General features: G+C 37.0%; 4 protein-coding genes and 2 long non-coding RNA genes across 6 annotated transcripts; all 6 read right to left on the bottom strand.

Annotated features, from left to right (window-relative positions):
* Nucleotides 1–45,483: 45,483 nt before the first annotated feature.
* On the bottom strand, nt 45,484–46,358 carry LOC131659275 (uncharacterized). Its single transcript, XM_058928487.1, has 3 exons — nt 46,266–46,358; nt 45,827–46,118; nt 45,484–45,734 (listed from the first exon to the last, which is right to left on the bottom strand). Exons 1-3 carry the CDS (start codon nt 46,356–46,358, stop codon nt 45,484–45,486), a joined length of 636 nt encoding a protein of 211 aa, XP_058784470.1.
* Nucleotides 46,359–46,391: 33 nt separating this feature from the next.
* Nucleotides 46,392–47,280, bottom strand: LOC131659274 (uncharacterized). The gene is made up of 3 exons (XM_058928486.1): nt 47,076–47,280; nt 46,774–46,992; nt 46,392–46,687 (listed from the first exon to the last, which is right to left on the bottom strand). The coding sequence occupies exons 1-3, from the start codon at nt 47,278–47,280 to the stop codon at nt 46,392–46,394; spliced, it is 720 nt and encodes a 239-aa protein (XP_058784469.1).
* A 122-nt stretch (nt 47,281–47,402) lies between these two features.
* Nucleotides 47,403–47,867, bottom strand: LOC131659273 (uncharacterized). The gene has a single exon (XM_058928485.1). It carries the CDS (start codon nt 47,865–47,867, stop codon nt 47,403–47,405), a length of 465 nt encoding a protein of 154 aa, XP_058784468.1.
* Nucleotides 47,868–49,181: 1,314 nt separating this feature from the next.
* Nucleotides 49,182–50,317, bottom strand: LOC131656851 (uncharacterized). The gene is made up of 2 exons (XR_009300336.1): nt 50,162–50,317; nt 49,182–49,486 (listed from the first exon to the last, which is right to left on the bottom strand). It is a non-coding gene; the product is annotated as an uncharacterized LOC131656851 (long non-coding RNA).
* A 9,451-nt stretch (nt 50,318–59,768) lies between these two features.
* LOC131656850 (uncharacterized) lies at nt 59,769–60,904 on the bottom strand. Its single transcript, XR_009300335.1, has 2 exons — nt 60,749–60,904; nt 59,769–60,073 (listed from the first exon to the last, which is right to left on the bottom strand). It is a non-coding gene; the product is annotated as an uncharacterized LOC131656850 (long non-coding RNA).
* Nucleotides 60,905–66,075: 5,171 nt separating this feature from the next.
* LOC131659272 (uncharacterized) lies at nt 66,076–68,955 on the bottom strand. The gene is made up of 12 exons (XM_058928484.1): nt 68,773–68,955; nt 68,166–68,433; nt 67,995–68,064; nt 67,786–67,910; nt 67,597–67,687; nt 67,355–67,514; nt 67,114–67,271; nt 66,955–67,039; nt 66,655–66,825; nt 66,520–66,558; nt 66,369–66,422; nt 66,076–66,234 (listed from the first exon to the last, which is right to left on the bottom strand). Exons 1-12 carry the CDS (start codon nt 68,953–68,955, stop codon nt 66,076–66,078), a joined length of 1,563 nt encoding a protein of 520 aa, XP_058784467.1.
* Nucleotides 68,956–72,089: the final 3,134 nt, after the last annotated feature.

Here is a 72,089-nt window from a genome sequence, read left to right as displayed (position 1 = left end):
TCAAACCATGACTTTCAAGGATCAATATCATCAATATATGAATATTAAAGTCATTTGACCAAAGAAATTCAAGAAGAATCTTCAAGGAGCAAAAAGTCGGGAATTAGGGTTTTTGAGGGCATTGTGGGAACTCAAAATTTCACCTACACAACTCAAAAAACTTCCAACATGAAAGTTGTAGATCTTGCAAAATAAAACAACATCTTACATAGGAACTTTTTTCAAAAGATCAATCATTTAAGAGTTTTGGAAATTTTGGAGTTTTAGGTCATAAACACTTAGAAATTTTTCTAAGTGTTTTAACCTAGTTTTCTTCCAACTTTGGCCTCATTTTTCACAAATTTGCCAAAGGATTTTGAAGAAACTCCAAACTAATGATTTGAAGTAGATGTTTAGGGCTTTCCAAATTGTGTTCAACCTTCTCCAAATTCATTTTGAGCTAAGAGTTATGCTTGTTCAAAGTTGGCCTCATGAAGTGAAATTATAGGTCATGCATCATTTTGGAATTTTGAAATTTTGTGCACATGACCTCAAATATGGATGCTACACGACCCATAACACATCTGAAAACATACCATGCATTCATTTTCACCATGCCATGATAATTGAAGAAGATTCCTAAAACAAGAACATGTGATTATGTAATGATTACATTTGTGAATTTATGGCAAATTGATGAATCACCCAAGGAATCTTCTCACCAACCAATTAGAGCTCACTTTGCATCTGAAATGTTCCCCAAGATCAGATAGAATCAATGGATAGGGGAAGCTAGCCCGAAAATGCATCATTGCATTTAGGATCTTTTCAAAATTTCTTCTTGGCTAAGAAACCAAACTTCTTTCATTAAGCAAGCTCACCACAGCCAATTGATCTGCATTCATTTGCATATAAATAGGAGGGCATACTTCAGTAGAAAAACACACCAAAGCAACCATATTCCTTGCTTTCTCTTTCTCTTCTCATGCTTATTGTTTTTCAAAGTTCTTTAGCAAGAAGAATCGTTTTCTTCAAACCAGAGCTTATCTTTGGAAAGTAAGCATTCTAACATCTCAAGGGAGGTCATTTGAGGTGATCCAAGCACCTGGATCATTTCTGTAAGTGGAGGAACACCATTGTTGCTCTCACTTTGAAGCTGTTGCAGTTGGAGGTCCATAGTGCAATTCAGAAGGTTTCCAATCGAGCCAAGCATCCAGGCACGTTCCATAGGAGGTAGTGAAGCTGTTCAGATGACTGCAGCTCATCTGTAACTCAAGAATCATCACTCTCCATGTTCACTTGAAGCTCAAATCGAGGGAGGCCCATAGAACAATTCAGAAGGATTGAGGTTACAACAAACATTCAGTTAGCATCACTGAGTCCCAAGGAAGCTTTTGGGATCATTCATACAAGCCCAGTTGCTCTCTATCATCCTCACGACCTCCATTTTCAGAGGTAAGTTTCTGAACTCCACCTCTTTAATTTAAGCACTCTTTATGATATAGCTCGATTCTATCTTGTTCAGCATCATCAGAGGATTGAAAACCCTCTATCATCATTCATTTATCTTTCAGTATAGCCATTTAATTTGATTTTTAAATTTTAGGGTTCTTCACGATTTCTGGTAAATTAGTTAGATGTAGTTAATATAAATCTATGTTAGTTACATATTTAGAATCGTGAGTGAATTTAGAGCAAGTTTGGTCTTTACATCGTTGCAAATGGTTGAGAGTTGAGAGAGTTCAGATTTTCAAAAATTCAAAGCTAGAGGTTGAAGATGACAATGGTGGTGGCGCGCAAAAATTCAAATTCAGGAATGAGTTTATTTTATTTTGAGTGATAGTTGTCTTATAAACGACTAAAACGTGATAGCCCAGTGGTAAAGAGTGTTTGTGTGTTGTGCGTGCCCAAGGTCTGGGGTTCGAATCCCCCTCGCCCCAGACCTTTTGATTTTATTTCTCTTTTATTGCTTCTATGCACTTGAGTAATGTATGATTTGCAATGGAACCATTCTTTTGTCACTAAGCGCGCGTTGGCTCAGTGGTGTTGTTTTAGGCTGGTAACATAAAGGGCGTGGGTTCAAACCTGGTTGGTGACAAAACCCTATTTTTTTTACCACTTTTTTCCATTTGATTTCTTCACAACTTCAACCAATTATTTAACCTATCAAATTAATTTATTTTCACTTCATTTTTCACACACTTGTCATTTAATATATCTATTTTGTGAATAATCAAAAAAATCATAAAAATATTATTTATTTCATGTATTTTAATTAGGTTTAAAATAGTATGTTTTTAAGTGTTTTCTTAAATACTTTAAATATATATTGTCATGTTATTTTAACCTATTTATTTTGTGAATAAGCTCATGATAAAACCCTATTTGTTTAGGTCTTAATTAGGCATAGATCTTTATTCTTTACCTTAATTAAGTTGACTTTTGTCAATTTTCAAAGCTATTACCAGTCTCCGATTAAACGGATGATTAAGGTTTTCAAACAACAAAACCTTATACCATTTCAAATCATTTTCAAACTGCTTTTGTAACCAGTACTGTAAAGTACTGGGCCTCTAATAGAGTGTAAGTCCCAAACACCTTCTCTTCTTAGCTTGTTTTCAAAACTATATTTTCAAAATCTTCTTTCTGTTTTCAAAACATTCTTCTGGTATTTGAAGGGCATTATTCCCGGTGAAACTCTTCAGATACCTATGTGACCTTTGTCCATCTTCACTTCTTCTGTTTTCAAAAACCCTTAACTGTTTATAATAAATATTCAATTGTTATCAACAAAACAACAAAAATATTGTTGAGGCTCTGTACATACTTCTCCAAAGGCCTCCACTCCATCCAGGTTAGGCTTTACAAGCTTTCAATTTACAGTCTTTATTTAAATTACTGTCAAATATAAACTGTGCATATATATTAGTTTAGAACTACGTTTGAGTGTAAACCCTAGGACAGTTAAACTATATATATATATTATAGGAATATGACCTAGGATTGAGAATGTCTTCCCGGTGAAGGCTCTTTCCTAATTAGAGATCTGTAGTTCAAACCCCCAAGATGAATTATTCCCGGTGAAACATCTTGGCAAAAACCTTAGAATCCAAAAAAATAGGACACATCCACCCAAAGAGGAATTATTCCCGGTGAAACCTCTTACCCATTTGCTTAGAGCCAAAATAAGTTCAAAACTACATAGCTTTCTCTTGTGCTATAACAAGGACCCTCGATTAGCCTCCTCTTGGGCTTTGTACAAGGACCCACAGGCTTCTTAAAAGCATTTCCAGCTTCCTCTTGAGCTTGTATACAAGGACCCATCAGGTTTCTTATAAACATAGGAACAGGTCTTTAGTCACCTTTTAACATACCCTGGTGAGTTTCTTCCAATTTAAACCAGACTTTAAACAAGCTAAGTTTGTCTCAATTTCACATTGAGTACACCTTTTGGAATGAGAGACATGGACAGTCTCTGTCACCCTTATCTTCATCAATCTTCCTTAGTAGAGTCTAGGATCTATGTGTGCTTATCCTCAAAGTGTCAGCCTTCATCTTGGGCTTTAAACAAGAAGTCTCCACTAGATAATCTTTCTGCTATCATCTTAACAAAACCCCTGGAAAGGGTTAGCCTCCAAAATCATTCCTTCATTTTAATAAAAATCCCTGGAAAGGGTTAGCCTCCAAAGTCAATTAATAAAAATCTGTTTAAAATGTCAAAACCCCTGGAAAGGGTTAGCCTCCAATATCAGTCTTTCAAAACCAAATATTCATTCTCTTAGGAGATAATTTCCCCAAAAGAGTCAACACCCCTGGAAAGGGTCAGCCTCCAAAAACATGATAAAATCAGTCTTTTAACAGACAAATTCACCAGCTGAGTCAAAATCCCTGGAAAGGGTTAGCTTTCAAAGAAAAACAGTCTTTTAATAAATAAAATCTCCTCAGTAGAGTCAAAACCAACAAAAACAGTTAGCCTCAACCTTGGGCTTCATACAAGGCACCAAATAATAAAACTCCCCTGTCAAGAGTCAGCCTCAACCTTGGGCATTGTACAAGGCAGATAATAGAGTCTCCCCAGTGAGTTCCTCATCATTCAGTAGCCACAACCTTGGGCTTTGTACAAGGCAGATTAAACCATATTTCATGAGTCAAAGATTCCTAACACATAGGATCTTTTCCCCGTAGAGTCATCCATACTCAGTTTATTTTAGAGTCAGCCACAACCTTGGGCTTTGTACAAGGCAGAAAATAATGTTTTTTTTCCTAGCTAGAGTCAGCCTCAATTCTGGGCTTTATACAGAACACCAAATAAAAATCCATCAAAATAAACACTCTCCAAATAGAGTCAGCCTCAATTATGGGCTTTGTACAGAACACAAAAATACCCTGTAATTAATCCTCAATGGAGTCATCTCCCAGAGTCAATAATAATTAATAAATCAATCAAAAAGCCTCAGGCTTGGGCCTCATACAAGCCAGCTAAAGTCAAATCTTTTCTATAGTAGATAGACATAGCTTATCTCTATAGAGAGATATTTTTACTACTCTACCACATTCAAACAAACAAACATTTCAATTTCAATTTTAATCAAGTCTCCCATTTAGGATTTTGAAAGGCATGAGCTGGCAGTAAAACCCAGACATGTGGTAACTTTCCCTAATTTGGATGAGCATCTTTCTTTCATTTAAGAGGCATTTGACTGGTATACTTGCACATACACAAGTAAGGTCCCCCTCTTGAATGAAATGAATTCAGTTATTCTGTCACTCTTTTAAATGTTTGTGGTAGAATAGTACAAATACCTCTCTGTAAAGATGATTTCATGTCTCTTTACTGTAAACAGAGATTTAATTCAAAGCTTCAACCTTGAGCTTCAAGCAAGGCACCAAAAATAATTAATTTCCCTAGTTAGTTCCCCGAACTACATTAAGCTCTGACTTCCACTAGGGATATGTAGGCATGAGGTTCACAAGGAATCTCAGCGAGCTAATAAAATACCAAAAATAGTCAGTTTGTCTGTATGTCTGTCTTTTAAAATCAATTCAATTCCTTCTCCTAACACAAAGGAGAAACTTTCCCAATCATTAGCAATAAACACAATCACAATGACACAGAGAAGGTTCCTGTAGAGTACTACAGATATGTAGGGTGTTTAAACACTTCCCTATGTATAACCGACCTCCCAGACTCCAGAATTTCTAGTCTAGGTGAATCCCCACACTTAGCAAACTCTTAGGGTTTAGTTGAGATCTTTTTTCCCCTTTCCTACTCGTAGGACAAATAAGAAAGTTCGTGTGATATCGTAGGAAGAACTGAAACAAAATTCCTCCCACCACGGGCGCATTCTCCTTCCAAATTTCGCGTGAAGGGTCTAGCGTGCCGTCCTCCCAAGTGAAACGGGGAGGTAAAAAAAACGACACCACAGAAAAATGGCGACTCTGCTGGGGAAAAGTAGTGTTAAAAACCTTGGTTTTTCATCCAAACCAATGGTTGACCTGTTGCTGGTCCAGCCCCAATGAGGAATTAGGGATGCCAAATTCCCCCTCAAACAAGAGAGGTCCTGCCTAACCTCTGTGTCATTTCATGTGTTTGTTGCATTTATATTTGTTTATCTTGTTTATTTTGTATCGGGAAAGGGCTTGATTCCCCCTTGTGGTGAGAAATCCTATACTCGGATTTGAGTGCAATATAAGATAGGATGGAGGATGTCTTCCCGGTGAAGGCCCTCTAATCTTGGTTTCCAAATCTACCCTTGGGATTTGCCTGGCTGGTTGTGATTAACTGCGCCACTGCATTCCGAGACTGATTTGTACCAGGAGGACCTAGAAACACATTAACCCCACTTAAAGCCTTTTTTAGGACGTAGAGCGGTGATTACGGAAGTAATTGTCACGCAGATACTACACTCAGAGAAAACTCCCTTATAGATACCAATCAACGTATCTTTAAGGTTGAGCAAAAACTCTGAGACCCCTAGAACCCGTTCTACAGGTACAAAAATCCTTAACCTTAGTTTACCATTGGGGCGGGGTTTGCGTTTTGACTTCATGACCGCTATACCCTTCAACGCCATGTTTGTTTAAAAACTCTTGTGTGTGCATTCATGCATTCATGCATCATTCATTAATAAACAATTAAAACCAAAAAGAGTCTTTTTCGAGTCGTTTTTCAAGGAAACTAAATAACGAACGTTTTGAACTTCATAGAAAGAGAGAAACGAAGAGAGGACTTAAGGATCTATACCATGGATTACGGAAGAAAGAGAGCCAGGAAATATACCTTCAAGATTCCCCAGGTCGAGGAACTGGGAAAGCTCGGAAAACTGGTGGTTAACCCCCAAGCTTTCAAGGAGAAGTATGGAAAACTTCTGCCTTTGCTCAATACCAACATGGTGGATGGGATCCTTCCCACCTTGGTACAGTTTTACGATCCAACGTATCACTGCTTCACCTTTCCAGATTATCAGCTCATGCCTACGTTGGAGGAGTACTCTCGTCTGATTGGAATACCCGTGTACGCGCAAGATCCGTACTCTGGTTTGGAAAAGAATCCTGACGACATTATCATTGCTGCAACTACTCCTTTGAACGTAGTCGACATCAGAACTCATATGGTGAGTAGAGGAGGAATTCAAGGATTGCCTTCCAAATTCCTGTTTGATCAAGCTCGGTACTTCGTCAGCATCCAAGATATGAGCGCTTTTGAGGAAATCTTGGCTTTGCTTATCTACGGATTGTTTTTGTTCCCTAACATTAACGATTTCGTCGACATCAACGCAATTAAGATCTTCTTAATTGGAAATCCAGTTCCAACCTTGCTTGCGGATGCTTATCACTCTGTGCATTCAAGAAACCTGCAGCGAGGAGGATTAATCACATGCTGCGTACCGTTGTTATACGAATGGTTCGTTTCGCACCTACCAAAGTCTAGCACTTTCTGGAACATGAGGGATGGCCTTTACTGGTCACAGAAAATCACGTCTCTCACTCATACGGACATTGAGTGGTGTAGTCCTGACAACGACGAAACCAAGATCATCTTCAGTTGTGGGAATTTTCCCAACATACCCCTTATTGGAACTAAGGGAGGAATCAGTTACAATCCAGCTTTAGCCCGTCGCCAATACGGCTATCCCATGAAAAATATACCAAGTAACATCCAATTGGAGGGTCTGTTCTTCAAGAACATCGACGATCATGGCAACATGCTGAAGAAGGAAATTGTCCAAGCCTGGCGTCTTGTTCACACAAAAGGGAGAAGATTGTTAGGAAAACATCTTTGCATCTCCCTGGATCCTTACCTTCAATGGGTACGCGTCAGAGCATTCAAGCTCAGGATGCCATATCAACATCAAGAACCTATTCCCCTAAGGGAACCAATTTACCTTTTCTCCACCGATGTTGAAAAATTACAAGCGGCATTAAACAAGGTATGCCAAGAAAGGAATGCTTGGAGGAACAAGTATCGAGTCGTCAACACGGAAAATGTTGAGATTCAAAACATCCTAAGAAGGAAGGATAAGTTACTTGAAGTACTCGATCGACAAGTGACACAATCATCACTTTCTCATCATATCCCTCCTGCTTCCTGGATCATCGATCAACTCACGTCAGAGAACGCTCAGCTCAAGAAACAGAAGAAGATGTTAGAACGTGAAGTCGGCTCTTCATCAAAGTTTTAGAGTCCTTTCTCTCGGTTTCTCTGTATTTCCCTTTTCAAAGTGTGTAAAAAACGGCGTTTTCGCTTAATTAATAAAAGTTTGATGTTTCATAACGTAATTATGGTATTTCCTTGAAAAATATTAACTTAATTGCATATCATACATCGCTTTAGTCGTACGCACTGACACGAGAATTGTCGCGGATCTAATAGTCACTTTCCTTTCTCCAGAAAGAGAGGAGGAGAAGGAGGTGAACCAAGACTTTCATGCTGTCTCATCCATACAACACTCGTTCAAGTCGCAAGAAAAGAATGGAAGACTTTGAGCAAGAGAATGGAGAACTCAGAGGAGAGGTTAATACTCTCAAAGGTACTGTTGAAAGACTTAATAGCATGGTAGAAGCCCTGGTAGTTGCACAGAATCGACCAACGCCAGAAGAACCGCAAAGGACCGTGGTTTCCGAGATTGTTTCTACTCCTATTCCTCAGTATACCATGCCACCCAACCGACCTTGGGGCATGCCGTATAACTTTATTCCAGAAGGGTACATACCCCCAGTTTCTGAAGTTCCAAGAGCTACAATGGAGATGCAACCACCGGAGGGTTACAAACCTCTGGAAATTGAAGTTCCAAGAGCAACGACAATGGGTTTCGCACAACAGAATGCTGAGATTCCAAGATCTGCTGTCATGGCTTCTCCACAGCCCATTATGCATACTTTTCCCCCGCAGGGCGGACAAGTATATCATCACGCCCCGAGTGAGGACGCTGGCGTGTATGAAAGATTGGACGAGTTCCAGGAACAGTTTCTGCAAATGCAGAAGGAACTCAAGACTCTTCGAGGACAAGATCTGTTTGGAAAGAATGCTGCAGACCTCTGTCTGGTTCCAAATGTTAAGATTCCTCACAAATTCAAAGTACCAGATTTCGAGAAGTACAAAGGGAATTCATGCCCACAAAGTCACATCGTAATGTACGCTCGAAGAATGTCAACTCAGACTGATAATCAACAATTGCTCATTCATTATTTTCAAGACAGCCTAACTGGTGTTGCACTCAAATGGTACATGAACTTGGACAGTTCAGAGATCCGCACTTTTCGAGACCTCGGAGAGGCCTTCGTCAAACAGTATAAGTACAATCTGGATATGGCTCCCGACAGAGATCAACTCCGGGCCATGACTCAAAAGGATAGAGAAAGCTTCAAGGAATACGCTCAGAGATGGCGTGAAGTTGCTGCTCAAATTTGTCCACCACTTGAAGAGAAAGAAATGACAAAAATCTATCTCAAAACTTTGAGTCCATTTTACTACGGACGAATGGTTGCAAGTGCACCAAGTGACTTTACCGAGATGGTAAACATGGGTGTACGTTTAGAAGAAGCAGTTCGGGAAGGACGCCTGAACAAAGAACCGGAATCTTCTATTGGTCCAAGGAAGTATGGAAGTTCTTTCCAGAAGAAAAAGGATCAAGATGTCAGCAATGTCTTGCACAAAATCAAGAAGAAATTCCAACCTCAAGTTGCAACAATAACTCCGGTTGTTAACTCAGCGCCAGCTTATCAACCTCAGGTTTCGCAACAACAAATTCAACAAAGGTCGCAGCATCCTCAGCAGCAGGTTCGACCTCCAAATTACAACAATCGGGCTCCAAGGTATCCTGCCTCTGACCCCGTACCAATGCCGTATGCAGAATTATTTCCAACATTACTGGCAAAAGGACTCATTCAGACAAGAAGTCCTCCAAATCCTACAAACAGTTCCTCACCATGGTATAAGGCTGACCAATCTTGTCCCTATCATCAGGGGGCACCAGGTCACAATATTGAGAACTGTTTCCCTTTCAAGATTGACGTCCAACGATTAGTGAAGAGCGGAATGCTATCCTTCAAAGATACTAATCCAAATGTCCAAGCAAATCCTTTACCGCAGCATAAAGAAGCTTCAGTAAATCTGATAGATCAACACCCCAACGTCGTTCAAATCTACGACATTCGTCAGATAGGGGAAAATCTTGTCAAGATGCACGCTAAACAAGCTGGGTACGGTCATGTACCACCTCACAACTACTTCACATGCGATATTTGTCCAAAGAATAATCATGGATGTGCCATAGTTCAAGCTGCATTACAAGAACAAATGGACTTAGGATGGATTCAACATATTCGAGTCAGGACTGAACATGACATCAACATGGTTCAAGGATGTCCAGGAGAATACAAAATCTACAAAGTTGAAGATCTTGAAGGATCGGTAGTCAGGTTCCATAAAACTTTAAATGGACTTGCCTACTTTGGAACAGATTTCCACGCTTACAGTAGATGCAGAATTTGTCGAAGAAATTCACGAGGATGTTTGCGTGTTTGCAACGACATTCAAAAGCTGATGGATGACAATACCATTACTGTTCTTGCCAACAGAGAAGATGACGAAGTCTTTACCGTATCTCCTCAAATTAATCAAGTTGAACCAATGCAAGTTAAGTATGATAGCAGGAAGACAGCAGTTGCTCCACTAGTCATCTACTTACCAGGTCTTGTACCGTATGAGTCTAGCAAGGCTATACCATACAAGTACAATGCTACATTCATTGAAAATGGTAAGGAAATACCATTACCGTCTGTTGTCAACATTGCTGATGTTAGTCGAGTCACCAGAAGTGGACGAGTCTTCAACAGAACAACAGAAAATGTGGAGAAACCTTCGGAGGAAGTACCACATAGGCAAAACAATCATCCAACCAATGTTGTTCAAGCGAAAGAAAATGATGAGATCTTGAAGTTAATCCAGAGGAGTGAATACAACATTGTAGATCAATTACTACATACTCCGTCTAGGATTTCTGTTCTTTCCCTGCTATTGAGTTCTGAAGCTCATAGGGAAGCTCTACAGAAAGTTTTGGAACAAGCTTTCGTAGAACCAAGTGTTACTATAAGCCAATTCAACAACATCGTTGCCAACATCTCCGCCGGAACTAACCTAAGTTTCTGTGACGAAGATCTTCCTGAAGAAGGAGTGGACCATAATCTTCCACTTCACATCTCAGTTGGCTGCATGGGTGATGTACTCACAGGAGTCCTAATAGACAATGGATCCTCTCTCAACGTCATGCCTAAATCAATATTATCAAGATTATCTTTCGAAGATTACCCTCTAAGAAAAAGTCATGTCATCGTCAAAGCATTTGATGGATCAAGAAAGTCAGTTTTCGGAGAAGTGGATCTTCCTATAACTATTGGACCTCAGACGTTCAAAATCACTTTCCAAGTTATGGATATCCCAGCGCAATACAGTTGTTTGCTAGGTCGCCCATGGATTCATGAGGCTGGGGCAATTACTTCAACACTTCATCAGAAACTGAAGTTCATAAGAGATGACAAATTGGTAACCGTATGTGGAGAACGAGCTCTGATCGTCAGCAACCTGTCATCATTCTCCGACATAGAACCAAAAGAAGTTGTTGGAACTAAATTCCAAGCACTTTCCTTGGACAAGGAAAAAGGAAAGGAGAAAGCAGCGTCTATTTCTTCCTACAGAGATGCAATCCAAGTTGTAAAGGATGGCACTACCAGTGGTTGGGGGCACATTAATATTCCTACCAACAACAAGAATAGAACAGGAATTGGATTCTTTCCAACATCATCAAAAGCTATTCCAGGGATTGAGGTAGTTCTCCCTATTCAAGAAACTTTCTACAGTGGAGGTTTTCTTCAACCTGTTCAACAAACAGTCAATACCATCGGTACGGAAAACACCGATGAAGAGGAATGGTTATCCTATCTTAACAGAGCAGGATACATCTCCCTACCAGAGTCTGATTCACCTTGCTGTTATCCGACTAAAGGATCTGAAAGTAAGACTCAACCAAGCAGTGATGAAGTTACTGACAGCTTCACCACCAGAATTCATGGTTCATCAGAAGAAGTTCCTTCTATCCCCGAAGAAACTTGGGATACATTAGGAGAACCAAGCGGAAAATTCGACTACATGGTAAAATACTCCGCTCCTGAAAGTTCAAGAATCTCTCTTGAAGATATTGTTCCAACTGGATGGAACAGTGATTTTGAGTACCTCTCTCAGCCAAAAGAGATGTATAACCCTTGCTATTCATCATCATCGACTGGTGAAACCATCATTGAGGATTATATCCCCAAGTCACCTTCCGAGGCTACGGATCTAGAGTTCACATATCTAGTTAATGCCATCTTGGGAGAAGAGCAAGACCAAAATACAGAAGAGGATGATCTCGAAAGTGTCTCCGACAACGAGTCTCTCCATTCAGAAGATTGGAAGTTTCCTCAAAAGAAAGTTCGACATACTCCACTTGGAAAGGGGTATGCTCACACCGCTCAGTCTGCTGAAATAGAAGAAGATCGTCTGAGTGTTGCAAAGACAGTGGTTGGTAAATCAAGACCTACCACAGGCCAGCTTAAGCCTAAGGTTCCAGATTACTTAGTGCACAATGGGGTTCGCCACTATTGGACAGTTGTTGAAGTTACAACTGTTGTTCGCACTCCTAAGTAGGAACTTTCACCGTTATTTTGTCCTCTCACCATAGCCCAGGGTGAAGAGATGTTTCATAGGGCTTTGCATTTTACTATTTCTTAGGAAAATGTCCCTCTTTGCTTCGCCCAAAGCAATAGAGTTTTGTTTTATAGGGTCTTTGTTTCAAGAAATGACTGTCAATAAATAAAAATGTCATTCTGTTCCTTCGTTTAGTTTTCCCTTTTCTTTTTTCGGAAATTGGTAATCCTAAAAAACATCCTTAAAAAACATCAAATATTCCATTAACTGCATACACCGAGTCTTCCCTCGTTGTCTAAATAAAACTTATCACACATATGCAGATTAATCATAAAATACCCCGTTGAAACGTGCGACCGTATGACTTCTCCAAGCTTTGAGTTTCCTGTATTCGAGGCAGAGGAAGAAGAAGACGAAGAAATATCAAAGGAAATTTCACGATTACTTCAACAAAAGGAAGAGGCCATTCAGCCATACAATGAGCCTCTAGAGATCATTAACCTTGGTTCCGATGGAAACAGAAAAGAGGTTAAGATTGGAGCTTCGCTCAATTCAGAGATCAGAGAGAGTTTGATACAGCTGCTCAAAGAATTCTCAGATGTCTTCGCTTGGTCTTATCAAGATATGCCAGGGTTAGATACCAGTATAGTGGAGCATCACTTGCCGTTAAAAGCAGAATGCCCTCCGGTCAAACAAAAATTGAGAAGAACTCATCCGGAGATGGCCATGAAAATCAAAGAGGAAGTTCAAAAGCAGATCAACGCAGGTTTCCTCGTCACTTCAGAATACCCTCAGTGGTTAGCTAACATTGTTCCCGTTCCTAAGAAAGACGGAAAAGTCCGCATGTGCGTCGACTACAGAGATCTAAACAAGGCTAGCCCTAAGGATGATTTTCCTTTACCACATATTGATATGTTGGTAGACAGTACAGCAAAATCCAAAGTTTTCTCATTCATGGACGGATTTTCAGGATACAACCAAATCAAAATGGCACCTGAAGACATGGAGAAAACAGCTTTCATCACCCCCTAGGGCACGTTCTGCTATCGTGTTATGCCTTTTGGACTAAAGAACGCAGGGGCAACTTATCAAAGAGCCATGACTACGCTTTTCCACGACATGATGCATAAAGAAGTGGAAGTCTATGTGGACGACATGATTGCCAAATCAGAAAATGAAGAAGATCACATACAGAATCTGACAAAGTTATTTCAACGCTTACGGAAGTTTCAGCTTCGCCTGAACCCCAACAAGTGTACCTTTGGTGTCTACTCAGGAAAACTCCTTGGTTTCATCGTCAGCAAACGAGGAATTGAAGTAGATCCAGACAAAGTCAAGGCAATTCAAGAAATTCCTTCACCCAGAACCGAGAAACAAGTTAGAGGATTTCTTGGACGTCTGAATTACATCTCGAGATTCATATATCTCATGACTGCAACTTGCGCTCCTATTTTCAAACTTCTACGGAAAAATCAAAGTTGCGTCTGGACAGACGATTGTCAGAAAGCGTTCGACAGCATTAAGGAATATCTGCTCGAACCACCCATCTTGTCTCCTCCAGTGGAAGGAAGACCTTTGATAATGTACTTAACCGTCTTAGAAGATTCCATGGGTTGTGTCCTTGGACAGCAAGACGAGACGAGAAGAAAAGAGCATGCCATTAAGAAATTCACTGACTGTGAATCCCGCTACTCCATGCTCGAGAAGACGTGTTGTGCTTTGGCCTGGGCTGCCAAGCGTCTCCGCCAGTACATGATTCGACATACTACTTGTTTGATCTCTCATATGGATCCAATCAAGTACATCTTTGAGAAGCCTGCTTTAACTGGGAGAATTGCCCGTTGGCAGATGTTGTTATCAGAATATGACATTGAGTATCACGCACAGAAAGCCGTGAAAGGAAGCATTCTAGCTGAGCACCTGGCTCACCACCCACTCAATGGTCATGAATCAACCAGTTTCGACTTTCCGGACGAGGACGTCATGTACCTCAAGATGAAAGATTACGACGAGCCACTACCAGACGAAGGACCTGAGATAGGATCCCAGTGGGGCTTAATCTTTGACGGAGCTGTCAATACTTATGGACGAGGAATTGGGGCAATTATTGTTACACCTCAGGGTACCCATATTCCATTTACTGCCAGATTAACTTTCAAGTGCACAAACAATGAGGCCGAATATGAAGCTTGCATCATGGGTCTCGAAGAAGCCATGGATCTAAGAATCAAACACTTGGATGTATACGGAGATTCTGCTTTGGTCATCAATCAAATCAAAGGAGAATGGGAAACACGCCAACCAGGGCTAATTCCTTACAAAGACTACGCGAGAAGATTATTACCATTCTTCGACAGGGTAGATTTTCATCACATTCCTCGTGAAGAAAACAACTTGGCTGATGCATTAGCCACACTCTCTTCCATGATTAGGATAAATCATTGGAATGACATTCCTCGGATCGATGTTATGCGCCTGGATAGGCCCGCTCATGTTTTCACAGTAGAAGCAATCATTGACGACAAACCGTGGTATCACGACATCAAGAACTTTCTTCAAAAGCAAGAGTACCCTCTTGGGGCATCAAAGAACGATAGAAAGACTTTGAGAAAGTTAGCTGGAAGATTCTTTCTGAATGAAGATATTCTGTACAAGAGAAATTTCGACATGGTTCTGCTCAGATGCGTTGACAAGAAAGAAGCAGAAATACTCATGAGAGAAATACATGAAGGTTCCTTTGGTACTCACACCAATGGACACACCATGACAAGGAAAATACTGAGAGCAGGATATTATTGGCTGACAATGGAGTCAGATTGCTACCAGTACGCAAAGAGGTGTCACAAATGTCAGATCTACGCCGATAGAATTCATGTGCCACCATCTCTTCTCAACATACTCTCTTCCCCTTGGCCTTTCTCCATGTGGGGAATCGACATGATTGGAATGATCAAGCCAAAAGCGTCCAACGGACATCGCTTCATCTTGGTAGCCATAGACTATTTCACCAAATGGGTTGAAGCAGCTTCATATGCAAACGTTACAAGACAAGTTGTCGTCAGGTTTATCAAAAATCACATCATCTGTCGCTACGGCATTCCTAGCAAGATAATCACTGACAATGGGTCAAATTTGAATAACAAAATGATGAAGGAGCTTTGTGAAGAATTCAAGATTGAACATCACAACTCATCTCCTTACAGACCAAAGATGAATGGAGTTGTAGAAGCAGCTAACAAAAACATCAAGAAAATCATTCAGAAGATGGTCATCACTTACAAAGATTGGCATGAAATGCTCCCGTATGCTCTTCATGGTTACCGTACATCAGTACGTACTTCGACCGGAGCAACTCCTTTCTCCCTTGTATATGGCATAGAGGCAGTCCTACCAATAGAGGTTGAGATACCATCAATGAGAGTCTTGATGGAGGCAAAATTAACAGAAGCCGAGTGGTGTCAAAGCAGATTCGATGAATTGAACTTAATCGAAGAAAAGCGCATGACAGATTTATGCCACGGTCAGCTATATCAACAAAGAATGAAGAAAGCTTTCGACAAAAAGGTTCGACCTCGCACAACCAAAGAAGGCGACCTTGTACTCAAAAAGATTCAATCTGTTCTCACAGATTCGAGAGGGAAATGGACTCCCAATTATGACGGCCCCTACGTGGTCAAGAGAGCTTTCTCAGGAGGAGCCTTAATACTCACGACTATGGATGGAGAAGAATTCACCCGTCCTATGAACGTCGACGCAGTCAAGAAATACTTCGCCTAAATAAACAAAAGAACAGCTCGCTAAGTTGAAAACTCGCAAAGAGCGGCTTAGGCAAAAAAGAGCGTCTCGGTGAATCGAAAACCCGAAAGGGCGATTCAGGAAAAAGTTAGAGACATAAAAAATAAATAATCAATCCCGGTAGACTTAAAACCCGAAAGGGGTAGTTTACGCAAAAGTTAGGGATATATGGCAAGTAACTGTGTTCAGGACAAACTTGATCATTCAAGAATCCATAGCGGAGTATTCATCAGCAGTAGGTCATCTTCTACGAAGCACGAATACAGCGCAACTCGGAGTGGAAGGGAAAGATAACGGTCGTCACGTTTCATCGTAGCCCTTTTCCCGAAAATTACCAATTTCCAACTTTGTAAATACTCCATGGAATCAAGCATTTGGCTGATTACCATTCCATATATAATAATTTGAGCCTTGTGCTTTTCTTTGCAATCTAGTCTTATTCAGTTTCTTGAAATGCATTTTAAATTTAAACAGTCATTTTCTTGAAACAATTGTTTTCATAAAATAAAATGAATTTACTTGCAAAAATAAAGGTGAAATTTCTTTCTGAGGTTTACAAACAGTAGGAAGAATGCAAACAGTTGCTCCGAGAACGGTTGAGACTCCGGGAATTAAGATTTCCCCATGAGGTCGCTTTGCGAACATCTCCCGATGACGGATCTTTACTTCAATTCATATTACTCACTTCGGACAGCGGACAACTGATAACCAGGTATTCCCGGCAGAGTTCGAACTGCAAGAAGAGGACATCTTCTGATCAACAAGAATTCAAGTCGTATCATAGGATTTTACATCTGCGACAATTCTATTCACATTCACTTTACATTTTATAATTGTCATAATATTCATGCATACATTACATCATAACTGCATAGTCGAGTCAGGCTTTGATCATGTGAATGCCCGATTCATAGAGGCATGAACTCAAGTTTCCCCTGCAAGTTCCGGAGAAACTTTTTCCTTCGAGACCACAGTTCATACACAAGGATCTCTCCAAGCAAGTCAACAGATGGTAGTCTCCCTCAAAGAGATAGTTTGTTCACTTTTGGAATTCCCCAACTGAGAATCTCCTGCAGAGCGACGCTCGACAATCTTCTTCAGATAAGATAGTCTGTTTCGCATTTTTGGAATTCCCTACAGGGTCGATAAGCGGTTCTCTTCTCTAAGAAATATGGATTCCTCGACATAATTGACAAGTGGCAGTTTTTCCTCCTGAAAAACAGTTTGGTATTTCCCCAGCAAGGTCAAGAGATGCCACTTTTTCGTCAAAAAAATAATTCAGAATCTCCCAGCAGATCAACAAGTGATTCCCCAGCAGAATCAGTGAATGGTAGTCTTCGTCCAGAAGATAGTTCATGATCCCCAGCGGAGTCAACAAATGGTAGTCTTTCCCCAAGGAAAGACAGTTTGTCTGTTAAACATTCAAGAGGACAATAAATGTTGGTTTTCACCCCGAAAACAGTTCGCCCACCTTCAAACAAAGTCATTAGCCCCTCAAAAGAGCGCGGGCCCATATGACAATCTTTCAAAGATGCCAAGTCAAAAGGGAAGATGGTGAAGTTTCTTTATTTACCGTCAAATGGTATCTTACCTCCAAGTGCTGGTAAGAAGTTTGATGAGGAAACAAACCCTTGAAGTTTCTTTATTTACCGTCAAATGGTATCTTACCTCCAAGTGCTGGTAAGAAGTTTGATGAGGAAATAACCTTTGAAGTTTCTTTATTAACCATCAAATGGTATCTTACCTCCAAGTGCTGGTAAGAAGTTTAATGAGGAAACAACCTTTGAAGTTTCTTTATTTACCGTCAAATGGTATCTTACCTCCAAGTGCTGGTAAGAAGTTTGATGAGGAAACAAACCCTTGAAGTTTCTTTTACCGTCAAATGGTATCTCATCTCCAAGTGCTGATGAGAAGTTTGATAAGGAAACAGACCTTTGGAAATTTTCTCTTTATCTGAGATATTGTCCAAACGCAACTAAGACCAGTTTCGAGATATGGACATCCGAAACAAGGGGGAGGTTGTTTACCTTTTTCTAAGTATCAACACTTAGTTAAAGAAGATGGATTACGCATCCTACACTGCCATCCATTCGCCAGAGACCACATCAAGTATTTCTACAGGAGTTTGTCTCCTCATCCCCGCCGAGTGCGACAACGGGATCAAAGTCATGCAAATATTTTATCAATTACAACATCTCAGGAGCGCCCAAAATTCGGGCATTCCTCGATATTTAAGTCTCTTTTACGCAGGAGAGATCGAGATATCAATCTCTCTCCCTCCAGATAAAAGAAACTTAAATAGGGGCATCTGTCATACCCTAATTTTTGACCCCCCTGAGATGACATATCTTTAGGATTTTCATCAGGTCAAAGCAAGTACCCAGAGCAGTCACTTCTTCATCTGGCATTTAATCGAGGATGCTCAAAAACAAGAAAACTCAGGCAAAGGATCAATCAATAGAAGGATTAGTCTCTAATACAATCATAAGACTCAAGAGCTTCATTATTTCACCTATGATTGATTAGACACCCAGTCATCTGAGTACAGGTTTACTCAGGTCACCAGACTAGGGTTTTTTAGCCTATCAAGGACTAAAATCAGGGATCACCTTTGGGAAACCCTAAAAAGCCCCAGGGGATCATTCAAAGACATCAATCATTTTTAAATAACTCATATGACAAGATCCACTGGACATCACACCTCAATTCAAGGTCTACAGTCATTATTTTCATATGGTCGACAATTAGGGTTTTTGACCTAATTCACCAGGATAGTTGACTTTTAATCAGGGCATGGATCCAAAACTCAAGACATGATTCAAGAACCTCTACTACCTCAATATAATCCATTTACATCATTCATTTGAGGAGAAGATCTTGATTCTACACAAAAGTCCAAAATTTCACCTTATCTGGAAAAAGTCAACTATATGGGTTCACCTTTGACTTTTAAGATTTTTGGTCAAACCATGACTTTCAAGGATCAATATCATCAATATATGGATATTAAAGTCATTTTACCAAAGAAATTCAAGAAGAATCTTCAAGGAGCAAAAAGTCGGGAATTAGGGTTTTTGAGGGCATTGTGGGAACTCAAAATTTCACCTACACAACTCAAAAAACTTCCAACATGAAAGTTGTAGATCTTGCAAAATAAAACAACATCTTACAAAGGAACTTTTTTCAAAAGATCAATCATTTAAGAGTTTTGGAAATTTTGGAGTTTTAGGTCATAAACACTTAGAAATTTTTCTAAGTGTTTTAACCTAGTTTTCTTCCAACTTTGGCCTCATTTTTCACAAATTTGCCAAAGGATTTTGAAGAAACTCCAAACTAATGATTTGAAGTAGATGTTTAGGGCTTTCCAAATTGTGTTCAACCTTCTCCAAATTCATTTTGAGCTAAGAGTTATGCTTGTTCAAAGTTGGCCTCATGAAGTGAAATTATAGGTCATGCATCATTTTGGAATTTTGAAATTTTGTGCACATGACCTCAAATATGGATGCTACACGACCCATAACACATCTGAAAACATACCATGCATTCATTTTCACCATGCCATGATAATTGTAGAAGATTCCTAAAAGAAGAACATGTGATTATGTAATGATTACATTTGTGAATTTATGGCAAATTGATGAATCACCCAAGGAATCTTCTCACCAACCAATTAGAGCTCACTTTGCATCTGAAATGTTCCCCAAGATCAGATAGAATCAATGGATAGGGGAAGCTAGCCCGAAAATGCATCATTGCATTTAGGATCTTTTCAAAATTTCTTCTTGGCTAAGAAACCAAACTTCTTTCATTAAGCAAGCTCACCACAGCCAATTGATCTGCATTCATTTTCCTATAAATAGGAGGGCATACTTCAGTAGAAAAACACACCAAAGCAACCATATTCCTTGCTTTCTCTTTCTCTTCTCATGCTTATTGTTTTTCAAAGTTCTTTGGCAAGAAGAATCGTTTTCTTCAAACCAGAGCTTATCTTTGGAAAGTAAGCATTCTAACATCTCAAGGGAGGTCATTTGAGGTGATCCAAGCACCTGGATCATTTCTGTAAGTGGAGGAACACCATTGTTGCTCTCACTTTGAAGCTGTTGCAGTTGGAGGTCCATAGTGCAATTCAGAAGGTTTCCAATCGAGCCAAGCATCCAGGCACGTTCCATAGGAGGTAGTGAAGCTGTTCAGATGACTGCAGCTCATCTGTAACTCAAGAATCATCACTCTCCATGTTCACTTGAAGCTCAAATCGAGGGAGGCCCATAGAACAATTCAGAAGGATTGAGGTTACAACAAACATTCAGTTAGCATCACTGAGTCCCAAGGAAGCTTTTGGGATCATTCATACAAGCCCAATTGCTCTCTATCATCCTCACAACCTCCATTTTCAGAGGTAAGTTTCTGAACTCCACCTCTTTAATTTAAGCACTCTTTATGATATAGCTCGATTCTATCTTGTTCAGCATCATCAGAGGATTGAAAACCCTCTATCATCATTCATTTATCTTTCAGTATAGCCATTTAATTTGATTTTTAAATTTTAGGGTTCTTCACAATTTCTGGTAAATTAGTTAGATGTAGTTAATATAAATCTATGTTAGTTACATATTTAGAATCGTGAGTGAATTTAGAGCAAGTTTGGTCTTTACATCGTTGCAAATGGTTGAGAGTTGAGAGAGTTCAGATTTTCAAAAATTCAAAGCTAGAGGTTGAAGATGACAATGGTGGTGGCGCGCAAAAATTCAAATTCAGGAAAGAGTTTATTTTATTTTGAGTGATAGTTGTCTTATAAACGACTAAAACGTGATAGCCCAGTGGTAAAGAGTGTTTGTGTGTTGCGCGTGCCCAAGGTCTGGGGTTCGAATCCCCCTCGCCCCAGACCTTTTGATTTTATTTCTCTTTTATTGCTTCTATGCACTTGAGTAATGTATGATTTGCAATGGAACCATTCTTTTGTCACTAAGCGCGCGTTGGCTCAGTGGTGTTGTTTTGGGCTGGTAACATAAAGGGCGTGGGTTCAAACCTGGTTGGTGACAAAACCCTATTTTTTTACCACTTTTTTCCATTTGATTTCTTCACAACTTCAACCAATTATTTAACCTATCAAATTAATTTATTTTCACTTCATTTTTCACACACTTGTCATTTAATATATCTATTTTGTGAATAATCAAAAAAATCATAAAAATATTATTTATTTCATGTATTTTAATTAGGTTTAAAATAGTATGTTTTTAAGTGTTTTCTTAAATACTTTAAATATATATTGTCATGTTATTTTAACCTATTTATTTTGTGAATAAGCTCATGATAAAACCCTATTTGTTTAGGTCTTAATTAGGCATAGATCTTTATTCTTTACCTTAATTAAGTTGACTTTTGTCAATTTTCAAAGCTATTACCAGTCTCCGATTAAACGGATGATTAAGGTTTTCAAACAACAAAACCTTATACCATTTCAAATCATTTTCAAACTGCTTTTGTAACCAGTACTGTAAAGTATTGGGCCTCTAATAGAGTGTAAGTCCCAAACACCTTCTCTTCTTAGCTTGTTTTCAAAACTGTATTTTCAAAATCTTCTTTCTGTTTTCAAAACATTCTTCTGGTATTTGAAGGGCATTATTCCCGGTGAAACTCTTCGGATACCTATGTGACCTGTGTCCATCTTCACTTCTTCTGTTTTCAAAAACCCTTAACTGTTTATAATAAATATTCAATTGTTATCAACAAAACAACAAAAATATTGTTGAGGCTCTGTACATACTTCTCCAAAGGCCTCCACTCCATCCAGGTTAGGCTTTACAAGCTTTCAATTTACAGTCTTTATTTAAATTACTGTCAAATATAAACTGTGCATATATATTAGTTTAGAACTACGTTTGAGTGTAAACCCTAGGACAGTTAAACTATATATATATATATATATTATAGGAATATGACCTAGGATTGAGAATGTCTTCCCGGTGAAGGCTCTTTCCTAATTAGAGATCTGTAGTTCAAACCCCCAAGATGAATTATTCCCGGTGAAACATCTTGGCAAAAACCTTAGAATCCAAAAAAATAGGACACATCCACCCAAAGAGGAATTATTCCCGGTGAAACCTCTTACCCATTTGCTTAGAGCCAAAATAAGTTCAAAACTACATAGCTTTCTCTTGTGCTATAACAAGGACCCTCGATTAGCCTCCTCTTGGGCTTTGTACAAGGACCCACAGGCTTCTTAAAAGCATTTCCAGCTTCCTCTTGAGCTTGTATACAAGGACCCATCAGGTTTCTTATAAACATAGGAACAGGTCTTTAGTCACCTTTTAACATACCCTGGTGAGTTTCTTCCAATTTAAACCAGACTTTAAACAAGCTAAGTTTGTCTCAATTTCACATTGAGTACACCTTTTGGAATGAGAGACATGGACAGTCTCTGTCACCCTTATCTTCATCAATCTTCCTTAGTAGAGTCTAGGATCTATGTGTGCTTATCCTCAAAGTGTCAGCCTTCATCTTGGGCTTTAAACAAGAAGTCTCCACTAGATAATCTTTCTGCTATCATCTTAACAAAATCCCTGGAAAGGGTTAGCCTCCAAAATCATTCCTTCATTTTAATAAAATCCCTGGAAAGGGTTAGCCTCCAAAGTCAATTAATAAAAATCTGTTTAAAATGTCAAAACCCCTGGAAAGGGTTAGCCTCCAATATCAGTCTTTCAAAACCAAATATTCATTCTCTTAGGAGATAATTTCCCCAAAAGAGTCAAAACCCCTGGAAAGGGTCAGCCTCCAAAAACATGATAAAATCAGTCTTTTAACAGACAAATTCACCAGCTGAGTCAAAATCCCTGGAAAGGGTTAGCTTCCAAAGAAAAACAGTCTTTTAATAAATAAAATCTCCTCAGTAGAGTCAAAACCAACAAAAACAGTTAGCCTCAACCTTGGGCTTCATACAAGGCACCAAATAATAAAACTCCCCTGTCAAGAGTCAGCCTCAACCTTGGGCATTGTACAAGGCAGATAATAGAGTCTCCCCAGTGAGTTCCTCATCATTCAGTAGCCACAACCTTGGGCTTTGTACAAGGCAGATTAAACCATATTTCATGAGTCAAAGATTCCTAACACATAGGATCTTTTCCCCATAGAGTCATCCATACTCAGTTTATTTTAGAGTCAGCCACAACCTTGGGCTTTGTACAAGGCAGAAAATAATGTTTTTTTTCCTAGCTAGAGTCAGCCTCAATTCTGGGCTTTATACAGAACACCAAATAAAAATCCATCAAAATAAACACTCTCCAAACAGAGTCAGCCTCAATTCTGGGCTTTGTACAGAACACAAAAATACCCTGTAATTAATCCTCAATGGAGTCATCTCCTAGAGTCAATAATAATTAATAAATCAATCAAAAAGCCTCAAGCTTGGGCCTCATACAAGCCAGCTAAAGTCAAATCTTTTATACAGTAGATAGACATAGCTTATCTCTATAGAGAGATATTTTTACTACTCTACCACATTCAAACAAACAAACATTTCAATTTCAATTTTAATCAAGTCTCCCATTTAGGATTTTGAAAGGCATGAGCTGGCAGTAAAACCCAGACATGTGGTAACTTTCCCTAATTTGGATGAGCATCTTTCTTTCATTTAAGAGGCATTTGACTGGTATACTTGCACATACACAAGTAAGGTCCCCCTCTTGAATGAAATGAATTCAGTTATTCTGTCACTCTTTTAAATGTTTGTGGTAGAATAGTACAAATACCTCTCTGTAAAGATGATTTCATGTCTCTTTACTGTAAACAGAGATTTAATTCAAGCTTCAACCTTGAGCTTCAAGCAAGGCACCAAGAATAATTAATTTCCCTAGTTAGTTCCCCGAACTACATTAAGCTCTGACTTCCACTAGGGATATGTAGGCATGAGGTTCACAAGGAATCTCAGCGAGCTAATAAAATACCAAAAATAGTCAGTTTGTCTGTCTGTCTGTCTTTTAAAATCAATTCAATTCCTTCTCCTAACACAAAGGAGAAACTTTCCCAATCATTAGCAATAAACACAATCACAATGACACAGAGAAGGTTCCTGTAGAGTACTACAGATATGTAGGGTGTTTAAACACTTCCCTATGTATAACCGACCTCCCGGACTCCAGAATTTCTAGTCTAGGTGAATCCCCACACTTAGCAAACTCCTAGGGTTTAGTTGAGATCTTTTTTCCCCTTTCCTACTCGTAGGACAAATAAGAAAGTTCGTGTGATATCGTAGGAAGAACTGAAACAAAATTCCTCCCACCACGGGCGCATTCTCCTTCCAAATTTCGCGTGAAGGGTCTAGCGTGCCGTCCTCCCAAGTGAAACGGGGAGGTAAAAAAACGACACCACAGGAACCATCACTAATTGTGTTAAACAACGACTGGTATAATTGAGTTAACTGAGTAACTACCCTGCCCCCGGTTATGATCAAGGGTTTTAATCTGTACGAGAAAGAAACTTCTACTTCTTAGGCTCAAAGGGGGTTGACGAGGGATTAACATCCTTATATCTCCACTGTTTAGGAATTGAAACAATGCTTGTACATCGTCAACATAGTCCGTTCAAAAGCATCGCTGTATGAAGTTGCGGTATCGTTTTTGTCATCCTCCCTCAAAAGGTTCACAGCTTTAGAGAGAGTTGAATATCATAAAGAGAACCCAGTAAAACAAAGTTTTGAAACAATAATAAGAAATAAGTCAAGACAAACATATGCAATGCATTAATGATTATTATAAAATAAATAGAGTCTGACATAAAACGAATGTTTAAACAAACGGGAAAGAAATTGTGAATGCAAATAAACTAATGATTTAAAAAGCCATCCGTCTAGATATCAACGCATTAGACTTTATGAGGCCCTTCTGGCTGGCCGAATTCAATGATCCCTTCTTCAATCAAGTCTTGAATTTTATGTTTCAACGGCCCACAATCCTCTGTATCGTGACCAGGACTGTTTGAATGATAAGCACATCTTACATTATGCTTGTACCCAGTAGCGGGGTTAGCTGGAGCTGAATATGGAGGCAGTAGAGTTATCAGGCTCCGATTGAGTAGGTGTTTCAAAGCATGGGACAATGGCATATGTAGTGGAGTAAATGACCTCTTGCGCTTGGATTTCCAAGAACTTTGGCCACCTTGTTGCTTACGTTGATCTTTCTTTAGTCGTTATGTTGGTGCCTGACTAGAGACCAGGACTTCCCCAACAGTGTTGGATTCATTCTTTCTATCGTATGGATTTTTTACAGCACTAGAAGATGTAGCCGCCTGAATTTTTCCGCTTCGGATACCATTTTCAACATGTTCCCCAGTCAGTATGAGATCGGTGAAGCTAACTGAAGAACTTCCAAGTAGATGGCTGTAGAAAGGACCAGTCAGTGTACTCATAAACATGTCAATCAACTCTCTGTCTGCCAACGGAGGTTGAACTCTCCCTGCCAGGTCTCTCCATTTCTGAGCATATTCCTTGAAGCTTTCATTAGGACCCATGGACATGCTTTGTAGTTGCATACGGGTTGGCGCGAGATCAGCATTATATTGGTATTGCTTGTAGAAAGCAACAGCCAAGTCTTCCCAAGTACGGATATTGGTACCCTCTAGTTGATAGTACCATTCGAGTTGAGTTTCAGACAACCTCTCTTGGAAGAAGTGAATCCATAGCATCTTGACAGCAGTGTGAGGCTGAATCTTCCTCACATATGATTTCAAGTGAATCTTAGGACAAAAGACTCCATCATACTTAGCAAAAGTCGGAGTCTTGAACTTTGGAAGGATAACAACCCTGAGATAAGTCCGAGTTCTTCAAAATCCAGACCGGGTACTTTCTGAATCTCCATAGCTTTCATGCGCTCTTCGAGCATCTGGTATTTCTCATCAGGATATTCGTCCTCAAATTAGTAGTCTCCTTCTTCCTCAGAGAGCTTGACAGAATCATGATTACTTTTTGCGTCAGCCTGGATGCTAGCATCGTCATCTTGATCATTGTCATTGTCTTCAGGAATCTTGACTTCTTTGGTCTTCTTGGTAGGGCCTTGGAATCTTCTTCCCATATTAAGGACACCCACAGATCTTCTGGACTTTTTCTCTTTCTTGGTCAGGATTGCTTTCAGCTCATCTTGCCCCTTAGACAAGTTCAGGATGAAATCTTGAAATTGGGCATTCTGGGCTTGAAGGTTTTTGACTGACTGCTCGAGATTCATGATGCTGAAATAAACAGCGAGGAGGTGAGAACCCCGTCATAAGAAACCTGCTATGTGATGTTATGAATGAAAATGCAACATTTCCAAGGATCTTAAGGGAATCTAGTTCGCAACATTAGAAAATGAGTTGGTTGCATCTTTGACTGAAGAACCTTTGTTTTGAGCGTCCTTCTATGAGAATCAAGCTCACCATATCCCGTGGGTTATAGCCTTTGATTCGGAGTACTTCTGAATTTGAAGGTACATGGCGAGAGGAAAATAAATCCTCTTGCCCCTTGATAGGTATTGTGCCTTTGGACTGGAAGATACATGGCCGGAGGAAAATAAATCCCCTTTCCCCTTGATAGGAATGCGGTCCTTGATAAGAGCACCCGAAATTGTGCGCCCTAAATCCCTAAGGTTCTTGAAAGGGTTAGTTATGATGCGATGCTATGATGTCATGATGTCATGCAGATGTAATGCATTAAGTAAGGCATAAGGTATTAAGGACGAATAAGTCCTATAAACAGTTTCTGCAAGGAAATGAAGCGTTAGTAGCACACACAAGCAAGTCACACAAATATCCTTAGGTTTAAAGGTTTGCATGAAGTCTGACCAGGTAACTACCCTTCCCCAATAGGTACTTCTAAAGATAAGGATGAAATCAACAGCGGGTTCTACAAAGTTACTCAGAATTGTTAGCCCTTCTAAAGCACCCTCGAACATGGTACATGCATACCACGCAATGATACTTTAAGAAGAAACCTATCTGAGTTGTAGTATCGGGTTGCGACCATAAGTTGGCATGCATCAAGAATAGCCCTCCCACTACGTTCTTAAAAGTCAAGATGGGTTAAAAGTGACTAAAGGTCCTTAAGCTCCGACGCACCCAAAGGTACATACGTAAACCTCTCTCATGCAAAAGAGGTACATACGTAAACCTCTCTCATGCAAAAGAGGTACATAATAACCAGTGGGGGCCTAACTCAAGCGCGAACTCTCATATTACCCAATCCCAAGCATGCACAAGGGAGGTCTCCATGACTATGCTGCTCCTATCTTATGGTGCACTCGAATCCAGGTATAGGATTCATCTTCCATTCAAATGCCTAAAACAACCTTGAAAGGTAAAGCAATCAAAACAAACAAATTATATGATCTAAGCTCTAAGGTAACCCCTCTTTTTAGAATCCCTAGCAGAGTCGCCATTTCTGTAACTCGGTGGGAGAACTGACTTTTTTATTTCGCAAACAAATGTTGCGGTGAGCAAGAGTCGCCACCGACTTTTATTTTATCCAATTAGGAAAGGTATAAAAGAACAGGAAAGACATTTTGAGAAAAAGAGTTCGGGGGTAGGTTATGCAAACGGAAGGTGTAATCACCTTTTGCATCCATGGTTACCCATTGGCTCTTAATTGCTTACTCACTTGTTTTTATTTCAAATGTTTGAAAAGTGTCGTGTGTGTTTAGAAAAACAGTTTTAATTTTGAGAATGTCTAAAAAGACAACGTTTGAAAACTGGGTGTGAAAAAGCATTTGATTTGGATTGTTTGTGAGCAAGCACTTAAGAGTTCCTACCATAAGTTCGTAAGGTCTTTCCTATTCTAAAGACTTTCCTTGAGCGATAGTACTATCCATACCATATAAGGGAAGGTAGTCCTATACATTGGATGTGCGGATCATCGAAGGTTCATCGAATCGTCATAGGGACTATCCATACCATGAAGAGGGTAGGAAGTACTATGAGATGTGAATAGTCATAAAGGCAACCAGTAGAGATACCTTAGCAATTCGAAGGGACTATCATCCTTTACCGAAGGCAACTCGAGGGACGAGATCATTTCATCGTAGGAAACTCGAAGGGACTATGATATTTATTCCGAAGGGACAATGATGATTTTGAATCGTAGGCAGCATATGCTAAGGTATTCCTACGCTCGAAGGACTTGACTATTAATCGAAGGCAACAAAAGAGGGGAAACCCTAGAGGTGAGTGTGTGCAACAATCACGTGTGTTATATTCGAGTATTTAATCTTGTATTTAGGTTTGCTAGCGATTGATTAATTATCTTGCCATACAATCCTACTAGCCATGCATCTAAACAGATATAGGAGTGCGGAAAGTAAAGGCAGAAAAAATAAATCCTACGCTATTACAAAAAAACCCTTACAACCTATACATTGATTTCTAGAATTTAAATAAACAATTAAATAAATAATTAAATAACGAAAACAAATCACGCGACATTCATTAGAGTTTGAGATGAGGAGAAGAATCAGAGAAGTTGGTGGTTAGTGATTAATTGAAACCTGGTTACCTAAATTAATTAAATCAAACTTAATTAATTAATTATCTAAATAAAAATTATATCAAAATCTAAAATTAAATATTTACTAATTAGCTTAATTTAAAAAAAAAACTTAACTAAACCTAATATCCTAAAATTAGTCTAACATAATTCATTAAGTCAATTAAAAAAATTAAATGACAAAATCAAATAAAAAACAAATATTTTTGGTGTTTTTGTTGATGTTTATGACTATTAATTAACTTAAATGAAAAAAAAACTAATTTTAATTAAATAAAATTAATTAAATAAAACATTTGTTAGTTTAGAATCCTAATTTTAATCTATAGGTTTTTTTGTTTAATTAGCAAAGAGGAGGTGATTAGTTAGTTAAATAAATTAGTAGAGAAATTAAAGAAAAAAAACAAAGAACCATAAGGGCGCTGGAATCTGGTGCAGGTGGTTTGTGGTGGTTCACGGTAGAGTTGCGTCCTCAGAGTCCTTAGATCTGGTTTAAAGGAGATCCAATGGCTGATGATGGAGGATGCATCGGATAGATCTGCAGGCGCATGCATCATATCTGAAAGCAAAACAAGGTGAAAAATAAATGACCTGGGCCAGACTCGAACCCAGGTCTTAGAAGTCACAAGTCTATCCTCCTGCCAATTATGCTGTGAATTCAAGTTAATAATTAAGCGAACAACATTAAACAAATATAAAAAAAGAAATTTTAAATAGTCAAAGAAAAATAGTCAGCCTGGATCCCACATTCCTACGCGCAGCCAATTGAAATAAAAGAGGTAAGGTGTTGACTTTTGACGTCCCAATGGAACGATGCAAAAGCGCCACGCGTGCAAGCTGACAGGGCTCGCCATTGTCTGGATCGGAGAAGCGTCGGAACCCTAAGTCCGGTCATCTTCTCCGACGACATCCCCACCGGAAACCTGCAAAAACATGCGAATAAAACACAAGATGACACCCTACCCGCATAATTCGAACCCCATGAATCCATTGGTACCATTATTTCCACCTGAAAATGTCTGTAAACTGAGTTTCGAAGCACATGACTTAACCACGGTCATGCATGGAAGATGCTTAATCTAATGTTCCCACTTGCATGTTAGAGTTCTATTCCACCCTAAGCGTCCAAACAAATCGATCTAGGCTCTTAAAAACTTCCAACAAGGCACATGTGATGAAATACAAATTCAAGAAAATACAACCAAAATGGAAAACGTGCGAATGAGTTTTTCAGGTTCATACAAGCATGTTAAAGTACATTTTATTACCCTATGATTGTTCAGGAGATGATTTGAGTGATTAGTTGGCGTTGGATAGGGCTAGAACAGAAGAACTCGAATTCCACCTTTTTAAAGATTTTGTGTGAGTCTTGGAGGCTGTTATGAGGCAAGCTTTTTTTTCTTTTTTTGAGGCTACCATATTCTGAATATATAGGACAAGATTAGGGTTAAGAAAACATGGAAAGAAATCATGCTTTTGATTTGTGAAAATTTGATTTGATTCCTTGCATGAAAAATTTCTATTTTGGTTCAAATCTATTTTCAGCCCCTTTTCCATGTTTTCTTGGCTTCCAAGGTGACTTTAGATTGGTTAGAATATTTAAAAATAAATCACATAATCACCTATCTTTTAATTATGATTTTATTTGAATTAAATTGATTTTAAATGAATAAAAATAAAAAATAATTGAAATAAAGCCATAAAATAAATGGAAATTGATTCATGGGCTCCTCATAAACCCAATATCACGTGAATGACCCAAAACCTTAAGCCCAATACTCAAAAGTATGAAAATTGCCAATTAGGTTTTCACCCTTTTCTTGAGAATTGACCAACTTGTACCAGTCGCAACTCTCTCAATTTTAATCCTATGAAAGTTTTCTAGGACTTTTTGGAAAGCTCAAGATGTCCTATACAAGCCACTTTGGAAGCTTTTTTGCATTTGGGGATTTTATCTTGAAGATATAGCTCCTGACAAAAAACTGCTTTTTGCGAGCTTCTATAAGGACTTGTAATGTTTTGGCTAATATCTCCCAAATGAAGCATTTTTGGCCTTGGCTTTAGAGAGACAAAGTTGTAGAAAATTCAATTTCCTTCAAAGTTTTTGATGAACCATGTGAAAGTTATGCCCAGTCAAAGTTTAGTTGACTTTTCATTCAAAACCCTAACTTAGCAACCATGGATTTCTGTTGATCTTTGAGCTTTTCTTGGTGAATCATGATCAACCCTTGATCAAATGATGAATGTAAATTCACAATGTTGATGTTGACCGAATATCTTGACTTTTGACGGTATGTTTGACCACAATTGACTTTTAGGTCGAATCAGTCAATTGTTGATCATTTGAGCTTTTGTTTGAGCAATATTGTACTGTGAGGCTTAAAGCTTGATGTGAGGATCCTCAAAGACATATGAGAGGTCATGAAGTCCACTTGAGGCCTTGGAAACTTATTATACCTTGAGAGAAGCAAAACCCTAATTGTGGATTGATTGCTTAGGAGGCAGATAGTCATGCCTATTTCTTGCATAGTCTTGAGCAGTTAAAAATCATATGGGTCAAAATATCTTAAAATATGATCGGCAAATTTTGGGGTATGACAAATACCAACATAGATATGTGTTATGCTTCATTGGGAGTCAGCTAAATGCTATCTCATTGGAGTGTGTTTTCGAAATAAACCCTACTTCAATTAAGACTTTTAAGGGTTGTAACTTGGCCGGGTTCATGGTTTTCAGAAACAAAGGATTTTTTAGGCTTAAAATTATTTGGTACCCACCCCCTTCGTGATGTTCTCCAGTCCTAAGTTCAGTTAACTCAACATAAGTGTTCATCCCTCACAAGGAATTTTGAAACGGTCGAGGAATCAATAAGGTTTTTCGGACATGGCAGCCGCTCACCTTTTATTCTTTTGATTCATTATCACACGACTTTGTTCTTGCTTTATTTTCACCATCATTTTTCTTTTTATTGCTATATTTTTCTTTCATCCTCTTTCTTTTCATTTTTTTTGCCATTTTTTTTGAACAAGTCGTGTGACCTCACGTTGTCTTTGATTCGTCGGAAGTGATTGCGACTGCCTGATTCCATGATTGATGAAGGATTATCATTGTGGTACCGTTATCTTTTGTCCTCTTGGTTACATCACAGTTCTGACTTTCCTTAACCTCTTGAAGGATAACCATTGTTGTATCCTTAGATACATACCCTTTATGAGTTTTGATCACTTGATCAAGTTAAATGAACACTACCCTGCCCCAGGGTTAAGATTAAGGTTTTTTCTGATCAGAAAAGAAACTCCTACTTCAAGGCTCAAAGGGGTTAACGAGGGTCTATCTCCCTTATATCTCTGGTGTTTGGGGATTTGAAACGATGCATGTACATCCTCAGCAGGGTTTTATTCAAGAACACGCAATTAGGGATTTTGCATTTTTTCATCATTCTCCCTCTGCTCTTTGCCTAAGCAAGAGATAAGTAAAGTTGGTATCGTAATTCCAAAACCTTTTTTTGAGTGAAAACGAACGAATTACTTCAAGACAAACATAAAAAATGTATTATGATTTTCATTCGAAAATTAACAAATTTTTATATGCTAGAAATGCTTAAACAAAAAATGAATTGTTACCAATGAGAATGCAATAAAGAACTAAATGAATGACATTGTTGAGGAGACTTGACTCCGTATGGACTTATTGCTCTTGAATGTTTTCTTGTAGTCTTGATACCCGTTGAGAGTTCAATTTGTGCATAAACCTCTTGGAGTGAATGTGACATGAATCAACCCTGTTTTGCCCCTTGTCTCCGAATGACATACAGTCTTCAATTGAATGGCCAGGTGCCCCAGCATAGTAATCATCTAACATTATCATATATTCTTGCAGAACACTTTAGCTCACTTCCCAGAAAAAGACTTCAGCGAAGTCACACAAGAATGGTAAGTTTTTTCTTACTTTAGGGATTTGAGCAATGCAAATGACGCAATACTCAAGATAGACAATGTGTTGCTTATCCCTCGGTCGGGAGCCCCAAATATACAAACTAGAACGGTAATCACCATCATAAAATGACTAGTATGATCATCAAACTCAGGAGAGTTATCTATGGTAATGGAGACCCACAACAAAAATCTTAACCAACTGAGATTCTAACCAGCCTGGAAGTAATTGGGCACAAGACATCAGAATTACATCAGTTTATTTCTCATATTCTTCCTTTCTTTGTTGACAAGCAAAGGCTTCTGCGAAGAAAATTTCAGAAATAGGGGACCCATGATATGAAGAAGAACCTTGAGAATGAGAAATGTCTTTGCGGAACACTCTTGATTACCACATGGCAACATATTCTGACGAAGTCATACAAGAATTTGTAATGCTTTAGGGATTCGAGCAGTGCAAATGGTTCAATGCTCAAGATAAGAATACGTCTTGCTTATCCCTCAGTCGGGAGCCCCAAGCAACTTCCACATGTGTATAAGAGATAGTTACCACTTTGGCTTACATGTCCAAACTATCCAGAGAGAGAATAAGTAACCCTTGTAATTCTTGACATCAGGCGCTAGGCATAAACCCACAACATCTAAATCAATGGAGTCCTGACCTTTTATTGCTTTCAACCTTTTCTCCAAGAGGTGGAACCTTTTTCACCTTCAATAATTGGAAACTCAAAGACTTCAATTTCCAAATTGTTCTCATGATGTGGAGTCTCCTTAACAGTAATAGGAACCTCAACAATACTTCAGACACTCTATTCATAAGAACTTTCCCTTGGGGTGAGATTAACATCTGCACTTGGCGCTTTGACGAATTTGTCTCCACTTTTCTTGTCTAAGAGAAAAAGTCGGAATATCTTCCATATAGTGATCACATTAGTCCCCATTTCTGTTCTCACCCCAGTCAAAACCTCACGGATTTATTCCATTGTTAACTTTCGAGCATGTAGCGGTGAGAAGTCGAATCCGTTGTTTACACTGAAATCTGAATAAAAAGGGCCCCCATAAGCTTTCGATAGAACCATGAAATGCATGATATTATGAAAGCATGTTTCATTTATGGAGAATCCTAAAGTCTTTTCACATATTTTGTTTCTCTTTTTCTCTTGAAATTAAAGTTTTTTTTTTCCTTTTTAGCATATAGTATCTTTTTCTTTCCCTATTTTCCTTTTGTTTTTTGAAATAGACTTTAGGATCCCCCACAAATGAAGTGGATAAAGCAATAATGCTATGCGATGCAACAGCATGGGATCAAGATTCATATAATCTTAGTAACCACTGTACAATCCTCTGAATGACTGATATAGGTCAGATGTCATGAGATCAAAGGTCCGACATAGGTATCACAGAACCATAGGAACAATAGTCACCAACAGAACTGAATAGTCACCAACAGTATCACAGAACCATAGGATCAAAGGTCTCCAGGGTTAACAATTCTCCTGAAACACCATCATTGTTGCAAATACATGCCAACAATGGTATCTCATTCGAATCTCAACTGGTCGTGGGTCTCATGATCGCAATCAACAGAACTTGACATTCTGTTGGCGTCATGACTATTCGCTCTATCCTAGGTATCCTATGTGTCAACTCTGGCCTGGGTATTGGGTCTTTTACCTCATAGAACATCCCACTCCACCAGCAAACAGAGAAAATATGCGGCCCCCACGGGGGCCTATAATATGGTCCAGAATGCGGGAAAGTAAATATGATATGCATACATAATATAAACATGATATACAAGCAGAAAATAAACATGATATGCAAGAATATATATATATATATATATATATATATATATATATATATATATACATGTGGTAAACATATAAACAAACAAAGAAACACCCAATAAACATACAAACAAACAAAAGCTAGGATCGACTCGCTAAGAATGGAACAACACAGGTCTATAACATCCCCAGCAGAGTCGCCAGCTGTCGCTACCGCGAAAAATGATCAGAGTCGCCACTAATATATTTATCCCATCGAGGGAAAGGAATATCAAACAACCTAACTCGAATAAGAACAAGGTGTTTCGACCAGAGAATAGGGTACGGGAGTCGATTACGCAAGGGGAAGGTGCTAGCACCCCTCACGTGCGTCGTAGTCGACGATATCCACCTATGTTTGTTTCTATCTAAAGGGTGTAATCTATGTCTAAAACCTAAATGAGAATGCATGCAAAATAAACACGGGGAAAAGAAGGAATTATTTACAAGTGTGCTCGCTCAGGTCCCGCGACCCAATGCCTACGTATCCCTTACCAGAAACCAGAGCTACCGTAGTTCGGCTCGATAGTTTCCATTTGTTTTGTGTTTTTTAGTTGAACAGAGGTTAAGGTCACAATCCACGATGCTCGACCTTTGGAGACTTATACGCCTAATTTTGGAAAGGACTTAACTTGTTCTTAAGGAGAAAAGAATCTTGGGTTTGTATTTTTTATGTAACTACATGATGAACCTTTATTTTAATTTGAACCTTTATTAGGTGTTTTGAATGTTTTTTGTTGGGTATTTTTTAAGGGGAAATTATCTGCGAGTTGAATCACATAAAAGTGTATAATGGTAGAGAAACAGATTACGGAATGAATCCCACTCATTTCTATCGCATTATATAGTGATCGAGAAATAGATTAGGGGATGAATCCCACTCATTTATCTCCCACTAAGTGATTGAGAAACAGATTAGGGAATAAATCCCACTCATTTCTCTCCCACTTTTAGTAAGGTGTGATTCGCATCTCTATTTATTAGTGTTTTAATGTTTGAAAGGAAAAAGAAATGAAAGGGGGAACAGTCGCACCCCAATTTCTGACCCGCATATTTCATTCATTTGATATTATCGCATTCATATTTCGTTTGCATTATATCGTCGCATCGTTGCATATTTGAAAACATTGACTTTTTATTAAAATCAACAAAAAAATAACATGCATTTCGTGTCTTTACATTTTTTTTATTTCAAGTTACCATTTGTCTTTTTATTTATTTATTTTTTTAATAGATGTTTGTTTTATTTTTATTTTTTATTTATTTATAATAATATCAAAAAATTGTGTTTTACTAATTTAGTTTAAATTTATTCATTTATTATTATTATTATTATTATTATTATTATTATTATTATTATTATTATTATTATTATTATTATTATTTTGTTTTCATTTTAATTTTATTATACAAATAGAATAGAATTTATTTTGGTGTGAGGCCCATTTGATTTTATTTTTAGCCTAAGATGGTCTTTTTGGTCCTACATGCCGAGTAAGAATTCACTCCATTTCTTAAACTCCATTTCTTTTCCATTATTATAGTTTTGTTTGTATATTACATGTAATTCTAAGACATGTGACACATTTTTACTATTTATTTAACTTTATGCACACAAAACTATAGTAATGGACCTCCATTTCTTTTCAGGAAATGGAGTGGATCCTTGGTATTTATTTTTCTCCACCTTTGTGTGATTACTTGATGCCAACGTGTACCTTTCACCGCATTGATTCAAACCCCCTTGTTAATTGCTGTAAATCTTCCATGTGTGCCGTTTAATTTGAGTTTGAATGCTTAGGGTTCTTGCTATTTGAATCTTACTTTCTTGTGTGTTGTATATCATGAATTGATCGAGAGAATAGCGAGAGATCGAGAGGGAAAGGCGAGGTTTTGTTGCTGTTAAGCCCGAGATGATGAGAACCGTTTCTGGGTGGTTTTCTTCGTCTTCTTCGCTTGTGCGTACGAGAGATAGGAGCTGAGTCGATTAGAGAGAGATAGAAGCTGAGTTTGGTTGTTGTTATTTGTTTGAGTTGAGTGTTAATCGAAAGAGCAGAGTTTGTTTGTGAGATGATGAGATAGGAACAGAGAGAGGCAAGGAGCAGTTTGTTAGATTTCTCTTTTAGGGTTTTTGGTGTTCTAAATTCAATTGGGCTTAGGCCCAATTCGTTTTGCTTTTACACACACCTCATTCCATATGCGTACTCCTTCCTGGCTGAGCTTGCTTTATTTGCTTGTGGGCTTTTCTCCTATTTTTGGGCCCAGCGTTTTTTTTTTCCAATTGACAAACCCATTTTATGTTGTTTCCAGCCCATTATTATCTTGATAATCTAATTGTTTTTTGTCATATACATTTGTTTTAATCCTTTTTTTAATATAAAAAATACAAAAATATGCTTTAGATTAATTGGATTTTATTCTTCTCATATAGTAAAAATTCAAAAAAACATGTTTCTTTTTTTTAATTAGATTTTATTTTCTTATTAAAAATACCAAAAACATTAGATTAATCTTTCAATCCAAAAAATTAATAAACCTTGGTCCAACGCCAAGTCGTTACAATAAACTTCTCGATCCAACGTCGAGTTTCTTTACAAAAAATATTTTTAACCATACCGAAAGATCGAGTGACAAGAAGTGTACACCTCTTGAATACCTCGATTCCTTTGGATTAACACCTTTTTTAAAAAAAAACCTTTCTTAATCAAATCAAAGCGATCAAGTGACAAGAAGTGAACACCTCTTGAATACCTTGATCTGTTGAACTAAAATACATTAATCAAATCAAAGTGATCAAGTGACAAGAAGTGAACACCTCTTAAATACCTTGATCTTTTGAATTAAAATACATTAATCAAATCAAAGTGATCAAGTGACAAGAAGTGAACCCCTTTTGAATACCTTGATCCTTTGAATCAAAACAAATTAATTAACAAGGACAACAAGTGACAATGGGGCTCGCTCCTATTGAATACCTTGGGTAAAGACGCGCTAGGTGAACACCTATGCTCAATCCTTTACTAAAAGTCTGTCCATATCCTCTTTTACCAATTTGGATAACAAGTGATAATGGGACTCGCTCATGTTGAATACCTTGGGTAAAGACGCGCTAGGTGCACACCTATGCTCAATCCTTTACTAAACATCCGCAAATATCTCCTTACCATTTTAAAACTCTTTTCATAAACGCGACACTTAGTCAATTTTATATGCGAACATACTTCCACATGTGAAGATCGAATATCTTCCACTTGAATGCGATGATGGCCAAAATCTTGTCTTACTCTTGATTTAGTCATCAATTCTTGTAGTGATCTCTTATCCATGTGCGCGTAGTATTGTCTCCATTTGAAAGCGATCGAGTACCTCTCGCTAAAATCAACCAACAAACTTTTCGTGGTTCTTCGCCCGAACTACGATTGCTCTGACTTTCCCATTACACGAGGGAATACGTAGGCACAAGATACAAACGTCTTGGCGAGCATAATAATAAAAAAATCATTTCTTTTTCTTCACAATAATAAAACCTTTTCTTTCATCTTTTCTCGATTAATAAGCAAGAGAACGCAAACATCACGCTAACACTCAAACACGAAACTAACTAAATGGGTCCCATCGAGTACGATGGAGGTGAGGGGTGCTAATACCTTCCCCTTGCTTAACCGACTCCCGAAACCTAATTTGGTTGCGATGACCATCTTATCCATTTTATTAATATTTTTATTAATTATATTAGTAATTATACTATTTGGTATTTTTAATAATTATTTATTTATTTAGTTATTATGTGATATAATAATTATTTGAAATATTTAATTGTATGTGTGTTTGTGTTATTTGGGTTAATTATGTTGTATGAGAGATAAAGTTAATTGGGCCTTAGTAGTAGAAATATAATAGATGGATTATGGGTTAAGCCCATTAAGAGAAAAGAGATAGTAAGAGGAGAAAATTAGGGTTTTAGAGTTGGAGTCTCATAATTTATTTTTGGGGAGAAAGGAAAAATAGAAAAGAGAAGAGAAAGAAGGGAGGAACACTTGAGAGAAGAAGAAAATTATGGAGGAAGCCTTAATTTTCGCAGCAAGTTTCAGCATAGAGTCACCTTGGCAAATCGGGGATATCTCTCAATCCAACCGTTGGATCGTTATGGTACTTGGACACAACGTTCCTGACTCACAGAGGTAAGTTCTGACTGGAGCGATTTTGATTTTGAGGATTTTAAGTTTGTCTGATGAACTGATTCTCGAACTGGTGTTTAGATGTGTCTCCAATTGATGTTAGAAAGGATTTCTTTTGGAGAAAAACTTAGAGCTATGATGAAAGAGTCCATATTTACCAAGGTAATGGTGGGGTTCGAATTATATAACCAGGAATATGATGATTGTATGTGGGATTAAGGTGTATGCATTTTCCATGGATTATTTGTTGTGATTCTGTCGTGTTGATTCGATGAAATTAGTTGTTCTTGTGGTGATAATTGTTGTTGTTTTATGCGAAGTTGCAGGATGTTTCATTGACGATGTATACCTCTATTTATTGGTATAGCGACGATATAGGCTTATGCCTTTGTGACGATGATGTTGTTTGTTGTGTGTGTTTGTTGCATTCATATACATATGCATTTTTGGCGACGGCCTGGATTGGCAAATTAGTGACGAAGGCTTATGCCTTGATGCCTCAATTAACTGGCAATTGGCGATGGGGGCCGAAGCCCTAGGTACCACATGCATGTGCAATTGTAGAGTCTCATTATATGTGGCATGAGTGTAATTTAATTGTGACTGATGTGACTTGAGTTGTTGTTGAATATGACGATGTGAAGTGAATTGTGATAATGTGAAGTTGTAATTATAAGTTGTTATGCTAATGACTTGTTGTGACAGGTACCGTCTGGAAGATGAAAAATAGTTGTTATAACTATTATTATTATGTTGTTGATTTTGTTATTATAACTGTACAGTTTTAAATTGTTGTTATAGCTGTCGTCTGAAAGTTGTAAAGTGATAATTTTGTATGATTTAATTCTAACATATTAATTATCATACTTTTGTTTATATTTTTCGATATCTCACCCCTTCTGAATGATGTTTCCCTTACCGTGGGAAACGGACAGGTACTCAAGATAGCGGTGAAAGTTTTGAAGTGATTTTATGAAGTCTTTAGTTGCTATTAGTCGAGTTGGTGTCTTGCTCTGATACGTAGCACTCGAGGGAATAAAACGATTGTTTTAATTATTAATTCTTTTGCTGAATTTTTATATGGTTTTGGTTTAAATTGTAACTTAAAGTTACAGTGCAATGATGCTACGACTTAATTTGAATAGTTATGAAGTTTGTTGATTCCGCTGCGAGTTAATTATTGAATTTAAACAAAGTGATTTTTAGTAATGATTTGATTATCGTTTTAAATTTTTGTGCTATGTATCTATGTGAAGGCAAATAAGCCGTAACTATTTTTGAAATGACGAATATGTGATACCTCAAATGAACTTGTTTGGAATTTATACTCTGATTTTCCGTATAATTTATCGGGTAGATTTGGGGTGTTACAAACCGACTCCCGAAACCTAATTTGGTTGCGATGACCATCTTATCCATTTTATTTTTATTCGTGGGTTTTATCGATATTTTCCCTTTCCTTCTTGGAACAAATAAAGTTCAGTGGCGACTCTGTTGTACTTCGAGCGCGCGATTACGCTCGAGTATTTTTTTTACCGCTACAGGAACTAAATCTAATATCCTAATCTAATTTGTTCTAATTCCTATTTATCATATAAGGGAAGTATACTAAGATTATAATAAAATTCTATCCCTATGTCAATAAAATGAAATTATATACAAGGAAATATTAAACTAAACAATTATGTACACATGAAAAGAAAAATTCAAGTAAAAATAGAAGAAAAAAAGATTTAAAATTCTACTTCAGGTCTTGGGACTTTTAAACATCCCTAATAGTATATACAAAAAGAAACTAAGGCTATTGCATAAATGCAAGCCAAATTATGGACTAAATTCACATGGTTAACCACTTTGAAACACACACTTATCGAGTAGAGAAAACCTAAAGAAAATCTAATCAAAACATGGAATTGAACTTTTATTTTTTATACACATTATGATACATGAGCCTACTGATTTCACACAAAAAATTGCAATTAAATTCTACTCCTAAGGCATTTAACCAAATTATTTTGTAAAACATACTAGACATAAAAGTAGAATGAACACATATAATGAAAAGATTTATTAAAAATAACAAAACAAATTTTAAAATATACTAAAAATATCTACACACACATATCTATCCAAAATGTATTTTTGTTTATTTTTTATTTCATCCAAAACAGATTTATGAATTAAAAGTTATGGAAGAAACAAAATTGAAATAAAAGAGAATTTAGAGCAAGCAGGGGTGTAAAAGAAAAATTTGAAATGAACTAAATTCCTTTATAACTAGCGCTTGGGCCCAAATACAGGGGGTGTGGAGAGAGAGCGCCCTAAGGCCCAACACAGAAACGAGCCCAGGTTTTTCATCACATATTCATCTCATTATGCATGTAGCAAATAATAAATAAAACCTATGGTCTGCTATTCAAATGTGTACGTGACTGCATGTGAACCCATATCAACCGGTCCAATGGATTTTAATGATAGTAAGACAAAAATACCATTCCAGCAAGTCACACGTTGCCACCTCATCAAACAATCATTTGAATAAAGACAAAAAGCCAAGAAATGGGAAGCTAAACCAGTACCGGTGTGCCACGTAGAAGATGGAAAGAGGAAATAATAATAAACAGATGCCGGCGCCGGAGAGACCTCCGGTGGCTCCCACGGCAGAGATTCCATGAAAACGCCCAGAAATTTATCAAACCACCACCACCTGACTCGGTTTCTTGCATAGATTACGAATATGACCTCAGTTTCCATCGATTCTTCCCCTAACTTCATAACCGTGAGCATCTTCAAAACCCTAACTAACAAAATCCTCCTCAAAACACAATCTAAACATAGCATCAATAATCTACGCACTCACAGATCCTAACTCTATGATCTAAACATATAAACAAACACATCTTGAGCATATAGATTTAAACTCAAAGATTCATCAAATTTATTCATGAACAAGAGGCAAGATCACACACTTTCAGATGCAAATGTCCTACACGTTATTACTATCATGCCAAGAGAGATCTATGGACTTACCTGTGGATGAGCTTTGAATGAAGAACAAGAAGAGCTCCAACACTATAATCCAAGCTTGTGTATGCTGCTGATTTGAAGAGATCTTCAATCTTGAGAAATAAACTCAAGATTTATGACTAGTTCGAGACTTGATGATGCTGTAATCTACTTCAGGAAGCCATGGATTCTACTGCATTTGCTTGATTCTTTGAGTGGCGATGCATGATGAAGAATGTGGATGGTGGTTAATGAAGCGAGAGAGAGTGGAGATGAGAGCCTCTTTTATCAGAAAAGCTTTGGTTATGGCAGTTATAGTTGTTCAGAGTTTGTTACAAAAGTGTAACAAACTTTGATATAGAGTAAAATAGAAGGAGCAACGAGAGAGAGAGAGAGAGTAAAGGTTTGAGAAAAAATGGAAGCAGAATCTGGAAAATGAAACCCTGGAAACGTGAGAGTGAATGGGAAAGAACTTATATAGAGAGTGTGTGTGTATGGTATTGTGGTGCGCTGCCAAGTAGTGTAGCATGCTTTTAGTAAGCTTTTCTATCACTTTCGTATATATAAGATGGCATTCTACTAATTAGAGTAAATGGATGACATGTACAACCATGCTGCAGCTTTATTCACACAGAAACTTTCATAGTAACCAAGGACCCGTGCATGCATTTTTGTGCTTTATATTCATGGTGTCCCTTTTGTACACACATAACTCCTTCCTCATATCACCAACTAACCTAATCTCAAAATCTTCATGAAGAATAAATGGATGAGAATGTGGTTGGTGTTGAACTTCTCTCATAAATTTTGTATGTACCTGAACTTTAGTCTTGAAGTTGCTTACTCGCGACCGACTCCATGCAGGAACTAACTTGGACATGGCCTAGCATTACAAAAATTTTAAGTAGCTCACTTTAAGGCCCTATAACTTGCCAACCAAGTGACTAAAAAACATAATCCTTTGATTAATGGAGAGAGGGCATATAATAGAGAAGCTTTGATGTTGATGTCTCCTTGAGATAGAGCTTGTATATCACCCAAAATTGTACTTGAAAATGATAATGTATCATTGCATAATGGCTGCGCGCGTGACCTATCCTGGCCCCACATTCATGGCAAAGGCATGACTTGACTAGTGCACAACTTTAGGTGCCTCTATCTTGGTCCACACATGTTCAAAATTAGTGATCTTGGGCTCACTAGATAGAAGACATGGAAAAGAGTGGTTTAGTATCAATCTTGATCCATATGGAGACTCATAGATCCTTAAAAATGACATTCAAAATGGCACGCCACATGTTTGGCAAAATGCACGTGCATGCCTTAGATTTCTGCCCAACCAGATGCGTAGCTTTGATTAGTGTGAGAGTGTCACTTTGGAGACTCATTAGTGATCCAATATTTACCTAAATGACTTGATTTTTGGTTCATTGTGTAGAGGGCATGGCAGAGAATGGAAAGGCCTCAAGAATGCCTTCAAAAGATCTTTATAAATCCCTGAAACTCAATTGGAAAATGGCCTACCACTTGTTTGATCAAATGTGTCACGCTGCCGAGAATTTTGCCTTGCCATTTAACTTGTGTTCCATTGAAAATGTGCAACTTCACACCTTAATAACTCTTCAACCAAGCTTCAAATAGAAAAGTGTTCAACTACAAAGTTGTTCTCCTCCATGAGAGGAACAACTTTGATGTTGGAAACTTTTCCAAAAAATGCCTCTTGCCACGTGTAAATCAGTGTTAAAGTAGACTGCTCACCCAATTCCAAATCTTCAAAATTTCTCTAAGTATGGAACTTGCTATTTTTGGTAAGTTTCAATTTTCAAATACTTTCCAAAAATGGCAGTCTTGAATACTTCCTGATTTTATTTTATTTTCCTGACTTTCTTTGACCAATTTTCCATCAAAAATCAACATTTGAGAGTTGACCCTAATTTTGACCAAAAAGTCAACTTTTCCTGACCTTTCCAATTTCAAATGAATTTCCCGATTAATCAGTTTCTGATCCTATTCTCAATCAGTTTTCAACCAAAGAAGCTCCAATGAAAATTTCTTTAGGACAACCACATTTCACATTCAAAGTCATCTCCTGATTAAATTTTGACCAAAAAGTCAACAGGCTTGACTTTGGTCAAAACCTTAAATTTGGAAATCCTGATGAACCTGGGGATTGTATCTTTTAACCAGAGCTTTGACTTGGAGAGGATGAAACCCTGATTTTAGGAGTAAGTCAATGGAAATGATCATTTTCAATAAGACATCAGATCTGATTCTTCTTAACCAAGAATTTTCTCAACCTCACCCCTTTTTGTTAAGTTTCTTGAATAGTAACTATGATATGAATGAATGTATCAAATGAATGACCTACATGAGGTATGCACATGGATGTGATATGAAAACTAGTTGGGGATAAATATGTGGACAAATTTTGGGGTGAAACACATGCAACTGATGTTAAGAAAGGAAAAGTGTCAACCAAGGATGGACCTTCTCGGATTTACATTTCTTCAGATAGTAAAAGGTATTTTCTTATGTTGTGTTTATAATTTTTCTATGCTGATTGTTATTAGATTTATTAAAATTAATGGTTTAAAGTGTTTAATATGGTCAATTGGAAATTCAGTTCAGACGACGAGTCAAGTGAAAAAGAAATTCGTAGGAGGGCAAGGTATTTTGTATGGAAGAAAAAAATTAAATTTTGAAGGAGTGTTAGAAAGAATGTTTTTGTAAGTATATAAAATGTCCAAGTATAAATATGTTTTATGTATCTATTTGTTAATAATTTTATTATGTGCAGCAAATCCCTCAAAAGGTTGTACGTAGGTGCAATTAGACTGAAAGGCCTATTGAGTTGGTTGATGCAAAAATAGGAGAGAGCTATGAGTGTGAAATCTATGTTGCTGAGAGAAATTACTGTGTTGAAAAGTATATAGGACATGGTTGGTATGAGTTTGCCCGGGAGAGACAACTCAAAAGGGGTGATAGGTTGTCCTTTAAGCTGCGTGATCCTCCAGCTACAAGATTAGTTGTCACTTTGTTGAATCGCTAAATCCAGGCTGAAGATATTAAAACGTTAGAAGTATGCTGATTAGGGTGTAAAATATTTAGTATGAAGAAATATTTTCTGGTGGTTGGTTAAAAATGTTAAAGCAGTGTTTTTTGGAACTATGTAAGTTAATGTTAATGATCAATTAAGTACGTAGGATGGCAATGGAAATGCTTAAGGGTGTTGTTTATTTAACTACCATGTAACATTCATCCTACAAAGCCTTTTGAAATGCAAAAGTCTGGTAGTTTGTATTAAAGCAGCGGTATATATTATAAAAAGTTTGTTATGAATGTTATAAAAGGTATCTCATTTGTTATATAGTAATGTTTCTATTGACGAACAATTTAATTGGCATAACTTTGATTGTGGTTACCTTAAAAATGGTACATATGAAAACATATATCAATTGCTTATGAAATTAAAGAAACATCTAAAATTCTCAGAACAGTAGGTAAAATATAATTATAGCATTTAGTAAATGGTTTTAATCCAAGATGGAAGTACTGCATTATAAATATTAAGATATATAACAAAAATGTTGAAATTTGTAGTATTTCAAATATGATAGAACAATTGTCTGCAACATTCAAAACCTGAAATAGAATACAGAAAAAGAAATATAAAACTTTTTATTGAATCAACCAATTATATTGAATGCAAAAGTGAAAAATAAATGATAGAAATTTAATAGATGTACTTACCAATTAAATGTTTGCAAAGACTTCTTTGTAGACGACATTTATCGTTGAAGACTTTGGTTTTTTATCATCATCATGTACAACGATTTTGATCCCTTTTTTGGTTGTTACCCTTGAAATGGCCACATATAGTTTACCTTGGCTAAAAAGATCCTTTGGAATATAAAGTCCAACCCAATCTAGTGATTGAACTTGCAATTTGTTGATGGTCATTGCATAGGAAACAATGATCGGGAATTGTCTTCTATTCAATTTGAAAGGCCAAGGTGATTGTGATGGAGACATATCCATTCTTGGTATATAGATTACTTTTCCATGGCCTTTACCACCCTTATTCTGCTTCAAGAACATGATTTGCCATTTTTGTGACTATCAACCTAGTTCCATTATACAAACCCTCTGATTGATCAATGTTTCTCATACGCATTATCGGGGTTCCAACTTTTAATGTTATGATATGGTTGGGCAAACCCGATGTTCGTAGGGAACTCAAAAACTCAGGTGTGAGAACTTCCATAATGCTGTTATCATGAATTTCTGAATGATCAACTGAATTAGAACTGTAATATTCTTTGGATTCCCCTATAGAGAAAGCAGAGCATAAATAAATTATTTAACTTACTTAAAATGTAGAAGTAAATAAAGATCAAAAAATGTAAGGAGTAAAATTATACCTGGCATCATGTTAAGAACATGATTATTAATTTGATCAACAACTTCAATTGTTGATGCTAATATAGCACGACTTTTCAAGTAACCGAAAGATCTATGGTTATCCAAGAAAGCAAGGTAGGTACTGTCAACAATGGCAACAATAGGATCATCAAACTGTTCTATTAAGATTTCACGTGGAATGTCAATTTCAGCATGGCCATCGTTAGGCTCACAAAGTCGGCCTTCACCCAATTTCAAAAGCCATTTTGAAAACTGATCAATTTCTTTTGTTTCCACATCAGTCCGACCTCCCTTCAAATGCATATTTTATGTTAAAGTCAAAACCTAACATGAGTGCCATATATAAGACGCATTGATAGTAGCATGAACAATATCGGATATACTACCCCTAGGAATAACAGGCAAGATTTGTTTGAAATCTCCACCAAATACTACTACCTTTCCACCAAAAATAAGTTTAGAATTGCTATCAGTACTCATAACATCCTTTAATGTTTTGTCAAGTGCTTGAAAACAAAATTTGCTTGCCATAGGGGCCTCATCCCAAATGATTAAATCAGTTTCTCAAAGTAATTGTCCGTACTCATCATTATATTCAATCTTGCAAGTAGAGTTTTCCAAAGTGGGTACAGGCAATTTAAATTTAGAATGAGCAGTTTTGCCTCCAGGTAATAACAATGATGCTATCCCACTCGAAGTTACTGTTAAAACAATTTGATGTTCACACCGCAAGGCAGTCGCAAGTGTCTTCCACATGTAAGTTTTACTAGTGCCTCCGTAACCATGTAAGAAAAATACCCCCCCCCCTCTTTGATTGTTAACAGCAAACATTATCTTGTCAAATATTTTCCTTTGTTCATCTTGAAGAATATAAAATTGAATTAGGAAGCTATAGGTGTATTGTTATATTCTTGAAAATTCAATGTTAAATTATAATGTAAGTTACCTGTTGGAGCAGTGAAAAGATTATGGAATTCTGACTTCATAAGATCGATGTCATAATTTCTTTCTTCATAGATCAATCGATTTCCCAGTTGTTGCAGTACATAATCATCTGGATATGCTATAGGCTTGAAATCTTTAAGAGTTCTGCGATTTGCTTGTAGCAAGATTTCGATTTCAATTAATGTCAAATTTTTTGTTTGTTCTTCAGTCAGTACCAAAGCTGTATAAAATAATCATTCATTAATATATTGTGTGCATATTTTTAAGAAAAACAGTATGAATATATAATAAATATTCATGTACCTTTGTTATTTGCCAAAGTTCCTTGGCTGTGCAAGATTCCATCCGATAGCAGATTCCAAGTTTTCTTCCAAACATTTGTTGGTCTGTTAACAGTTCCAGAAAGAAGCATAACAACAAATAATTTGCGCAAGAAATGTCCAGATCCCCATTGGCTGGCTTCTTTAATAGCATCTATATATTCTCTATCATCTTCCAAGAATCCCATTGCGAAGCATGCGTCCCTAAATGAGTTGTATTGTCTATCTCCGACCTTACGAATGTCTTCATAAGTTTTTGGTCCTTTCACTACTGTTAGCATCATCCTTAGATAATAGAGTTCCCCGGTTGTCAATGGAACCCAAATGAGCCTTCCAATTGTAAAACCTTTTTTCCTTGGTTTACATATACAAACTTAGAAACAAATTGCCCATATGTCAATTGGCGTGCATCTTCAAACTGACCATTTGCAAGTAACCACGAAGTAAACATAGATTTTGTTATACTTGCTTTTTCTAAAACATTTTCCATCCTTTCAAAATCAAAGTAGTACAACGGCTTCTCACCGAAGAGATGATAGAACATACGCTCAACAACAAGTTTCCTTCCATGAATCTTGTAAGAAAATAGCCGCCAACATGCTTCTGCTGGTGATACGTATCTACAATCAAGGTATTCTTTAATCTCATCAATTACCTTCTCACTATTATTGGATGACGTTCTTGATCGGGAAACTGATGCTGTGATTCGGTCGTATCCCTTATGAATATACTTTAACGGGTATTTGATTGAGGTGCTCTGGTTACACAACTCCATGTTGATGTGAGCTTGATATTTATGGAGTAACCTTGTATTATAGGCAACGACATACCTGTTGTCCAAGGTAATACCATTTTTAATAACAGTAAAAGTTTGTGAACTTCTCTTGTAAACTGGATAACCATTGTGATCAACAATGGTAGTTTCATTGAACTTTTTAGGGAAAAACTTGGAACATTTACTATTTTTTTATGCATGGAGATTTTGGTCGTGCAAGACCACATGGTCCATGCATCATTTGTGTCTTAACTAACTCATACAGCCTAGGATGCAATTGTGGATCTGGTATTTCAGCTGAAAATTATGTTGTCAATATCAGGTGGAGTGGGGTACTTGCTTTGTGGATGTAAAAAAATGAGAATACGCGCATGCGACAACCCTCTTTTTTGGAATTCTATAGTGTAGATGTCTGAAAACCAAAATAATAATTGAATATGAGATGAATGTTTATAGTAATAAACAACAGGTAGTTGATAAATAAAAGATATGAAATGGATTAAAAATCTTACACGCCAAGACTTTTCCAAGAACATGTTGTCACACCCTAATTTTGCCCATGCTTTTATCCTATAGTCGAAGTTTCATCATATCATTACCATATAATGGCTCTCTCATTTAAGGTGTTTGAATTTGAGATTTTGTCGCCTTTGAGAGTTAGAGTTCACTTGAGTTTTGTTGCATGCTGCAATTAGGGTAGCTTAGCAAGTACTATAATTTTGATTCACTTGGTAGTCATTCATTAGTTGCTACCTTGTTTCATTTCTTGCATTTAGTTTTGAGTCTCGAGTAGTCCATAGGATCAGTGAGTTCATTTTCATTCATTTTTGCGTAAATTCAAGTGTGACAGCTTCTTTGATAAGAAACCAAGATCTTTTTTTTGAGATGATTTGAGTTAAAGTTTTAATGGAACAATTCCATTCCAAATTGGAAACCTTGTTTCTTTACAAGAATGTTTGAATGTTAGTTACAATCATTTGGAGACTAATGTTCCTAAAAGGGGCATTTTCAAATTCAACACTTCTCATGCACGTGATTTAAGCAACAATAAGGGCATACGTGGTAATTCCTAAGGTGACAAGAAAAAGTTATGATACAAATCCATTTTCAATTTGGTTCTTCAATGGAAAAGCTATATACAATGACATAATTGAAGCTACCAACAATTTTGACAATTTGAAACGTGATGAAGAGAATTTAAATACCGAGAATAGAAGCATTTGAAAGTAAGGTTGAAGCTATGACAAAGACAAGGCCAAAAGCATTGATACAATTTTCAACCATTAGATTCAAAGTGACAATAAAGTGAACAGATAAAAGGAATGCCTATTTGAATCTCTATTACAAGTTCAAGTCATGGGAAATAATACGAAATTGAATTTTCATTACAAACTCTTTGAATTATCTTGTTACATTGAGCTACATGGACTTCAAAATAAAGATTTGAATCAATTTCGTTACAGCTTGCTACACTGAATCAATTTCTTACAAATTTGAATAAGCTGTTACACTACACATTCCTTGAGTCATTTGGTTAACATTGGTAGCTATCTTTGAGTTAATCTAAAGAAAGAGTTCCGAGGATGCGCATCCCGTATGACATCTCCAAAGTTCCAAACCTGCCCAGCATAAGGAAATTCTAGTAAGTTCAGGTCTAAGTAAACAAAAAACGTGTCAAGCGCAAGGCCGATATACCGGGCAGCCATCTTAAATTGCACATCAAGCTACAGACACAAAAAAAGTATTCCATGAACTTAAAGTTCAAGATTCTCAAGGAAAAGAACATTAGAGTTATAAACCAGTTATCAAAGTTTCAAAAGAAACAGAAGTTTGTAATTCAAAAAAATGCCTCATCAAGCATGTGTCCGTTAGAAAAATCACACAAAATGCGTATCAGAAAGATTTGAATTTTACAGCCACGATTCACACTCAAAAAGCCTGGAAAATAGGGACCCTTAGCCACATCACTCCATGGTTTTTTCCACGGTTTCTCAAGTCAGACTCTCAACTCCTGAAAAATCTCAAGGCATCACTACTCGTCCAAGTCACGATTCATTCAGTTTCCTCAGTCAAAACTGAACTCCCTAAATTCACTCATTCCACCCTCAACTCCTGATTTCTGAGTCAAATTACTCCCTAAATTTTCTCTAAACCTATCACACGTACAAGTCTAAACCTTCACTATATATAAGTTACTCTAACTCATTCATCGGGCACGAAAGAAAGTTGGCTCACAGATACATAGCACTCAAAAGAAATCCCCCAAAAACCTATTCACTTAAAGCTCTCACTACCGAGTAATTGAGGCTTCACTCTGAAGCTCCGAATTGCTCAGAGCTCAGCCCCTGCGTACCGATAATTTCCGAAAGCTACAATACAACTACTAACGGCAGAAGGATTCGCAGAAGAGAAAGAGAAGCAGATTAGCAAAAACAAAAAGAGCAAAAGAAACTCACCGAAGGGGCTCGCCGGCGCCGTCGAACCAGGTACTTTGAATCATTCTCTTCACGTTTTTTTCCATGCCATGTCGTGTGTAACTGCGTGTATAATCGTAGATCCAATATGATTTGCTAATTAGCTTCAGGAATAGCGTTCGATTTAGGATTTTTTTTGAAATTTAGGGTTCAAAGTTTAGTCTGATTTGAAGGGTTTAAGCTTGAAATCAGGAGAATCTGATGCCATATTTGGGTTTAGAAGATAGGAATTAGTGGGGAGGGTGTCGAATTTTGATAGTCGGCCGTAGACCGGCGCTGTCGCCACCGTAGGGAGATTTCCGGCGCGACGGTCGGCCTGTTTCCCAACGAGTTTTATGTGAGAGAGAGAATAGAGAGGAGAGAGAAAGGCTAGCAAGTGAAAGAAGAGGATTTGAATTTTGACAGATTCACGATTCATCTATATAAGCTTAACTACCATTCTTTTGTTTTTTTTTTTGAACAGAACTACCATTCTTTTGTTAAAAATATATCAATTAGTATTATTAGTTAGAATTAGTTACTTTAATTATTTGATTAACGTGATTCTAATTAATTTCAAATAATTAAGTTTATAAATCTGTCTTGTTAGAAATAGATTTAGGTAATAATTTTATAGTTTTTTTTTAAGTTTATTTATTTGGTAGCTTGTTATTATTTGATTGAAACAAAAACCGAACTTTAATGCATTTTTTGGTCTATATCTTAAACCGTACTCTAACTTGTTAGTCGATCGCTTTTGCATTGCCATCAATCTTATCTCATTAAAACATTTTCATAATTAATTCTTAAACCTCGATCCAACATCGAGTGGCCCCTTTTCTTTAAAATATTTTTAATAAACTTGGGATGAAAAACGATTGGTTGAACACCATCTGTTCCTCCAATTCCAAGTATTAGACCGTTGGTTGTTTTAGACTTATGGTTTAATATTTGTCCTCCATGCACAAGAAACTGTAACAAGTGAACCTTGTTTCACCTCACCATTTTAATAAAGAAAACTTTTTTGGATGAAAACAATTGGTTGAACATATTTTGTTCCTCCGATTCCTAGTAACTGGATCATTTGTTGTTCTAGACTTGTGATCCAATACTTGTCACCCACATAAAAAACAACTTAAACTCCTCAAACTTCTTTTTTGCCCTTGTGTGACTTTCCAAAAACCTTTTCAAAATGAATGTGCCTTAGCCATTTCAACACAAAGAACGAACACATAGACTTAGCCTCTCAGACGAGCAAACAAGTCAGAGTTCAAACGTTCGAAATGTCTAACGCATCATTCTTCTAAAATCAACCAACAAACCCGTGGTTTTTCTACCCCGAACTACGGAGCTCTGACTTTCCCATTGCACGAGGGAATACGTAGGCACAAGACACGACGTCTTGGCGAGCCCAATAAAATAAAAACTTTTTTTCTTTCCTAAGTAGAAGATTGCAAACATTTTATGATAGTACTCGAGCACAACATTAAACTAAATGGGTCCCGTTGAGTACAACGGACGCGAGGGGTGCTAATACCTTCCCCTCGAGTAACCGACTCCCGAACCTGATATGGTTACAATGACCATTCCCTTTTCGTTATAGGTTTTATTCGACGTTTTACCCGTTCTTTAGGAACAAATAAATATCGATGGCGACTCTGTTAATTTTGCCGGCCGCGACAGCTGGCGACTCTGCTGGGGACATTGTCCTAAAGCGAGTCCACCCTAGTTTAGTTCTTTGTATGTTTGAGTACTTTATTGTTTTATTTTGCTTTCTTGTTGGTGTTTATATTCTTACTTACTTTTTGTTATTCCATTCCTTATTATCTCTTTATGCTTTATATATTATATATTGTGTTGGGAATTTTCTGGAGTGTGATAAATTGTGAGAAAAGCCCACTACCCAGGCTTCGAGTAAACACCTAAGATAAGATGGCGGTTACGTAGTAAAGATCCATTGGACTTCAGTGTCTCTTGGGTCGATACGAAAACCCCGCTTAGAGTTGGTCCTTCTTAGGAGATTGTTGTCTCGTATGTTAGTGCGTTGACATCAATTTGTGTAAAAAGGATCCATAACTCTAAGAGACCTTTAGAATACCCTGAAATGGATGGTGGCGTAGTATCGACCTGTTGGACTTCATTGTCTCGTCAGGTAGGCGCGCAAACCATTGCTCAGAGATACGCTTTTGAAAATAATGTCAACTCGTACGTTATTCACGATTGATGATGATATTTTCAAAAGGGGATCCGTGACTTTGGGAATCAGATATCCAAAACCCCTAGAGCTAACCTTGTGAGTGGGTTTTATGGGTAAAGAAAACATAGAACTATCCTTTATAGGATGCCAACCCAATTAGGTTTTTGTTCTTACCTCGTACCATTACCTATAACTGTGCATAAAACATTACATTGCATTTTTGCATGCATCACCATGCATCTCATATTCTTCCACAAAAAAAAAAACACTTGTCACCTCTTGTCCATACACGTTAGCTGATTCCTGACACTCGTAGCGAGCTCGTGGTAACTATAGAAGGACAATGGAGCAACTGGAACAAAATCAAGTCGTGCTAAGGGAGGACATAGATACTATGAACCATAAGGTGGGCCAGATGTTAGAAGCTCTGCTAGCTTTGTCAAAGAACAACACCCAGCATCCTGTCATAAAGAATGTTGATCCTACATCAGGCTTTACTGTGGTAAACAATCCAATATACGATTCTCCTCCTGAAATGGATGATCCTATCCAACCTCATCCAGTGCACACCGCTGTATCTAATCAGATCCCTACAAATCAAGGACACTCCACTATTCCCGATACGCATATACCACCTCCTCATGCTTCTAAAATGTCTCAATGTGCACAGACAAACCCAATTATTAACATCAGAGCTCCTCAGGATACCAAAGTTATTCAAATGTGTCATGTCATGGAAGAACAAATAAGAGCCCTAGAAGGAAAAGACACCCATGGTCTGGATGCTATTGACATGTGCTTAGTGTCAGACATCGTAATCCCGCCAAAGTTCAAGATGCCAGATTTTGAGAAATACAAAGGGTTTAGTTGTCCAAAAACTCATTTGGCGATGTTTATTCGGAAGATGACCGCGTACGCTCACGATGACAAGTTTCTCATCCATTGTTTTCAAGATAGTCTCAGTGGAGCGTCATTAGAATGGTATATGCAACTGAAAAGAAACGATGTACACACCTGGAAAGATTTGGCTATGGCATTCCTGAAGCATTATGAATATAATACTGATATTGCTCCTAGTCGTACACAATTGAAAAGTCTCTCTCAGAAGAGTAACGAGTCGTTTAAGGAGTACACTCAGAGATGGAGAGAGTTAGCTGCTCGTGTTCGACCACCAATACTTGATAGGGAGCTGGTTGATATGTTTTTGGGTACCCTGCAAGATCCATACTTTGAAAAGATGATCGGTTGTGCGTCATTAGGCTTCTTTGACCTAATGATAATTGGAGAACGCATCGAGAGCGGTCTCAAAAGCGGAAAACTCCAAGGTGCCTTGAGTAGCCATACTAGTGAGAAGGAATCCTCTAGAGATTCCCAAAAGGATGAGGAGGATGAAACTGATGCAATCTCGGAAGCTCTGCAAGCTCCACCTCATATATCTTATGGTCAACATCCGTATGTTGCAGATATTCAATGCCAACAACCCCTGCTTTTTGGTCCTCAGTTCCAACAACCCCAAGTTGTTCCTTATGTAAATCAGCAAGCCCAAGGCAGTGGATATCAGAATCGGTGCGAGCCTCGAAATAATCTAGAAAGAAGGAATTCTCCTTTGGATCCAATTCCTATGACCTATAGTCAACTTCTACCACATTTGGTTCGAAGCTCGTTGGTGGTTCCCAAGTTTCTTAAGCCACCGAAATCGTTCCCACCTGAGTACGATTTCAATGCGCAATGTGGATATCACGCCGGGACAGTAGGACACTCAATTGAGAACTGCAATGCCTACAAAGCCAAAGTTCAATAGTTGATCGACCAGAAGTACCTGACCCTTCAAGGAGGAAACTTGTTGATGAATGGCAACCCCATACTCAAGTAAGCGCCAAGATTACAAGAACCACCTCTTGAAGTCGGAGAATCATGAAGGAGAGCTCATCCTCAAAGCTGATAATCCTTAGGGCAACTTTATCATTTTCATTTTCAATATCTTTGTTTGTTAATGTACTGTTTGCTTTTAGGTTTGTTGTTCTTAAATGGTAATATTAATGAAATGGGCATGCATTTGAATCAATCCATTTGTATTCACTCTATACATATTCATTATTCATAAAATTAAAAAATGTTTTTTCCCATTTCACTTGTCTTTATCAATTTTTTTTTAAGCAAAAATTAGAAGGAGAATGATGAAAACGAATATCCAAAATTGCTAAAGATATACTTTCGAATAAAACTTTGCTGATGATGTATGGCATTGTTTCAACTTCCCAAACACCGGAGATATAAGGAAGATAATCCCTCGTCAACCCCCTTGAGCCTAGTAGTTAAAGTTTCTTTCTATATGAAAAACCCACAATTTTAACTAGGGGCAGGGTAAGTGTTCAGTTAATATGGCTATGCATTCGAATTTCAAGGGAAAATATCCCATAAGAGGTCCAACCGCTTCCTCTCTTCGCACATAATGTTAGAGAAGAAAACCCAAAGCTTACAACATTTATTTCTCTTGAACCATCAAAACATGTCAGTCACAATTCTTTCAACAAAAATCAAGTGAACAAATGTCCTACAAGGTGTTCCGATAAAAATCAAATAAAAAGTCCGCTAAGTCGACACCCTTAAAAAGCGACTTAGGCAAAAATTAGGGCATCCCGCTGGACTAAAAGCTCAAAATAAACTTTCCAGGCAAAAGTTAGGGATACAAAAACAAAAAAAAATAAAGATCGTTGAACAAGATTGTGTGACTTCCAAAGCTAGAATAGTGACTGCCACCTCAGAGATCATTGGTTCTCAAACCATCACATCATTATCTGCAAATTCTCTTGGAAGGAGAATGCGTGTGTCTAGTTAACTGAACATAGGAGTGGAGAATATTACGAAGAATGGGATGGGTTAATATCAAAATTTGAGCCTATATCCTTTGTTTCGTAAACCGTGAACCAGACCACGTTACAACCTTCAAAAGACCTAATTGAAGCAAGGTTTATTTCAAAAGTATACTCAGCAAGTCCGCGTTAACCTGACTCCTAAAGATATTTGTTAAACCATATGTTTTGATTATCACTTCATCTTTCACACTTTGAAAAAACCAGTGATCCATTCACTATTGTCTTTTCGCCTTCCTTTTAATAGTGATGTTGATTTCGAAATTTGCATAAACATTGCATTAAAATTACCATTTTTATTAAACGAATATTAACTGCAAGTCAGCACTTAGCATCAAGGAAGTTCCAACAATGAACAATCAACAAGGATTTCGACCATTCTTAAAGGACCCAATATGGGGCAAAGCATTTGAAGCCTTTGTTATATGGAGTCAATTCTTCCAGAAAATTATGTATTCAGGGGCATCGTCCACAATATCAGTCAGTTTGGGGCAGGTTGTTCTAAGGTTAAGTCAATCTGGGGCAGTCACATCGAGATACAGTAAAATCTCTTTAAGGATAAGTTAATAAGGGGCATCCTGCATTAAAATCCAAGATACTGGGGCAAGTCATCTCAATGTCAGATTACTGTACATTGTTTATAAATGTCCGTTCGAGACAAAATTCCTCAGAGACCCCGTAGATTGTGTAAAGTACAGACAAACAAGTCTTCTCTATACCTTCAAGCTACTCAAGAGAATTTCTGTCATACATCAGCAACCTTTGAGTTTAAAATGAGTGTCTGGAATTATGCTATCACAACATCCTCTTGACGAGAAATTTATTGCAAGAACCTTTTTTTCTTGATTATTCAAATAGTCAAAGTATCTTCATGCATTGTCATCAATCATGCATGCATTAGCATTACTCTTGCGTCATATCATGCATCGCATCTTGTGCATCATGTAGTCACACATATGTAAAAAATTCAACCTTGTTTGGTACCTCAAAGTCCAGTTCCCTTCTGACAGTCTTCTTTTCAAATCCAGATCTCGTCTGGAAATTAATCTTGTTACCAGTTCCTTCATAGTTGTCAGTTCTCGCCTGACTATTAATTAAAATCCAGTTCTCACCTGGTAGTCAGTTCTCGTCTGACTGTTAATTTAAATCCAGTTCTCGTCTGGTAGTCAGTTCTCGTCTGACTGTTAATTTAAATCCAGTTCTCGTCTGGTAGTTAGTTCTTGTATGACTGTTAATTTAAATCCAGTTCTCGTCTGGTAGTCAGTTCTCGTCTGACTGTTAATTTAAATCCAGTTCTCGTCTGGTAGTCAGTTCTCGTCTGACAATTAATTCAAATACAGTTCTTTCCTGGTAGTCAGGTTTGACTGTTAATTGAAATCCCAATTCTCGTGTGGTATTTTTCTTTAAAGTCAGTTCTCATATGGCATTTCACCCTTCAAAGTCTAAGTCTCAATTGTCACACATCAAATAACTCGTGCATGTATTGATCAATCATTGCATAAATAATCACACAAATCGTTGTCATGCATTCATCATGTCAATTCACTTAAGTATATCATGCACAAAGCATATCATTCACAACCTCAACCAAGGTTCAGTGACCTCAAGGGAGTTCAGTTGTTATCCTCAACAGGATCAGGTTTTTGAATAATATTTCTCAAATGGAAGACTTAGTTCTTTCTCCAGTACAAGTTGAATTCTTGTTCAAAAATCAATCAGTATTGGAGTCGATTCTCAAATCAAGTTTCTTCCCCAGCAAGGTGATTAATATTCCCTTAGTGAACTCTTGTGTCAACGGAACATCTGCTCGGGTTTCCCCAGTGATATTTCCCCACAGAGTTTCTTTTGAAGTTTTCTCCAGTGAAGCTTTAATTTCTCTCCAAGTGAGCCTATTTCAATAGGATTACCAAAGCAGTATCCTCAGCATTGTTATTCTCAACAAGATCTTTTCAGAATCTTTCAGACAACAATCACTCTAGCAAGTCTTAGTAGCAAGAGCCCTCTATAGATCATATTTCTTGAGTTGTTCTCAGTTAATCCCCAGCAAACCTCTGGTGTGTTTATTTCCCCAGTGAGTTTCTCACTTTAACAAAATCTATCTCCGCAAAAGGGTGTTTAGATAATTTCAATCTAAAGATATTACCTTCAACAAAGTTTTCTCTAGTGAAGCTATTTACATGTTTGTTGCAATCCACTGTTATCCAAATTTTTAGCAGGGCGAGGATTTGTCAACCTTTATTCGCTTTTATTGCATTCCACTTCTGCAATTCGTCAGGGGAGCGAGGATTGGTCAATGTAAAGCACATTTAGTACAGTCCACCATTAGCTAATTGCTATCAAGGAGAGGATATGTTTCTCGTGTTGGAATTCACTTCTGCAATTCGTCAGAGGGGCGAGGATTTACCAACATCGAAGACTGCTTTTGGTGCATTCCACTTCTACAAATTCGTCAGAGGGGCAAGGTTTGTCAACATCAAAGCTTATATTAACATGTTTTACATGTTTGTGGTGATCCACTATTAGTCGATGCTGGTAGGGCGAGGATCTGCCAACATTTATCTGTTTTATATGTTGAAATTCACTTCTACAATTCGTTAGAGGGGCGAGGATTTATCAACATCAAAGACTGTTTTTTGTGCATTCCACTTCTACAATTCGTTAGAGGGGCGAGGATTTATCAACATCAAAGATTTGTTTTGATGCATTCCACTTCTGCAATTCGTCAGAGGGGCGAGGTTTTGTCAACATTAAATCTATTTTAACATGTCGTCACATGTTTGATACAATCCACTGTTGATTGATTACCAACAGGGCGAGGATCTGTTACTCTTTATCTATTTTATGTGTTGAAATTCACTTCTACAATTCGCTAGAGGGGCGAGGATTTATCAACATCAAAGATTTGTTTTGCCGCATTCCACTTCTGCAATTCGTCAGAGGGGCGAGGTTTTGTTAACATTAAATCTATTTTAACCCGTCATCACATGTTTGATACAGTCCACTGTTGATTAATTACCAACAGGGCGAGGATCTGTTACTCTTTATCTGTTTTATGTGTTGGAATTCACTTCTGCAATTCTTCAAAGGGGCGAGAATCCATCACCATTTAAGCTTGTTTTGTTACAATCTACTGTCTATAATTCACGGCGGGGAGAAGATTTGTCAACAACATTAAAAGATATCTATGTCAGTCAAGAGCACTGAACAAAAAATTTCTATCCCCAGTAGAGTTGTCTCATGTTTGTTGCGATCTACTATTTGCAATACATGGCAGGGCGATCATCTGTCAACTTTGGAAATATTCACGCCAGTCAAGAGCATTGAATCTGATATCTTATCCCCTTGAGGAGTCCATTTTCAACTAGGAGCTACTGAATTTGTTCCTCTATCATTTGCATTCATTCCATATCATAAATAAGAAATCAAGAGTAGTTCTTAATTCATTACATCAGACTTTCTATTTATAATCCATTCACATCATATTCAATGCATCGAAGGGCAAAATTTGGGTATGTTTAATATTTAAACTATCTTTCACCATGAGGATTGAAAAACGATAGTTCTTTCAATCCTCTAGTTAAAGATGTTTAAATAGGGGCAGCTGTCACACCCTAATTTTGCCCATGCTTTTATCCTATAGTCGAAGTTTCATCATATCATTACCATATAATGGCTCTCTCATTTAAGGTGTTTGAATTTGAGATTTTGTCGCCTTTGAGAGTTAGAGTTCACTTGAGTTTTGTTGCATGCTGCAATTAGGGTAGCTTAGCAAGTACTATAATTTTGATTCACTTGGTAGTCATTCATTAGTTGCTACCTTGTTTCATTTCTTGCATTTAGTTTTGAGTCTCGAGTAGTCCATAGGATCAGTGAGTTCATTTTCATTCATTTTTGCGTAAATTCAAGTGTGACAGCTTCTTTGATAAGAAACCAAGATCTTTTTTTTGAGATGATTTGAGTTAAAGTTTTAATGGAACAATTCCATTCCAAATTGGAAACCTTGTTTCTTTACAAGAATGTTTGAATGTTAGTTACAATCATTTGGAGACTAATGTTCCTAAAAGGGGCATTTTCAAATTCAACACTTCTCATGCACGTGATTTAAGCAACAATAAGGGCATACGTGGTAATTCCTAAGGTGACAAGAAAAAGTTATGATACAAATCCATTTTCAATTTGGTTCTTCAATGGAAAAGCTATATACAATGACATAATTGAAGCTACCAACAATTTTGACAATTTGAAACGTGATGAAGAGAATTTAAATACCGAGAATAGAAGCATTTGAAAGTAAGGTTGAAGCTATGACAAAGACAAGGCCAAAAGCATTGATACAATTTTCAACCATTAGATTCAAAGTGACAATAAAGTGAACAGATAAAAGGAATGCCTATTTGAATCTCTATTACAAGTTCAAGTCATGGGAAATAATACGAAATTGAATTTTCATTACAAACTCTTTGAATTATCTTGTTACATTGAGCTACATGGACTTCAAAATAAAGATTTGAATCAATTTCGTTACAGCTTGCTACACTGAATCAATTTCTTACAAATTTGAATAAGCTGTTACACTACACATTCCTTGAGTCATTTGGTTAACATTGGTAGCTATCTTTGAGTTAATCTAAAGAAAGAGTTCCGAGGATGCGCATCCCGTATGACATCTCCAAAGTTCCAAACCTGCCCAGCATAAGGAAATTCTAGTAAGTTCAGGTCTAAGTAAACAAAAAACGTGTCAAGCGCAAGGCCGATATACCGGGCAGCCATCTTAAATTGCACATCAAGCTACAGACACAAAAAAAGTATTCCATGAACTTAAAGTTCAAGATTCTCAAGGAAAAGAACATTAGAGTTATAAACCAGTTATCAAAGTTTCAAAAGAAACAGAAGTTTGTAATTCAAAAAAATGCCTCATCAAGCATGTGTCCGTTAGAAAAATCACACAAAATGCGTATCAGAAAGATTTGAATTTTACAGCCACGATTCACACTCAAAAAGCCTGGAAAATAGGGACCCTTAGCCACATCACTCCATGGTTTTTTCCACGGTTTCTCAAGTCAGACTCTCAACTCCTGAAAAATCTCAAGGCATCACTACTCGTCCAAGTCACGATTCATTCAGTTTCCTCAGTCAAAACTGAACTCCCTAAATTCACTCATTCCACCCTCAACTCCTGATTTCTGAGTCAAATTACTCCCTAAATTTTCTCTAAACCTATCACACGTACAAGTCTAAACCTTCACTATATATAAGTTACTCTAACTCATTCATCGGGCACGAAAGAAAGTTGGCTCACAGATACATAGCACTCAAAAGAAATCCCCCAAAAACCTATTCACTTAAAGCTCTCACTACCGAGTAATTGAGGCTTCACTCTGAAGCTCCGAATTGCTCAGAGCTCAGCCCCTGCGTACCGATAATTTCCGAAAGCTACAATACAACTACTAACGGCAGAAGGATTCGCAGAAGAGAAAGAGAAGCAGATTAGCAAAAACAAAAAGAGCAAAAGAAACTCACCGAAGGGGCTCGCCGGCGCCGTCGAACCAGGTACTTTGAATCATTCTCTTCACGTTTTTTTCCATGCCATGTCGTGTGTAACTGCGTGTATAATCGTAGATCCAATATGATTTGCTAATTAGCTTCAGGAATAGCGTTCGATTTAGGATTTTTTTTGAAATTTAGGGTTCAAAGTTTAGTCTGATTTGAAGGGTTTAAGCTTGAAATCAGGAGAATCTGATGCCATATTTGGGTTTAGAAGATAGGAATTAGTGGGGAGGGTGTCGAATTTTGATAGTCGGCCGTAGACCGGCGCTGTCGCCACCGTAGGGAGATTTCCGGCGCGACGGTCGGCCTGTTTCCCAACGAGTTTTATGTGAGAGAGAGAATAGAGAGGAGAGAGAAAGGCTAGCAAGTGAAAGAAGAGGATTTGAATTTTGACAGATTCACGATTCATCTATATAAGCTTAACTACCATTCTTTTGTTTTTTTTTTTGAACAGAACTACCATTCTTTTGTTAAAAATATATCAATTAGTATTATTAGTTAGAATTAGTTACTTTAATTATTTGATTAACGTGATTCTAATTAATTTCAAATAATTAAGTTTATAAATCTGTCTTGTTAGAAATAGATTTAGGTAATAATTTTATAGTTTTTTTTTAAGTTTATTTATTTGGTAGCTTGTTATTATTTGATTGAAACAAAAACCGAACTTTAATGCATTTTTTGGTCTATATCTTAAACCGTACTCTAACTTGTTAGTCGATCGCTTTTGCATTGCCATCAATCTTATCTCATTAAAACATTTTCATAATTAATTCTTAAACCTCGATCCAACATCGAGTGGCCCCTTTTCTTTAAAATATTTTTAATAAACTTGGGATGAAAAACGATTGGTTGAACACCATCTGTTCCTCCAATTCCATATTAGACCGTTGGTTGTTTTAGACTTATGATTTAATATTTGTCCTCCATGCACAAGAAACTGTAACAAGTGAACCTTGTTTCACCTCACCATTTTAATAAAGAAAACTTTTTTGGATGAAAACAATTGGTTGAACATATTTTGTTCCTCCGATTCCTAGTAACTGGATCATTTGTTGTTCTAGACTTGTGATCCAATACTTGTCACCCACATAAAAAACAACTTAAACTCCTCAAACTTCTTTTTTGCCCTTGTGTGACTTTCCAAAAACCTTTTCAAAATGAATGTGCCTTAGCCATTTCAACACAAAGAACGAACACATAGACTTAGCCTCTCAGACGAGCAAACAAGTCAGAGTTCAAACGTTCGAAATGTCTAACGCATCATTCTTCTAAAATCAACCAACAAACCCGTGGTTTTTCTACCCCGAACTACGGAGCTCTGACTTTCCCATTGCACGAGGGAATACGTAGGCACAAGACACGACGTCTTGGCGAGCCCAATAAAATAAAAACTTTTTTTCTTTCCTAAGTAGAAGATTGCAAACATTTTATGATAGTACTCGAGCACAACATTAAACTAAATGGGTCCCGTTGAGTACAACGGACGCGAGGGGTGCTAATACCTTCCCCTCGAGTAACCGACTCCCGAACCTGATATGGTTACAATGACCATTCCCTTTTCGTTATAGGTTTTATTCGACGTTTTACCCGTTCTTTAGGAACAAATAAATATCGATGGCGACTCTGTTAATTTTGCCGGCCGCGACACATGTCTCTTTGTTATGTCAACCATTAGTTCGTCAAACTTCATTTTGAAGACCTTTGAAACTATCTCCGGGTGATCTGCTGGGTTTAAATTCCTTTTGGATAGGTGCCATGTAATCTCAGGCCATTTAGGATTGCAGGTAAAAGTTAAAAATAAATCAGGGAAACCAATTGCACTGGAAATAGCCATTCCATCAAAATACAATTGATCTATGTATCTCTTGCTACCTATAAATGAGGATGGTAAGACAACTCTTCTGCGAGTTTTATAATGTGCCTGCTGCGGAGTGTTTTCACTTTGTTCATTAAGCCTTGTATATTTCCCAACTCTTAGCTTGGATTGATTTTTTCTCAACCAGTTAAGAAGTTCTGATTCCATCATTGTATATCCATCCACTAAAAACTGCTGATAGAGTCTCCTTGAATGCAGAAGTGTCTTAGCCTCATTTCTGCGTTCTTGCAATCGGAAACATAACCAATCTTTGATAGCTTGACGATTTTTCTTTGTAACTTGCTTTTCATGTTTATACTTGTGTAGTATATTATCTTTGTATCCATCTTCTCCATATGGAAATATCATGGGATATTGATAGGCTAGATAAGCTGAATGAAACTCATCTATCCATTGTAGATGACCATCACAGTGTTAAACAATGATGTCTCTCTTAGATGCGGTGTCTACGTCCCCAACGATAAAAGCATCAACTTCTAATACAGTCGGATCGTTATAGACACGGCCATCTGAAGATCTTTCCGAAATAAGTTTCAGTTTCAGATCTTGGAAACCTATTTGTTTCATCATATCCCTTGCCATTCTAAAAGCTTTGGCATGAGGATTATATTCATCTAACATCAACTTTAACTTAGTTACAATAGACCTGTCAACATTTTTGCTGTCCATGTGATGAGAAATATACTATGTTAATCTATAAAAATAGTGTGCAATGTAAAGAAAATTAATGAGAGAAGGATAAAACAAAACTTGAAACATTTGATTTTGTTGTCAACTTCATTGTCCGTATCAAAAATATATAGTTGAGCATATTTTGGTAGTTATCCTTCTTCAGGAAGCAAACTTCCGATTCTGTGGCAAGTTTGTCCATGCAATCGCAATGTTGAAGGACCTACGCCTTCGTTGGTGGAAGTGTCAAACTTCACTCCAGGGGATGTAAATGAAAACATTGTGTTGTAGGTTCGTATGTTGTGTTGGAAATTATTTGCATCTTTCAAATTGGGATCAAACAGAAGAGTGTTAAGAACTGGTGGTGGTGTTACCAATAATGGCACAACAATTTTTCCTCCCTTACAACATAAAATGAACTTTGGAATAGTTGTATGCCTTGACTTCCCTTTACGCTCCTGATGCCACATATAGGCACCACAGTGTTTGCACTCCCATACAGGATCTCCAATATCAGAGTAGACTATATTTGGGGAAAGGGAAAAATTGTTAAAAAAATCAATCCACATAAAAATTAACATGAACTATATAAAGATGGGGCTGCTAATAAAAATAGACCTTCATCATGGCAATTTACTAAAGGAACTTCATGTTGACCTTCATCCGAATCAGAATTGGGATCCATAGCATTGTCCCAATCAGTTTGGCTGCAAGAATCATCGCTTGAGTAAACAGCAGCACCCAAGGTTGTATAAAATTGAGAATGTGGGCTGTGGGACAACATAGTTTAGGGTTTTGTCTGAAGGTTGGTAGGTGCATTAAAAATTGGTTTATGAGGAGGAATGGTTTTATTGAAGTTGTTTATAAGATTTTGTCTTAGTGGAAGAGAAAAAATGGGTGTCTTAAGAGTGTTACTTTTTTTCAGAGGACGGCTTGAAGAAGCTGTATGACAAGATTTTGATGTAGTTGTATAAAAAGGTGTATGTTCCATGGAAGGCATAGTTGGAATGGTAGTAAATGTTTGATTTATAAGCAGGATGTTTCTTATTCGATGGGTAGTTGAAATAGGAAATTGGTCTTGGGTTGATGTAGGAGGTGTAATGATAGTATTTTGAAATGTTACCAAATTTGGAATTGGTGTGAGATGCTGATGAGACGGTTGAGAGGAATTAACATTGGTAGAGATGTTCTTCTTTGTCATCAAGGTGAGTCTTCTTCTCTTCCTAGCCAGAAAAGTTGGGGTTTGTTCCTTGGTAAAATGTCCAGGTTCCATTTATGCCAAGGTTGTTACTGCAAGCTGAAAAATATGTGAAAATGATATTGTAAGAATATGATTTTTAAAAAAATTTGTTCCCAATGATGTTGTTAGAAGGTTGTTGTCTTTGAGTTTAAAACAACAAACCAAGTAAGGTTGGAAGAAATAACTTATAAGGATACAAAATGGAATCCATGTTAATAATGGGAATAAAGGCAATGTTGATAATGCAAACCAGCCAAATATTGATTGTTATTGTGAAGGAAAAAATGCAGAAGAAGTTTTTCTTGTTATTTAGATGTGAAACATAGTTGAATCCATAGTGGTGGTGCCATTGGAATGATGAATGAGAAGAAGGGTTGAGTGTTGGCGGTTGTTTGAAAAATGGAAGATGAAATTTAAACTTTCGAAAACATAGTTATTTGGTTAGTGGGGTCCAGAGGCGGGAAAACAAATTAGAAAATAATAGTTGACATTTAAAAAACTGCTTTGGGAAAAAATAAAAAAGTGTGATAAGGGAAAGTGCTTGTGCCAGTTTCTATTGTTAATAAGGTACCAAATCTATGCATAATAGATAAGAAGTATAAAATGTGAAAAGTGGGGGCTTAAGCTCGATAAAAAAATCAAATAAGATAAGTGGGGCCAGGTTCTATTATTTATATGTGGCTATGATACTCAAGAAAGCTGCATTGGGAATACAAAGAGTACATCTACTCACGAGCTTTGGTATATGCAAAATAGATTGTGCTTAAATGTACAACTTTTGGATAGGTGAAGAAAAAAATAGGCTGTATATTTGCATCATTTGACGTATACATTGGGAGAAGTAAATGCATAGTGTTGTACTATAATATAATTTGGGTAGTTAAGATAAAAAACCCAATGTTGTTATATGTAAGATGGATATGAGTTAGTAATTATATTTTCATTCAATGTGTATACAATTCTGCTAAATTGAGTAGTACTGTTGGCAATATAATTTAATTTGGGTAACAAAAGAAAATGAGAAATGGAATTATACATCAGCCATTATAACTTATTGAATTTTTTAAAAAGTTTTGATTTAATAGGAAAACATACATAAGAATATGGATAAGGTAAATACTTATAATTTCTTGATTAAATGAGCTGGAAATTTTAAATAGCAAGATGATAAATATAGAGTATGGATATAGGGAATTAGTTATAGCAAAATAAGCAAGAAGTATAATATTTTACAACCATTGCTGTTTAGTGTTTTGTGAAAACTAAAATTCTCAGAATTGGTAACTTAATCATATTACAAAAGATAGTTTTCACTTGTGATGATTGATATTAATGAAAAGTATGCTAATTCTACAGTTTGATATGTTTTTTCATCTTTGTGGAAGACTCTTGTCCTTCACACGTCTCAGATAAAGGAGTAATGTCAAGTGATTCATGTGGAGCAATCCATTTGGCAGCTGATGTTGGTGTAACAGGGTCCGACAATGCATTTGACGTAACATCGGTTTCCTGATAAGAAGAACAAATGAACCATTGGTATATAGCAGAAGTGGAAGTCATTGGTATAATACAAACATATACATATTAAAGAAGGGAATCATTGGTATAACGTAGACACAACACAATTGGAAATAAACCATTACCAGAATGATGTCCCAATCATCCAAATGCGAAGCCTCAACAACACTCTCATTGTTCTTGAAAAATATAAAAGAAAATAGTCATTTTTTAAAGGAAAGAAGGATTAAATATAAATGAGAAATGGGATATTTAAAAAGGCGTTGTTGAACATACCTGTGTTAGATTAGGAGTTAGCATGATCTGGGAATTAGGCTAATCAAAAAGCCAAGAATGTTAGAAGTGTATACATTAATATATATATATATATATATATATATATATATATATCAACCACCAAAAGACACGTACCAATTCCTGTCCAAATGAACGCAGTATATCCTTTTTAACAATGTCATCTTCAAAGATAGACATAACAGACACATTTTCCCAGTCAGGTTGCCATTTGACTTTGAAAACCATGGTAATTCCAACTAAAGCATCAAGTGCTAAGGGGAACTCAAGAGGGTCGATAATACCAGCCTTTTATAAGAATGAAAGATGTCAGTAAAGAGTTTCACAGATAATCCAAGTCAATGATGTTAAAGGTCAAGATAAAATGGTAGGATGAGACCTCAAGCAAGTTAGAGTGCGTATTTGAGCAGCAGTGACCTTCAAAAGTTGAAAATCCTCACGGTCCCATATAACAAATGTAGCTTTTGTTCCATCATTAAAAACTTCAATTAAAATTTTATACCTGTAACAATTTTAGGTGGTGAGTATGCAATAAGGTACCAAAATGAAAAAGTCATGAAATAGGTATAATGTTACCTGTAAATGGCTGTTTCAGTTTTGTGGCGAAGACCACATTCAGAAAGTGGTTCATTACCTTTGGCAACCCTAGGACACTGATGACAAGCTTGATAATACCATCCACCTTGAGCAGCTCTCTGTTTGGTGACTGTTGCGACGGTAACACATTGAGTTATCTGAAAATGAAACGATAGACAATGAAATTTGTTAACAACATAGGTCCAGTAAAAGGAATAATTAGATAAAAAGAAGTTAATACCTCCCTGAGTTTTACAATATCAGCCAAAGGAAGTACAGTTGCCTTATACATTAGTTTATCATAAAGAGTGTGTTGAGAAGAAGTTGAGTATTGATACAAAGTCTGGGACTGCAAACTCAAAGCCTGACTTGAAGATTCTGCCTCAGTGGATTTTGGTAGGCTAAAAATAAAATAAAAAAGAAATCAATAATACAGGAGAATTGAAGTTAATCATACAGGAGAAATGGTGGAAAAAAAGAAACCTTCCAATAAAATCTTTAATCTGAGGTAAGTCATCATTGATATGCAACTTTGTAATGTTGAAAGTGTTAGAAACACATAATAGATACTTTCCTAAAGGAGAAATGGTAAATTAAAGTTATTATTATTGTAAAGTAAATCTATAAATAAACACTAAGTTAAATATGTTCTGCAATATAATAAAATAACACCTTCTTCCTTGACTTTTGCATATTGCAAAACAATAATGAGTGGAGTTGTGTCCTTTCTATTTTTACTGAAATCATGGAACTGCACTGCATATCCTTCCCACAAAGTGCAATTCAAAATGTTGTCCCTAAAAAAATACAAGAATAGGAGAATCTTAGTATAAGGAATAACAACAAAATTGTCACAAGAAGTTACATAATTAAACACATACGACAAATCCTTCAACAATAGATTGATCTGTTGTTTCTTGCCCCCTTGTTGAAGTTGGGTGTAGCCAATTTCTGTCACCATTCCAATGACATATGAGAAGTAAAAAACAAAACATAATAGAATAAGAAATATGTTGAGTACATCAAATTAGGTGAAGTTTAGGTGGTCATACCTATTAGAACATCCTTTTTCCAATTCCTAGTCATAATATCAGTAAAAGAAGTGAATTTAAGTGGCTTTGCAGGAATTTGATGTTTATTCTTGTCTGTAACAGATGTACCACCAGTAAATGTCAACATAAACTTGTGATATGAAGGCTTGAAAAGCAAATCATTAAGAGAGACTTGGAAGTTTGAGATTGTATAAGTGTTGCCAACAGTTAATAGTGAATCATAAGCTTGTTTAAAAGCATTAGGAACTTTGACATGGATGTCACAACCCTGTATGATATACCGTATGAGAATAATATGTTAGTTGAAAGAAGTCAACAATAAACATATAAACACCAAAGAGCAAAGTTTCAAAGAACAACCACATATGAAAAGAGCAACCACATATGAAGAAAGATGTTAGTTGAGCAAAGTTTCAAAGAGCAACCACATATGAAAAGATATAAACCTTAAGTTTTGAATCAGAGGTGGTAAAACAATGTTTCCATTAAACCCTAAGTTTGTTTATACAATAAATCAAAGTATAAATATCAGAGGTGGTAAAACAATGTTTCCATGAACCCTAAGTTTGTTTAGATTGATAAAAAATGCAGGAAAAAAAACAAAAACGATGAACAGAAGAAGTAAACGTAACAACCAGATAGACATGCTTGCATCTTTATCAACAACGACCAACTCAAAATGTTCTTTGTTCTTATTAGCAATGCTCCATTTGTGATGGATACAAACAGCCGCTTTCCAAAGCTCCTTCGTATCATTAATGTTCTTCACCGGCTCAAACGGTCTAGCCATTAAAAGCTAGATATGAAAAGTGAAGAAAGAGAACAGGAAAGAAAGCTTACAATCTGCAAACAGTGTGGTCATTGGGAACACTATCACTCATCACCTGTTCTGCAGAGACACCTTTTTGCAGTTTTCGGTTCACATGCAACTGATAAGTATAAGAATAATATTAAATAATGGATGCAATGAATGAATAGGGTACGAGATACCAATTATGTAACTAAAACCAGCTAATGGGCTGACAAATGATTACTTTGGACCCAAATTGCCCCCATAAGTGAGATTTATCACATAATTAAACCAGGGTTAATATGTCTTAACCAGGACATTTTCCTTTCTTATATTATAGATGATAAAAAGTAATTATAATAATAATAATAAAAACAAATGCTAAATAATAAATAATAAGGTGAAGTTTTAAATAATGATCATACTAAACAATAATATTATTCTAAAAACCTACTAACAATAAAGTACATCCAAAAACATAAATTTTATCTAAAACTTAGTAACAATAAAATAAATAAATTTATCATAAAATTATTAGTGTAAATGATAAAATAAAATACACTACCAATTAAAATGTTAATACTACTATTAATAATATCTACAACCTAAATATAAATATAATTTGAATGGTAAAAATAATTAGTAGTTATAGTAACAATTAAGAAAATAACAAAAACGTAAGAAAAAGACAGACATGGGATTCGAACTCAGTTCTGTCACACTTACACTCCTTTACACTTCCTTCATTACCCACTAGACCACTATGTTTATTCGAAATAAAAATATTGCTTAATAATTATGAAGGGTGGCGCAAATTTGGGGTATGACAGCTGCCCATATTTAATTACTATTCAATTGAAGGGCGTGAGAATATGCAGGTCTCACACGTTTCAGATCGGAGATTTATTAAATAATGGAAGACCCCAAAATGTGTCCGACAAATAGGCATAGATAAATAACTTGCTAAAACCTAGATATTGACATAGAAAGTGTTCGAAGATCCTTAATTATGCTTTCTTACCATGACCTAGTAGGTAAGGAATGCGGGTCCGAACTCTGTTTGGGATCCGTCCAATAGAGTTGGGGAAAAATATAGATAATTAACTTGGTAAAACCTAGAGATTGACATAGAAAGCATTCACAGATTCTCATTTATGCATTAAGGATTAACTTGCTAAAACCTAGAGATTGACATAGCAAGCATTCATAGACCCTTATACATGCAATCTTACCATGACTTATCGGGTAAAGAATGCGGGTCCGAACTCTATTTGGGATCCGGCCAATAGAGTTGGAGAAAAACGTAGAGAATTAACTTGCTAAAACATAGAGATTGACATAACAAGCATTCACAGATTCTCATTTGTGCATTAAGGATTAACTTTCTAAAACCTAGAGATTGACATAACAAGCATTCGTAGATCCTGATTTATGCATTCTTACCATGACCTAGTGGGCAAGGAATGCGGGTCTGAGCTCTGTTTGGGATCCATCCAATAGAGTCGGGGAAAAACATAGAGAATTAACTTGCTAAAACCTAGAGATTGACATAACAAACATTTGTAGATCCTGATTTATGCATTCTTACAACGACCTAGTGGGCAAGGAATGTGGGCCATAACTTAGTGCTGCACATGACCTTATGTACAAAGTTATGTAGCAGATTTTGCATGTGCGATGGGAGTTTAAAGTTTAGATATCGGAATGTTTTGAACTTGCTAGTTAAAAATTCCATATCCTAAAGCTTTGAACAGTGTACCCGTGGGTTGATGATGAGTAGGTTTAGTTGTGAGTCGTGGATATATTGTCTAATGGTTCAACCAATGAATATGAATCTATATTTAACCAATGAATGTGCCTTGATATGTGCTTAATGATTATGCTTATGCCGGTTGATAAATGCTTGTGTATATTTATAATGCTTATGTACATGTGCAAAATGTTTATGCGTGAAATTTCAAATTTCAGTCTCCTTCAAAACCATTGGGTCTTTAACGAATCCCCCGACACCCTCTGTTTTTTTTATATTGAATTGTCTTGATATTTTGACGTGCTTTGATGAATAATGACTGCATATTTGCTAAAGTGCTTTTGGCGCAGTGATGGATCTACCTTCGGAGTCTTTTCAATCCAAAATATGCTTTTCAAAGTTTTTAAAACTTTTATATTGTCAATTCCCCAACTGATTTCAATGTGAAGTTTATAAAAGGATAAACGTTATTTCGTAAATGAGTATAAGAAAGAAAATTTCAATTGAAAAGGTGAAAAAGGTGTATTTTATTTACTGTAGTGCTTTCGAATAGGTGAATATACAAGATGTAATTCCTAAAAGAGGAATTTACAACAAATAGGAAAATGGCAAATAGAAAATGATATTGATACTACTGACTCTTATATGCCCTTGATAGCTCCAATAACATTGCTTCAGAACGTAGATGATTGCACTAATCCTTCTCCTTCGTAGTTACCAAAGTATATCCTCAATTTGTTGTTTATGCTTTTTCGTAGTTTATTTCATATGCCCCTAATTTTTGCCCGGATCTCCCTTTTGGGTTATCGATCCATCGGGGCGCCCATTTTTGCCTATGTCGCCCTTCCGGGTTTTCGACTTATCGGGCTTATCCTTCTTTTTTTAACATAGTATCCTTTAATTGCATCAGCATTGATAGGATGTGGTAGCCTGTCTCCGTCTTATTGTTGTGAGGACAAATGTTCCATATAAGGGAATTATCTTTACGGCATATGGATCTCCCTAGTTAGGCGTCCCCTTTTTCACGTGTATCGAATCAAGGTGACCAGGTTTTTTTGAGGACTATGCCTCCCTCTTGAAGTGTTCGAGGATGCTTTCTTCATCCATTTTTGATACAATTGTCTATGTGTTTATCAGTGATTTCTGAGAAACAACCGCTAGTCTTCCAAACGATGTATCTTTGATAACTTACAAGATCGACTAGATTGATCCTAGGACACGTGTCTCGAATGCTAGGATTCTCATAATCCGACTCATTTTTTTGATTTTATATTTAGAAGATTAAGTTTCTGTATGATGATAAATGACTTTGTAATAACTAGAGTTCGACAATGAACCACAAAATAAAGAAGTATAAAGACTTTGACAAAATCTATAAAACTTG

The sequence above is a fragment of the Vicia villosa genome, linkage group LG3, assembly GCF_029867415.1.
Source record: "Vicia villosa cultivar HV-30 ecotype Madison, WI linkage group LG3, Vvil1.0, whole genome shotgun sequence".
Classification (NCBI taxonomy): domain Eukaryota; kingdom Viridiplantae; phylum Streptophyta; class Magnoliopsida; order Fabales; family Fabaceae; genus Vicia; species Vicia villosa.
Note: the sequence above shows the minus strand (reverse complement) of the source record. Positions and strands in the feature narration are given on the sequence as shown.

Coding starts and splice junctions, on each gene's coding strand:
- LOC131659275 (XM_058928487.1), bottom strand. CDS start 46,358: ATGGCAAGCAAATTTTGTTTTCAAGCACTTGACAAAACATTAAAGGAT. Junction 46,119..46,265: donor AACTTATTTTTGGTGGAAAG/GTAGTAGTATTT, acceptor ATGCATTTGAAG/GGAGGTCGGACTGATGTGGA. Junction 45,735..45,826: donor TGTTCTTAACATGATGCCAG/GTATAATTTTAC, acceptor CTTTCTCTATAG/GGGAATCCAAAGAATATTAC.
- LOC131659274 (XM_058928486.1), bottom strand. CDS start 47,280: ATGGGATTCTTGGAAGATGATAGAGAATATATAGATGCTATTAAAGAA. Junction 46,993..47,075: donor AACTTTGGCAAATAACAAAG/GTACATGAATAT, acceptor TATTTTATACAG/CTTTGGTACTGACTGAAGAA. Junction 46,688..46,773: donor TCTTTTCACTGCTCCAACAG/GTAACTTACATT, acceptor ATATTCTTCAAG/ATGAACAAAGGAAAATATTT.
- LOC131659273 (XM_058928485.1), bottom strand. CDS start 47,867: ATGGAGTTGTGTAACCAGAGCACCTCAATCAAATACCCGTTAAAGTAT.
- LOC131659272 (XM_058928484.1), bottom strand. CDS start 68,955: ATGGCTAGACCGTTTGAGCCGGTGAAGAACATTAATGATACGAAGGAG. Junction 68,434..68,772: donor GTTTACTTCTTCTGTTCATC/GTTTTTGTTTTT, acceptor TATATCATACAG/GGTTGTGACATCCATGTCAA. Junction 66,559..66,654: donor GTTCATTTGGACAGGAATTG/GTACGTGTCTTT, acceptor CTTTTTGATTAG/CCTAATTCCCAGATCATGCT.